The sequence below is a fragment of the Drosophila suzukii genome (genome assembly GCF_043229965.1).
Source record: "Drosophila suzukii chromosome 2 unlocalized genomic scaffold, CBGP_Dsuzu_IsoJpt1.0 scf_2c, whole genome shotgun sequence".
Taxonomy (NCBI): domain Eukaryota; kingdom Metazoa; phylum Arthropoda; class Insecta; order Diptera; family Drosophilidae; genus Drosophila; species Drosophila suzukii.
The window spans coordinates 39,738,716-39,809,883 of record NW_027255896.1 but is presented as its reverse complement, the minus strand read 5'-3'; the positions used below and the strand labels follow the sequence as shown (position 1 = coordinate 39,809,883).

Here is a 71,168-nt window from a genome sequence, read left to right as displayed (position 1 = left end):
ACCCTGTAAATGGATCCAAAGTATGCGAGTTAAGATAAAAGAATATCCCGAGAAGTTCTCAGACTACATGATGGAAAATGGACAACTATACCGGAATTTGCGACACAGAGCTGATGACGAGGACTACTTCCCGTGGAAACTGTGTGTCCCTAGTTCAAATAGAGTCCGAGTCCTCCAAGAATGCCACGACGCGCCCACGGCTGGACATCTGGGTGTCCGAAAAACCGTTTCTCGAGTATCTCAGAGGTATTTCTGGCCCGGCATGTTTAGGGGACGCGAAGCGTTACGTCCAGCGCTGCGAGTCGTGCCAGAAGTTCAAAACCGCCCAGACGAAAGCGGCAGGCAAAATGTTAACCCGCATAACAAGCGAACCGTTCGACGTTTTATGCGCAGACTTTGTCGGCCCGCTACCCCGGTCGGGACGCGGGAACACCATGCTCCTCGTATTTCATGACATCTTTTCCAAATGGGTGGAGTTGATCCCGTTACGAAAAGCTACCGCCTCACAAGTTCAGAAGGCATTCCGGAAACGGATACTGGGCCGAGTCGGCATCCCTCGGAAGTTCGTCTGCGATAACGGTACTCAATTTACCAGTCGCATCTTGAAAGAGTACTTCCACACGATAGGGGTAGAGATCCAATATACTGCTCCATACTGTCCGCAGGAGAGCCCTAACGAGAGGACGAATCGGACGGTCAAGACGATGATACCCCAACTCACCGAGGGAGACCAAAGTTCCTGGGACGAGCTATTACCGAAAATAGCGCTCGCCATCAACGCGAGTGTATCGGACTCTACGGGATATAGTCCCGCCTTCCTGACGCAAGGATCAGCGGTGATATCTAAGGACCCCGCAGGAAAAGGGCTCCAAGTCAGAGGAATCTTCGATATAGTCAGATCCAACCTCCAACGTGCTTTCCAAGAGCAAGCACGCCATTACAACCTTCGACGCCGTGGGTGGAGACCGAAGCTCGGTGACAAGGTGTGGCTACGCCAACATCCTCTCTCGAAGGCGGCCGAAGGTTTCGCCGCCAAATTGGCCCCCAAATATGACCGTCCCTACACTGTAACGAGGTTCATATCCCCTAACCTGGTTCTGTTGCGACGCCCAGGGGAAAGACGTTCACGCTCCGCCAACATCAGCCAGTTGAAATCCTATTACTCTGAGGACTTTGGGAATGCAGCCGCGGAAGAAGACGACGGGACTGCCCCGGGAGGCGGCACGAGAGGTTAAGCAGGGTAGAGGTTCACATGGTAATTTCTAAGTTGATTTGTACCAACACACACTGTTATTATCTAAGTTTTCTAAGTCGAGGTTTCACTGCACCGATAGGTAGGATCTTGAACAATAAGGTTCTCGTATCAATAAGTTTAGTCTTCGCTTTCAGATGGAAGAAGTCATCGAGTTGTCGGATGGATTGGCACTACGTCGTCACCGTGAAGAGCGACGGACGGCTCATCATCAGCCCCCGGTAGGAAAGGGGGGGGGTGTGACGATCCTGCCCGACGGCTAGACCGTCACAATATATAGATATAAGTAATAGTTAACTAAGCTTGCCATTGTTATTATTAGTACGTAAGTGATATGAAATGAAGGATTATGATTTAGTAAGTGGAAAGCGAACATATGGATTTTTGGGGTGCAAAACCAAAAAAGGTCAAGTTTGGTTCCGCACCATCCGCCCGAGGTGGCAACCATAGGGAAAAATACTAGAAAATAGACAAAATACCAAACCGATCTGGCAAGGCAAAGGAAAGAAGGATGAAATGGGCACACGGCGGTTTCCGGTCTCTCTCGGCTCTGGTACCTCAAGGCGAACGGTCGCGCACGCGGAAAAGCAAAAGAAAGGAAACACACGGAGAAAACAAAGAAAGCCCGGGCGGTAGGAAGTATGGTTAGTGAATCAGGGTACTCGGCGCAGTGAAACCCAGGAACAATTAAACACGACAAATAGAATTGAGTGAACTAATACGAAAAGAAAAGGCAAGCCGTGTTGATATGCGTAATGGGTTTTGCCCCCCCTCGCAGCCTAAGGTCTCGCCCGAGCGATTCGGGATACCAACGATCGACGACCTAATTGGAAGCGTTAAATTATTTACGTCAGACATATGTATATTTTCCCGATCATTTGAATTTCACCCACTAACCTACCTGCGCAGCGAGGCGGAAGACCCCCTCACTTTCCCGCTTAATTCCTCCCTCCCCGCGAGGTGGGCCTCGCAAGCCCCATCTCTTGGCCACGTATAAAATAGCAACATATGGAATTATTCAGGAGGAGGTACCCCGCGCCATGTCAGAGATTTTTGAAGGTAGAGCAGCACGATGGTTCCGCACGAGCCACTTACAGACAGCTACGTGGGCGGAGTTTCGGGCCGAGTTCTTAGGCTTTTTCTTGCCCCCACGTTACTTCGAGCGACTAGAGGACACGATCCGAACCCATATCCAGGGAGTGGATGAGACATTTAAGGAGTACTTGGTCGAGTTAAGGACCAAGATGCAGCAAGCCGGATACCGAAAGGAGGAAGAACTTTATCGGATCTATGAAAATATGGCACCAGAATATCGTCTGTATATAAGACGCCACGAGTTCGAGACGCTGGAACAATTAACCCGCATGGCGACGGAATACGAAAGTGTGAGGCAGCTGACGTCGAGTCGCGCAGGTATTCCTAGCGCGGTGGCTACGGACCGGGATAAGACCAGCCCTCGTCGGACGCCGAACCCCTTTCGAAGCCCAGAGGTACCCATTCAAGGAGGGAATGCAACTCATCAAATGATCAGACAGCCCCTATCGAACATCGACGTCCAGCGAGCTTGTAGCAGGTGCGGACAAGTCGGTCACTTTAGACGGGGTTGTACTAATGCACGTCTGAACTTTTGTTGGGACTGTGGTCGTAGGAATATATTGACTGTCGATTGTTGTCGCCGAGATACCTCGGGAAACGAACAACGTCTTCGCTGAGATGCGGGCGCAGCGAAGACGAACGAAGTAGCAGCCCGACATCAAGGGAAGGGTACAATCGTACGGTAGCGAGACCGGAGGAGATGCAAGAGATCATCACTACGATAGCCTTAGCTGATCGGTCAGGCCTGGCAGTGAAGCAGCTATGGCGCACTCGCGTGGAGTTAGCTGGCATGCGAGTGTGGATGCCATTCTTGGTGATGCCAACCATGTTGGATCGCGTCATATTAGGCATGGACTTCTTGGCGGCGATGGGAACACAGATACAATGCGGAGAAGCCACCTTAAAGGTAAAATTGAGCCCGTCGGCGGAAGACCCCCGACTGCGGCCAAGTAAAGTCGATCGGATGTCGTCAGAGGATACGAGCCCGGAATTACTCGAAGGAAGAAGTACGACGGTTCTAGGAAAGCAGGAATCCGACGATAAGGACACTATGTATACAGAGCAGAGTGAGGTTCACGCGCACAACCGGATCATGCGCCAGATGACCCCATCAGGAGAACGAATGGACGACCACGGAGAAGACGAGATCAGGAGGTACGACGAACCGGGAAGAGCCTTGGAGGATTTTCGACCGGACGAAATCGACGAAGCAGAGGATGGAGATTCAATGACGGAAGAGGATGACCTAAGACCCGACCAGCGGGAATTCATCACCCGTGAGTTGACGCTTTTCAAGGAACTTCGAGGTGTATCACACGTGGCGGAACATCGGATTATAATGCGAGATGATAAACCCTTGAAACAAAGGTACTACCCAAGGAATCCGGCAATGCAGAGCGTGATCGACGCCCAAGTGGATGAACTACTCCGAGAAGACGCCATCGAACCTTCACGAAGCCCGCATAGCGCACCCATAGTGTTGGTCAAAAAGAAGATGGGTGAATGGCGCATGTGCGTTGATTATAGACAATTGAACGCTCACTCAGTGCCCGACGCGTACCCCGTCCCCAGGATCAACCACATCTTGGAAAAACTACGTCAAGCCCGATATATTTCGACGTTGGACTTAAAGCACGGTTATTGGCAAATACCCATGGCCAAGGATAGCCGTCAGTTCACGGCCTTCACCGTTCCGGGCAGAGGCCTATACCAGTGGAAGGTCATGACCTTCGGGCTTTACTCGGCCAGCGCAACCTTCCAGCGCGCCTTGGATAGCGTGATTGGTGCGGACATGGAGCCGTTCGCCTTCGCCTATTTGGACGATATCATCGTTATAGGCGCCACGGAGGAACAAAATTTGGCCAATCTGGGCGAAGTCTTCCGTAGGCTGCGGAGGGCGAACCTGAAGGTGAACCCGAAGAAATGCGCGTTCTTCAAGCGGAGGTTAGTTTACCTAGGTCACGTGGTTAGCGCCGAAGGAGTCCAGACCGACCCGGAGGAAGTGACGGCCATTACCAACCTTAAGTCCCCTGCATGCCTCAAGGAACTCCGACAGTGGCTGGGTATGGCCTCTTGGTATCGCCGGTTCGTCCCTAACTTCGCAACCGTGGTACAACCAATGACTGCCCTGTTGAAGAAAGGCCGGAAGTGGGCATGGGGTCCCGAGCAACAGAACGCGCTAGAAGAGGTAAAAAGAAGGTTAACCACCGTCCCCATGTTAGGATGTCCCGACTTCGACAAGACGTTTGTTTTGCAAACTGACGCTAGCGACGTGGTTCTAGGAGCGGTCTTGTCGCAAGATATCGAGGGCCAGGAGAGAGTCATCGCGTACGCCAGCCGTCGACTCACAGCCACGGAGGGCAATTACACGACGACAGAAAAGGAGTGTCTGGCCATCATATGGGATATCAGAAAAATGCGGTGCTACTTGGAAGGGTATCGGTTCGAGGTGGTTACCGACCACCCAGCCCTCAAATGGTTGAACCCCATCGAAAGTCCCTCCGGTCGGGTAGTAAGATGGGCGCTGGAGTTGCAACAGTTCCAGTTCGACGTGCGGTACCGTCGAGGCAAATTGAACGTGGTGGCGGACGCGTTATCCCGACAACCCTGTGGAGTCTTGCAACAGATGGCCGAAGTGGACACACCCTGTAAATGGATCCAAAGTATGCGAGTTAAGATAAAAGAATATCGCGAGAAGTTCTCAGACTACATGATGGAAAATGGACAACTATACCGGAATTTGCGACACAGAGCTGATGACGAGGACTACTTCCCGTGGAAACTGTGTGTCCCTAGTTCAAATAGAGTCCGAGTCCTCCAAGAATGCCACGACGCGCCCACGGCTGGACATCTGGGTGTCCGAAAAACCGTTTCTCGACTATCTCAGAGGTATTTCTGGCCCGGCATGTTTAGGGGACACGAAGCGTTACGTCCAGCGCTGCGAGTCGTGCCAGAAGTTCAAAACCGCCCAGACGAAAGCGGCAGGCAAAATGTTAACCCGCATAACAAGCAAACCGTTCGACGTTTTATGCGCAGACTTTGTCGGCCCGCTACCCCGGTCGGGACGCGGGAACACCATGCTCCTCGTATTTCATGACATCTTTTCCAAATGGGTGGAGTTGATCCCGTTACGAAAAGCTACCGCCTCACAAGTTCAGAAGGCATTCCGGGAACGGATACTGGGCCGAGTCGGCATCCCTCGGAAGTTCGTCTGCGATAACGGTACTCAAGTTACCAGTCGCATCTTGAAAGAGTACTTCCACACGATAGGGGTAGAGATCCAATATACTGCTCCATACTGTCCGCAGAAGAGCCCTAACGAGAGGACGAATCGGACGGTCAAGACGATGATACCCCAACTCACCGAGGGAGACCAAAGTTCCTGGGACGAGATATTACCGAAAATAGCGCTCGCCATCAACGCGAGTGTATCGGACTCTACGGGATATAGTCCCGCCTTCCTGACGCAAGGACGCGTGCCCAGACTCCCTACTATGTTATACGACGAGGTCACCACTGGATCAGCGGTGATATCTAAGGACCCCGCAGGAAAAGGGCTCCAACTCAGAGGAATCTTCGATATAGTCAGATCCAACCTCCAACGTGCTTTCCAAGAGCAAGCACGCCATTACAACCTTCGACGCCGTGGGTGGAGACCGAAGCTCGGTGACAAGGTGTGGCTACGCCAACATCCTCTCTCGAAGGCGGCCGAAGGTTTCGCCGCCAAATTGGCCCCCAAATATGACCGTCCCTACACTGTAACGAGGTTCATATCCCCTAACCTGGTTCTGTTGCAACGCCCAGGGGAAAGACGTTCACGCTCCGCCAACATCAGCCAGTTGAAATCCTATTACTCTGAGGACTTTGGGAATGCAGCCGCGGAAGAAGACGACGGGACTGCCCCGGGAGGCGGCACGAGAGGTTAAGCAGGGTAGAGGTTCAAATGGTAATTTCTAAGTTGATTTGTACCAACACACACTGTTATTATCTAAGTTTTCTAAGTCGAGGTTTCACTGCACCGATAGGTAGGATCTTGAACAATAAGGGTCTCGTATCAATAAGTTTAGTCTCCGCTTTCAGATGGAAGAAGTCATCGAGTTGTCGGATGGATTGGCACTACGTCGTCACCGTGAAGAGCGACGGACGGCTCATCATCAGCCCCCGGTAGGAAAGGGGGGGGGTGTGACGATCCTGCCCGACGACTAGACCGTCACAATATATAGATATAAGTAATAGTTAACTAAGTTTGCCATTGTTATTATTAGTACGTAAGTGATATGAAATGAAGGATTATGATTTAGTAAGTGGAAAGCGAACATATGGATTTTTGGGGTGCAAAACCAAAAAAGGTCAAGTTTGGTTCCGCACCATCCGCCCGAGGTGGCAACCATAGGGAAAAATACTAGAAAATAGACAAAATACCAAACCGATCTGGCAAGGCAAAGGAAAGAAGGATGAAATGGGCACACGGCGGTTTCCGGTCTCTCTCGGCTCTGGTACCTCAAGGCGAACGGTCGCGCACGCGGAAAAGCAAAAGAAAGGAAACACACGGAGAAAACAAAGAAAGCCCGGGCGGTAGGAAGTATGGTTAGTGAATCAGTGTACTCGGCGCAGTGAAACCCAGGAACAATTAAACACGACAAATAGAATTGAGTGAACTAATACGAAAAGAAAAGGCAAGCCGTGTTGATATGCGTAATGGGTTTTGCCCCCCCTCGCAGCCTAAGGTCTCGCCCGAGCGATTCGGGATACCAACGATCGACGACCTAATTGGAAGCGTTAAATTATTTACGTCAGACATATGTATATTTTCCCGATCATTTGAATTTCACCCACTAACCTACCTGCGCAGCGAGGCGGAAGACCCCCTCACTTTCCCGCTTAATTCCTCCCTCCCCGCGAGGTGGGCCTCGCAAGCCCCATCTCTTGGCCACGTATAAAATAGCAACATATGGAATTATTCAGGAGGAGGTACCCCGCGCCATGTCAGAGATTTTTGAAGGTAGAGCAGCACGATGGTTCCGCACGAGCCACAGACAGCTACGTGGGCGGAGTTTCGGGCCGAGTTCTTAGGCTTTTTCTTGCCCCCACGTTACTTCGAGCGACTAGAGGACACGATCCGAACCCATATCCAGGGAGTGGATGAGACATTTAAGGAGTACTTGGTCGAGTTAAGGACCAAGATGCAGCAAGCCGGATACCGAAAGGAGGAAGAACTTTATCGGATCTATGAAAATATGGCACCAGAATATCGTCTGTATATAAGACGCCACGAGTTCGAGACGCTGGAACAATTAACCCGCATGGCGACGGAATACGAAAGTGTGAGGCAGCTGACGTCGAGTCGCGCAGGTATTCCTAGCGCGGTGGCTACGGACCGGGATAAGACCAGCCCTCGTCGGACGCCGAACCCCTTTCGAAGCCCAGAGGTACCCATTCAAGGAGGGAATGCAACTCATCAAATGATCAGACAGCCCCTATCGAACATCGACGTCCAGCGAGCTTGTAGCAGGTGCGGACAAGTCGGTCACTTTAGACGGGGTTGTACTAATGCACGTCTGAACTTTTGTTGGGACTGTGGTCGTAGGAATATATTGACTGTCGATTGTTGTCGCCGAGATACCTCGGGAAACGAACAACGTCTTCGCTGAGATGCGGGCGCAGCGAAGACGAACGAAGTAGCAGCCCGACATCAAGGGAAGGGTACAATCGTACGGTAGCGAGACCGGAGGAGATGCAAGAGATCATCACTACGATAGCCTTAGCTGATCGGTCAGGCCTGGCAGTGAAGCAGCTATGGCGCACTCGCGTGGAGTTAGCTGGCATGCGAGTGTGGATGCCATTCTTGGTGATGCCAACCATGTTGGATCGCGTCATATTAGGCATGGACTTCTTGGCGGCGATGGGAACACAGATACAATGCGGAGAAGCCACCTTAAAGGTAAAATTGAGCCCGTCGGCGGAAGACCCCCGACTGCGGCCAAGTAAAGTCGATCGGATGTCGTCAGAGGATACGAGCCCGGAATTACTCGAAGGAAGAAGTACGACGGTTCTAGGAAAGCAGGAATCCGACGATAAGGACACTATGTATACAGAGCAGAGTGAGGTTCACGCGCACAACCGGATCATGCGCCAGATGACCCCATCAGGAGAACGAATGGACGATCACGGAGAAGACGAGATCAGGAGGTACGACGAACCGGGAAGAGCCTTGGAGGATTTTCGACCGGACGAAATCGACGAAGCAGAGGATGGAGATTCAATGACGGAAGAGGATGACCTAAGACCCGACCAGCGGGAATTCATCACCCGTGAGTTGACGCTTTTCAAGGAACTTCGAGGTGTATCACACGTGGCGGAACATCGGATTATAATGCGAGATGATAAACCCTTGAAACAAAGGTACTACCCAAGGAATCCGGCAATGCAGAGCGTGATCGACGCCCAAGTGGATGAACTACTCCGAGAAGACGCCATCGAACCTTCACGAAGCCCGCATAGCGCACCCATAGTGTTGGTCAAAAAGAAGATGGGTGAATGGCGCATGTGCGTTGATTATAGACAATTGAACGCTCACTCAGTGCCCGACGCGTACCCCGTCCCCAGGATCAACCACATCTTGGAAAAACTACGTCAAGCCCGATATATTTCGACGTTGGACTTAAAGCACGGTTATTGGCAAATACCCATGGCCAAGGATAGCCGTCAGTTCACGGCCTTCACCGTTCCGGGCAGAGGCCTATACCAGTGGAAGGTCATGACCTTCGGGCTTTACTCGGCCAGCGCAACCTTCCAGCGCGCCTTGGATAGCGTGATTGGTGCGGACATGGAGCCGTTCGCCTTCGCCTATTTGGACGATATCATCGTTATAGGCGCCACGGAGGAACAACATTTGGCCAATCTGGGCGAAGTCTTCCGTAGGCTGCGGAGGGCGAACCTGAAGGTGAACCCGAAGAAATGCGCGTTCTTCAAGCGGAGGTTAGTTTACCTAGGTCACGTGGTTAGCGCCGAAGGAGTCCAGACCGACCCGGAGGAAGTGACGGCCATTACCAACCTTAAGTCCCCTGCATGCCTCAAGGAACTCCGACAGTGGCTGGGTATGGCCTCTTGGTATCGCCGGTTCGTCCCTAACTTCGCAACCGTGGTACAACCAATGACTGCCCTGTTGAAGAAAGGCCGGAAGTGGGCATGGGGTCCCGAGCAACAGAACGCGCTAGAAGAGGTAAAAAGAAGGTTAACCACCGTCCCCATGTTAGGATGTCCCGACTTCGACAAGACGTTTGTTTTGCAAACTGACGCTAGCGACGTGGTTCTAGGAGCGGTCTTGTCGCAAGATATCGAGGGCCAGGAGAGAGTCATCGCGTACGCCAGCCGTCGACTCACAGCCACGGAGGGCAATTACACGACGACAGAAAAGGAGTGTCTGGCCATCATATGGGATATCAGAAAAATGCGGTGCTACTTGGAAGGGTATCGGTTCGAGGTGGTTACCGACCACTCAGCCCTCAAATGGTTGAACCCCATCGAAAGTCCCTCCGGTCGGGTAGTAAGATGGGCGCTGGAGTTGCAACAGTTCCAGTTCGACGTGCGGTACCGTCGAGGCAAATTGAACGTGGTGGCGGACGCGTTATCCCGACAACCCTGTGGAGTCTTGCAACAGATGGCCGAAGTGGACACACCCTGTAAATGGATCCAAAGTATGCGAGTTAAGATAAAAGAATATCGCGAGAAGTTCTCAGACTACATGATGGAAAATGGACAACTATACCGGAATTTGCGACACAGAGCTGATGACGAGGACTACTTCCCGTGGAAACTGTGTGTCCCTAGTTCAAATAGAGTCCGAGTCCTCCAAGAATGCCACGACGCGCCCACGGCTGGACATCTGGGTGTCCGAAAAACCGTTTCTCGACTATCTCAGAGGTATTTCTGGCCCGGCATGTTTAGGGGACGCGAAGCGTTACGTCCAGCGCTGCGAGTCGTGCCAGAAGTTCAAAACCGCCCAGACGAAAGCGGCAGGCAAAATGTTAACCCGCATAACAAGCGAACCGTTCGACGTTTTATGCGCAGACTTTGTCGGCCCGCTACCCCGGTCGGGACGCGGGAACACCATGCTCCTCGTATTTCATGACATCTTTTCCAAATGGGTGGAGTTGATCCCGTTACGAAAAGCTACCGCCTCACAAGTTCAGAAGGCATTCCGGGAACGGATACTGGGCCGAGTCGGCATCCCTCGGAAGTTCGTCTGCGATAACGGTACTCAATTTACCAGTCGCATCTTGAAAGAGTACTTCCACACGATAGGGGTAGAGATCCAATATACTGCTCCATACTGTCCGCAGAAGAGCCCTAACGAGAGGACGAATCGGACGGTCAAGACGATGATACCCCAACTCACCGAGGGAGACCAAAGTTCCTGGGACGAGATATTACCGAAAATAGCGCTCGCCATCAACGCGAGTGTATCGGACTCTACGGGATATAGTCCCGCCTTCCTGACGCAACGACGCGTGCCCAGACTCCCTACTATGTTATACGACGAGGTCACCACTGGATCAGCGGTGATATCTAAGGACCCCGCAGGAAAAGGGCTCCAACTCAGAGGAATCTTCGATATAGTCAGATCCAACCTCCAACGTGCTTTCCAAGAGCAAGCACGCCATTACAACCTTCGACGCCGTGGGTGGAGACCGAAGCTCGGTGACAAGGTGTGGCTACGCCAACATCCTCTCTCGAAGGCGGCCGAAGGTTTCGCCGCCAAATTGGCCCCCAAATATGACCGTCCCTACACTGTAACGAGGTTCATATCCCCTAACCTGGTTCTGTTGCGACGCCCAGGGGAAAGACGTTCACGCTCCGCCAACATCAGCCAGTTGAAATCCTATTACTCTGAGGACTTTGGGAATGCAGCCGCGGAAGAAGACGACAGGACTGCCCCGGGAGGCGGCACGAGAGGTTAAGCAGGGTAGAGGTTCACATGGTAATTTCTAAGTTGATTTGTACCAACACACACTGTTATTATCTAAGTTTTCTAAGTCGAGGTTTCACTGCACCGATAGGTAGGATCTTGAACAATAAGGTTCTCGTATCAATAAGTTTAGTCTTCGCTTTCAGATGGAAGAAGTCATCGAGTTGTCGGATGGATTGGCACTACGTCGTCACCGTGAAGAGCGATGGACGGCTCATCATCAGCGCCCGGTAGGAAAGGGGGGGGTGTGACGATCCTGCCCGACGGCTAGACCGTCACAATATATAGATATAAGTAATAGTTAACTAAGTTTGTCATTGTTATTATTAGTACGTAAGTGATATGAAATGAAGGATTATGATTTAGTAAGTGGAAAGCGAACATATGGATTTTTGGGGTGCAAAACCAAAAAAGGTCAAGTTTGGTTCCGCACCATCCGCCCGAGGTGGCAACCATAGGGAAAAATACTAGAAAATAGACAAAATACCAAACCGATCTGGCAAGGCAAAGGGAAGAAGGATGAAATGGGCACACGGCGGTTTCCGGTCTCTCTCGGCTCTGGTACCTCAAGGCGAACGGTCGCGCACGCGGAAAAGCAAAAGAAAGGAAACACACGCCGAAAAAAAAGAAAGCCCGGGCGGTAGGAAGTAAGGTTAGTGAATCAGTGTACTCGGCGCAGTGAAACCCAGGAACAATTAAGCACGACAAATAAAATTGAGTGAACTAATACGAAAAGAAAAGGCAAGCCGTGTTGATATGCGTAATGGGTTTTGCCCCCCCTCGCAGCCCCAGGTCTCGCCCGAGCGATTCGGGATACCAACGATCGACGACCTTATTGGAAGCGTTAAATTATTTACGTCAGACATATGTATATTTTCCCGATCCTTTGAATTTCACCCACTAACCTACCTGCGCAGCGAGGCGGAAGACCCCCTCACTTTCCCGCTTAATTTCTCCCTCCCCGCGAGGTGGTATATCCCTTCGCGCCCTATTAACCCCCCCCCCCCAAGAGGTGGCAGACCCCTTCGTGCCCTATTCACCACACGAGGTGGCAGACCCCTTCGTGACCTATTAACCCCCCCCCCCCCCCACGAGGTGGCAAACCCCTTCGTGCCCTATTGACCCCCGCCCCCTCGAGGTGGCAGATCCCTTCGTGTCCTATTAACCCCCACACCATAGCGGAAGGCAGACCCTTCCGACTTTGACTAATCAAACTAGCTTTCAGTCGGCCAACCACGACAGAATCTGGCTGCGGCCTCGCCCGAAGGTCCAGCCCGTGGAACTTTTGGCCTCGCAAGCCCCATCTCTTGGCCACGTATAAAATAGCAACATATGGAATTAATCAGGCGGAGGTACCCCGCGCCATGTCAGAGATTTTTGAAGGTAGAGCAGCACGATGGTTCCGCACGAGCCACTTACAGACAGCTACGTGGGTGGAGTTTCGGGCCGAGTTCTTAGGCTTCTTCTTGCCCCCACGTTACTTCGAGCGACTAGAGGACGCGATCCGAACCCATATCCAGGGAGTGGATGAGACATTTAAGGAGTACTTGGTCGAGTTAAGGACCAAGATGCAGCAAGCCGGATACCGAAAGGAGGAAGAACTTTATCGGATCTATGAAAATATGGCACCAGAATATCGTCTGTATATAAGACGCCACGAGTTCGAGACGCTGGAACAATTAACCCGCATGGCGACGGAATACGAAAGTGTGAGGCAGCTGACGTCGAGTCGCGTAGGCATTCATAGCGCGGGGGCTACGGACCGGGATAAGACCAGCCCTCGTCGGACGCCGAACCCCTTTCGAAGCCCAGAGGTACCCATTCAAGGAGGGAATGCAACTCATCAAATGATCAGACAGCCCCTATCGAACATCGACGTCCAGCGAGCTTGTAGCAGGTGCGGAGAAGTCGGTCACTTTAGACGGGGTTGTACTAATGCACGCCTGAACTTTTGTTGGGACTGTGGTCGTAGGAATATATTGACTGTCGATTGTTGTCGCCGAGATACCTCGGGAAACGAACAACGTCTTCGCCGAGATGCGGGCGCAGCGGAGACGAACGAAGTAGCAGCCCGACATCAAGGGACATCACTACGATAGCGTTAGCTGATCGGTCAGGCCTGGCAGTGAAGCAGCTATGGCGCACTCGCGTGGAATTAGCTGGCATGCGAGTGTGGATGCCATTCTTGGTGATGCCAACCATGTTGGATCGCGTGATATTAGGCATGGACTTCTTGGCGGCGATGGGAACACAGATACAATGCGGAGAAGCCACCTTAAAGGTAAAATTGATCCCGTCGGCGGAAGACCCCCGACTGCGGCCAAGTAAAGTCGATCAAATGTCGTCAGAGGATACGAGCCCGGAAGTACTCGAAGGAAGGAGTACGACGGTTCTAGGAAAGCAGGAATCCGACGATATAGACACTATGTATACAGAGCAGAGTGAGGTCCCCGCGCACAACCGGATCATGCGCCAGATGACCCCATCAGGAGAACGAAAGGACGACCACGGAGAAAACGAGATCAGGAGGTACGACGAACCGGGAAGAGCCTTGGAGGATTTTCGACCGGACGAAATCGACGAAGCAGAGGGTGGAGATTCAATGACGGAAGAGGATGACCTAAGACCCGACCACCCGTGAGTTGACTCTTTTCAAGGAACTTCGAGGTGTATCACACGTGGCGGAACATCGGATTATAATGCGAGACGATAAACCCTTGAAACAAAGGTACTACCCAAGGAATCCGGCAATGCAGAGCGTGATCGACGCCCAAGTGGATGAACTACTCCGAGAAGACGCCATCGAACCTTCACGGCGCCCGCATAGCGCACCCATAGTGTTGGTCAAAAAGAAGACGGGTGAATGGCGCATGTGCGTTGATTATAGACAATTGAACGCTCGCTCAGTGCCCGACGCGTACCCCGTCCCCAGGATCAACCACATCTTGGAAAAAATACGTCAAGCCCGATACATTTCGACGTTGCACTTAAAGAACGGTTATTGGCAAATACCCATGGCCAAGGATAGCCGTCAGTTCACGGCCTTCACCGTTCCGGGCAGAGGCCTATACCAGTGGAAGGTCATGTCCTTCGGGCTTCATTCGGCCAGCGCAACCTTCCAGCGCGCCTTGGATAGCGTGATTGGTGCGGACATGGAGCCGTTCGCCTTCGCCTATTTGGACGACATCATCGTTATAGGCGCCACGGAGGAACAACATTTGGCCAATCTGGGCGAAGTCTTCCGAAGGCTACGGAGGGCGAACCTGAAGGTGAACCCGAAGAAATGCGCGTTCTTCAAACGGAGGTTCGTTTACCTAGGTCACGTGATTAGCGCCGAAGGAGTCCAGACCGACCCGGAGAAAGTGACGGCCATTACCAACCTTAAGTCCCCTACATGCCTCAAGGAACTCCGACAGTCGCTAGGCATGGTCTCTTGGTATCGCCGGTTCGTCCCTAACTTCGCAACCGTGGTACAACCAATGACTGCCCTGTTGAAGAAAGGCCGGAAGTGGGCATGGGGTCCCGAGCAACAGAACGCGCTAGAAGAGGTAAAAAGAATGGTTAGAAATATAAACGACGACGTGTGGACTGTATGTAATTTTTATTATTGACGGTTTCGAAGCCTATTTGATACTGATCTGAATTTCACAAAAAGACGCCGACGTAGCAGCGTTGCCAGAAACGAAAAATGGTATATATATATATGGATATCGATATTATATTACATAGGATAGAGATGGCATTATGCGCCTAATGATGAGAGGTTATTAAAGACTGCAACCGTTCAGGAACATCCCGGCCCGCCCTGAAACACAGTTTCTGAACTGGGCAAAACGGCAATCTTCGTGATTGGCCTGGTCATCTCTCCTGTTGAGGTCTTCAATTTGACTGCTCGAACGAGGTTGTCCTTCCCTGGATAGGTTTCCATTACCCGTGCGAGGTGCCAAGATGCTGGTGGTGTATTAGACTCCTTAACGAGAACTACATCGTCGATCGAGAGGTTGGGTGTTGAAGTGGTCCATTTCGGACGTTGTTGCAGAGTAGTCAGATACTCCTGATGCCATTTTTTCCAGAATCCTTGAAGCATAGCCTGGATGCTTTGCCAATATCCTAATCGGCCCACAGGGATGTGGCTTAAGTCAGGATCTGGCACGGTGGTTAACGGTCGCCCAATTAAGAAGTGGGCGGGTGATAAGTAGTTGTCTTCGGTATCAGATGTGTAGCATAAGGAGCGTGAATTTATCACTGCGCTGATTTGAGCAAGCAAGGTGCGCATTTGTTCGAAGGTGAGCGTTGAGTTGCCGGTGACTCGGCGAAGATGCAGTTTGACACAGCGAACTGCCGACTCCCATTTTCCTCCCCAATGAGGAGCTCTAGGGGGAATGGGTACCCACTGAATTCCATCATCCGCAAGAGTGGATGTGACGATGTCCTTGTGTCGTTGTGATGAAAGCAATTCTTGCATTTCGTTGAGGGATCGCTTAGCTCCAATAATGTTGGTTCCGTTGTCGCTGTAGATCTTGCTACACTTGCCACGTAGGGATATGAAGCGCCGCAAGGCAGCCAAGAAGGTTTCTGTTGTCATGTCTGTGACAAGTTCCAGGGTTATGGCCGAGGTGACCATGCAGACAAACAGACAAATGTAGCCCTTGCTGATACGTGGCTTCCGAACTTTGGCATCCTTCAGAAAGATTGGACCTGCATAGTCGCAACCAGTATTGACAAATGGAAGGGCTTGAATGACACGCACGCTGGGTAAATCAGCCATTTGTTGTTGGGCGGTGTGGTGGCGTTGACGAAAGCAGCATAAGCAGTCGTGTGTTATTCTGCCAATGAGATTACGTGCTCCAAGTATCCAGAATCTCTGACGAACGATTACGAACAGGGAAGAAACGCCAGGGTGAAGATTTACTCGGTGCTCGTGTTCCAGGATCAGCTTCGAGATTCGGTGCGTTTTTGGTAGCAAAACTGGGTGTTTTGCCTCTCGTGACAACTGCGATTGGTGCAGTCTTCCGCCTACCCTCAGCAAATCGTTTTCGTCTATCATTGGTGCAAGTTTGACCAGCTGCGATCGGCTCCTTAGGGGTTTCTTGGCAAGGAGCAATTGGTAGTCCTCGTGGAAACAGTGCTGCGCGTGTTTTATACAAATGATCCTTGCTGCCTTAATTTCTTCAAATGTGAGAGCTCTTGAGGCCCTATCGCAGGACGGGTTTTGTGTGCGTTGAATGAATCGCTTCACATAGGCGACAATGTGAACGAGCTTGAGCCAAGAAGAAACTCGTGCGATCAGCTCATCGAGTGGATGAACCTGAGTTGCAACAGCCGCTGTAGCCAAACAGTTGGACTTGACTTCTCCTTGAATGCGTTTGTCTGAAAGAGATAAACCAAAACGTGAATCGTTCAACTTTACCAGGCATTGATCCTGGTCCCGTAGCCACAAAGGTCCATTCCACCACAAATGGAAATCGATGAGGTCAGCAGCCATCAGACCCCTGGAAGCACAGTCAGCTGGGTTTGATTTGGAGTCTGCGTGCCGCCAGGCCTTCCTAGGAAGAGTGTCAAGGATCTCCGAGGTTCTGTTTCCAACAAAAGTCTTTAGTTGGGCTGGTGCATAGGATAACCAGGAGAGCACTATTGAGGAGTCGGACCAGGCAAAAACAGTTATGTTCTTGTGGCGTAATCCAGAGGAGATCGAACGAACGAGTTGGCTTAGAAGAAGTGCTGCGCAAAGCTCCAGGCGTGGCAAAGATTGTTGTTTCAGTGGCGCCACCCTTGTCTTCGCAGCCACAAGGGACACCGAGATGGATCCGTCGTCTTTTGTAACTCTGCTGTACACCACAGCAGCATACGCCTTGGTTGAGGCATCCGAAAATCCGTGAAGTTCGATATTGTCTGCGTCGTTGGCAACGAAGCGTGGTAGTTGGAATTTTTGTAGAGTGTCTAGATCTGCTCTCCACTTCAGCCAGTTGTCCGCTAGTTTGGTTGGGAGTGGGTCATTCCAATCCAAGTTTAAGAGCCAGAGTTTTTGGAAAATAATCTTAAATTGGATTACAATGGGTGCCAAGAGTCCGAGAGGATCAAATATCCTGGAGACGTCGGACAAGACTTGTCTCTTTGTGCAGTCAGGATTTGCTGCTAGACCAATGTTGTACGTTAGAATGTCTTTTCCAGGATCCCAGTATAGTCCGAGAACCTTAACTGGCGACGATTGTGCGGCGGTATCATCCGTTTGTATGATTGATGTATTTGATACCCATTTCCCGAGTTCCAGATTTGCGCACGACATCAGCTGAATCAACTCGTCTCGGTTTCGATGTAGTTCATCCTCATTGTTTGACCCGGTAAGAACATCATCTACATAAAAATCCTCCAGTAGGATTTTTGAAGCATTCGGGTATTCGTATTGATGATCCACAGCGAGTTGTTCCAGCACTCGTACCGCCAGGAATGGTGCACATGACGTTCCGTAGGTTACAGTGCACAATTGGAAATGCTTGATCGGATCGGATGGATCCTCTCTCCAAACGATCTTCTGGTAGTTTCTGTGCTTTTCGTTTACCCATATTTGGCGGAACATTTTAACGATGTCCGCTGAGAATGCGAACTTGTACATTCGAAAGCGTAGGCACACAGCAAATAGATCGCGTTGGATACTGGGCCCTGTGAAAAGAGTGTCATTTAAGGCCTTACCATTGGCGTCGCGAAAGGATCCATCAAAGACCACTCGCAGTTTTCGGCCTAGCACTGGGTGATGGGGAAGAAAGAAGTGATTCCCAGTTGCGATTTCCTCTGGCGGCACCTCACGCATGTGTCCCAGGTTGAGATACTCCCGCATAAAGCATACGTACTGTGTCCGCAGTTGCTCGTTTTGTTGTAGTCGTCGCTCCACCGATTTGAAACGTTTGAGACCTCCATGTAGAGTTTCTCCGAATTCAGGACCTTCCGTGTTAAATGGAAGTTCAACGATATACTTCCCGTTTTCATCGCGGCTGTGGGTGGCGAGAAAGTGCTTCTCGACCTGATCGTCTTCCGGTTCTAATTTTGTGTTGCTTTGAACGTTCTCCAGTTCCCAAAACTTCTGAAGCGTGTTGTCGATATCCATTGTTGTGGTTAGTGCAATAGCGTTGCTTGAGTTCGATGTGATGAGTGAAGTGATTACCCATCCGAATACCGAGGAAATAGCGCTAAGATTACCCTTGTTGTCGTACATCTTTCGTCCTGTGAACACTGACCATACGTGTTCGCTTCCCAATAGTATATCTACTGGTGTGTTTGCGTTGAAATGTGTATCCGCCAGCTGCAGATCCTTAAATACCTCGAGTGTCGATGCGTCGATATTTTGCCGTTCCAGAGATGAGGTGATTCTGCCTAGCACGTGGGCATAGACAACCAAACGATCATCGGATATGCGAGACTTGATTTGCAGCGTGCTGCATCCCCTTGTCGTGTCTGCTTTTACGGAAGAGATTCCCGTAACCAAAATGCGTGATGCCGACCGTGTCAATCCGAGAGCTTGGATGCAACGCTCAGATACATAAGACAGCTCTGATCCTGTGTCCAATAGAAGACGGCATGTTACATGGTCACCTTTTGCGTTTTTAACATACACCATAGCAGTTGGTAATATGCTTCGTTTGATTTCCGTTAGATGTGTAGATTTTGCAGTGCCTTGTGCACATACAACCTTTTTGGTGCCCGCTCCTTGGGCCAAATGACTGAGTGTTACTGAGTTTGTGTTAGACGCGCTTAAGTTTTGCTCGTCTCCCTCCGCTATCTGGGCAAGATTCCCACTAGCCTGTGAATTCGATTGGACGTGAAGAAGGGAGTGATGATTTCCTTTGCATTGCCTGCACTTGTATGTTGACTTGCACCTGTTGACCCCATGACCAGGTCGCAAGCAGTTGTAGCATAGTGATTTCTCCTTCACAAATGATCGCCTCTGCAGTCCAGACATATCCAGAAACTGCTGACAGCCATATAGAGTGTGTTCCGTAGAACTACATTTGGTGCAGCCACTACTTTCAACCGCAACCATCGATTGTGTGATCCGTTTTGGCTATTCAGGATGTGTTGTTGTCTTGCTTCCAGTCGCAAGCTCCCTTTTGCTAAGCTCCAGTTCCTCGCAGCGAGAATCGAGAAACTTGAAGAATTCCTCTACAGTGGGCGAATCGGTCTCCATGCTGCGCTCAATCCACCTGCGCCGTGTGTCAGCGTCAAGTTTCTCTAGGGCTAGATATATGATCCAACAATCGCGTCCCGTCTGATTCACCGCATCAAATCCACGAACAATTTCGTTTGCTCCGTCCGAAACCTTCCGTAGAACTGTTGCATCGATCTTTGTAGTTGCTGGCAGGCTCATAAACTGTTCCAAAAACGAGTTTACAATGTGCCGTGGACGATTGTATCTTTCCTTAAGACGTTCCCATGCAGTGTTGTAAGCCGTGTCCGTAATTGCCAAGTGTCGAACCAAGTTGGCAGCCTCATCAACGAGTAGTGTTTTTAAGTGATGGAACTTCTGGGTGTTGGAAAAATGCTTTTTGTTATGAATTGTGCTTTCATATATGTCTTGAAAGGATGGCCACTCTGTGTAGTTGCCCGAGAACCGTTTGATTTGAATTTTAGGCAATTCGCTCAGATTTGAATTCGCCGTGAGTACCGAGTTCCGAGAATTCGCTAATGTGACGTCACCACCAACATGATCTGGCGTGTTCGGTGTGTTCTGACTTACAGCAAGTCGCTCAAATAGTTGTTGGTTTTGTTGCAGCAAGTTCAAGATTGCATCGTTGTGTGAGTGTAGCCCGTTGCTGCCACTCGCACCGCTTGTAGATGTCCCCGGTTGTAGATCATTACTCCTTTCCTTGAGAATAGCGCTTGCCCTTAGGTATTTTGCTTCATAGACCGCATTGTCAATCTCCGGATCGTTATAGCCTTCCACTTCCTCATGAAGCGCAATGCAATCGCTAAACTGGTTGAACTCCTTCCAAACTTCGTTGAGAAGATCTATCCGTGTGACGATCTCTGTGTGTGTAGCAATCTCCGTTTGTTCAGCCCATGCCAAGACACGTGTGATGTTGGCCTTAAGTCTGTTCTTAAGTTTGTTCCATTGCAAACAATTACAAATGAGAATCAAAGCACTTCAAAACTGTCCAAGAATCCGGCTCGAAGGACCAGCAATATGGTTAGAAATATAAACGACGACGTGTGGACTGTATGTAATTTTTATTCTTGACGGTTTCGAAGCCTATTTGATACTGATCTGAATTTCACAAAAAGACGCCGACGTAGCAGCGTTGCCAGAAACGAAAAATGGTATATATATATATGTATATCGATATTATATTACTTAGGATAGAGATGGCATTATGCGCCTAATGATGAGAGGTTATTAAAGACTGCCACCGTTCAGGAACAAAGAAGGTTAACCACCGCCCCCGTGTTAGAATGTCCCGACTTCGACAAGACGTTTGTTTTGCAAACTGACGCTAGCGACGTGGTTCTAGGAGCGGTCTTGTCGCAAGATATCGAAGGCCAGGAGAGAGTCATCGCGTACGCCAGCCGTCGACTCACAGCCACGGAGGGCAATTACACGACGACAGAAAAGGAGTGTCTGGCCATCATATGGACTATCAGAAAAATGCGGTGCTACTTGGAAGGGTATCGGTTTGACGTGGTTACCGACCACCTAGCCCTCAATTGGCTGAACTCCATCGAAAGTCCCTCCGGTCGGGTAGCAAGATGGGCGCTGGAGTTGCAACAGTTCCACCGTCGAGGCAAATTGAACGTGGTGGCGGACGCGTTATCCCGACAACCCTGTGGAGTCTTGCAACAGATGGCCGAAGTGGACACACCCTGTAAATGGATCCAAGGTATGCGAGTTAAGATAAAAGAATACCCGAGAAGTTCTCAGACTACATGATGGAAAATGGACAACTATACCGGAATTTGGGACACAGAGCTGATGACGAGGACTACTTCCCGTGGAAACTGTGTGTCCCTAGTTCAAATAGAGTCCGAGTCCTCCAAGAATGCCACGACGCGCCCACGGCTGGACATCTGGGTGTCCGAAAAACCGTTTCTCGACTATCTCAGAGGTATTTCTGGCCCGGCATGTTTAGGGGACGCGAAGCGTTACGTCCAGCGCTGCGAGTCGTGCCAGAAGTTCAAAACCGCCCAGACGAAAGCGGCAGGCAAAATATTAACCCGCATAACAAGCGAACCGTTCGACGTTTTATGCGCAGACTTTGTCGGCCCGCTACCCCGGTCGGGACGCGGGAACACCATGCTCCTCGTATTTCATGACATCTTTTCCAAATGGGTGGAGTTGATCCCGTTACGAAAAGCTACCGCCGCACAAGTTCAGAAGGCATTCCGGGAACGGATACTGGGCCGAGTCGGCAACCCTCGGAAGTTCATCTGCGATAACGGTACTCAATTCACCAGTCGCATCTTGAAAGAGTACTTCCACACGATAGGGGTAGAGATCCGATATACTGCTCCATACTGTCCGCAGGACAAGCCGTGTTGATATGCGTATTGGGTTTTATTAGCCCCCACACCGTAGCGGAAGGGCAGACCCTTCCGACTTTGACTCATCAAACTTGCTTTCAGTCGGCCAAGCACGACAGAATCTGGCTGCGGCCTCGCCCGAAGGTCCAGCCCGTGGAATTTTTGGCCTCGCAAGCCCCATCTCTTGGCCACGTACAAAATTATTAGTTATTGCTAATTTAAAAAATTACGAATTTCAGGTTGCTCTATGCTTGTTAACAATTTGTTAGCGAAAGAGAGTACAGCAGGCGAGACGAGAGTGAATTTAATGTTGAGATCAGAATTCGTACTGATTTTACAAAGAGACAGCCAGCCGAATGCTGGGCCCAAGAATGCAAGTGCACAAAAAACGAGAGAGAGAGAGAGAAAAAGCTACCTTTCGCGATACAATTAATATAAGAGATCGAATTAAGTTAATTAGCTGCTGCGGCTGCGTGACCCGACATACTTCCCCCGTTGGAAGCCTGGGTTTCAACATCATCATTAAGGGGTAGCAGACACAGCTTGTTTACTGCTCGCTTTGTCACTCCTGATGCCGTCTTCAGAACGGCAACTCGAGCAACCCCATCTCCACCGAACAGAAGCTCGATCACTCTGGCGAGGGGCCACTTCATGGGGGGCAAGTTTTCGTCCTTGACCAGAACTAAGTCATCGACAACCAGGCCAGGTTTTGGGGTGCGCCACTTGGAGCGCTGCTTCAGTAATGTTAAGTAATCTTCCTTCCGTCGGGACCAAAAGATCTGCTGAAAGTAAGCCACGCGTTGCCATCCATCCAAGCGATTGAAGTTAAGACTGGTCACATCCGGCTCTACGAAAGAGGAAGGCGGACCACCATTCAAAAAATGTGCTGGGGCTTATACGTCCAGATCAGCTGGGTTTTCTGAAATCGAGACTAATGGTCGAGAATTAACAACCGCCGAAATGTGACACACCAGGGTCCGCAACTCCTCAAAAGCTAAAACAGCGGCGCCAACAGCGCGGTAGAAATGTTGCTTAGCGATCTTCACAGCCGCTTCCCAAAGACCGCCAAAGTGTGGCGACCTAGGAGGAATGAAACAGCAATCAATAGCCAAAGTCCAACGTAGCTCTCTGGTGATCACTGCGGAGGAATAGGCGCCTTAGTTCGAGCAGCTCATTGCGAGCGCCAACAAAGTTGGTTTCATTATGAGACCAAATCTTCCGCGGCCATCTTCTAGTGCATATAAATCGTTTGAGGCCATGTAGAAACGATACCGTAGAGAGATCCTTGATCAACTCCAAATGAATAGCCTTCGTGGCGAAACATTTTACTGGAGGCTTGCTTCGCGCCCCCGCAAAAGTCAACGCCAGTGACTTTGGAAGATCCGCCATGATATGCTCCACTACTCGAGGCTTCATTCGAAAGCACCTAATACATTTGTTTACCGCCTTCATAACCGTCTTCCTCCCCCCAATAGGCCAATATTGGGATCGAATTATGCCGAGTAATGCCCGTGGCCCAGTATGCAGATTGCGTTCATGAAAGTGAGTAATAATGGCAATAGTGACCTAATGACTCCGTGGTAATATAATTGGATGACGCCCATTAAAATCCAGAGAAGAATTCCTTAGCCGGCCATCCACTCTAAGAAGCCAAAAGTGGTCAATGAATGGCGAAAGAGATGCGAGCGAGCTGGAGGAGTGCACCATTCCCTTTGACTGCAATGATTTGATGTCATCCCATAAATGTAAGCGCTGGACAAGACGAAGCAACAGAAGAGTACCGCCTTGAAGGTCAGACACCGTGAGCGTAAGGCGATGGATGCGATTACTAAACTTATAGACGTATCCGAAAATTCTTTGAAGGGCAGCAAAGGAATTGGCAAATTTTGAACTGGCCACTATGTCTTCGTATGGAGAATTTGTTAGTAGAATCCTCCGGCGAACCTCAAGCGTTGGCTTTTTAGCAGTGATTGGGGTCGGCCAGTCAGCTTTGGGGCCACAGAGGAATTTTGGTCCATGAGCCCAGAGAGGAGACTCGTTGAGCTCAGCAGGAAAAGCACCTCGGCAGAGAATATCAGCTGGATTTAAAAAAGTTGGAACATATCGCCACTCCACTGACTGAGATAGCTCTTGAATGGCAGCTACTCGGTTCGCTACAAAAATATTGAATTTGGACGGCTCGTCTCGGATCCATGAAAGCGCTACAGCAGAGTCGCTCCAGCAGTAAAACTTTCCCTCAAATGCACTCGTCCCAGCCACTTCTGCGATAAGCCTAGACAGGAGTTCCGCCCCACACAGTGCCAGCTTGGGCACAGTGAGTGAGATCGGCCATTGCAAACGATGTAGACAGAGGCACCATATGCTTCTATGCTGGCATCACAAAATCCATGAACTTCACTCTCAGAGTTTGGAGAGCGAACCAGCCGAGGAAATGACGCATGCCTAATCTGCCCAAAACTCGTAAATATAGCACTCCATTCCGTATTCTGTGACTCAGGAAGGCTTTCATCCCAGGATAACTTCACCTTGCACAGTTGTTGAAGGAAAATTTTCGATTTTGTGTCACAGGTCCAACCAACCCGAAAGGATCGAAAAATCGCGCTATTGCAGACAGGACAGATCGCCTGCAGGGGCTTGATGTTGACTGTAAGACCGAAAAGAAAAACAATAGTTGGTCAGAAACTGGATCCCAAGCGAGACCTAAGGTTTTTGCAAAATCAGTGACATTATCAAACTTCAAATAGGACTTCTTATCCATGTCTGCAACTCCATCCAAACCAGCCAACACATTTGAGCACCACTTTCTAAGCTTACATTTTCCCTTGGCTAGAAGTTTTGATGCCTGGTCCATAATGATGACTGCCTCTTCCTTGGACTTGGCTCCAGATATCAAATCATCCACATAAAAATCGCGACGAATGACCTCAGCCCGAAGCTGTATGCTCGTCTGCTGCCAACTAATGCATAGCTCGCACAGCCAGAAATGATGCTGGCTTCGTGCCATAAGTAACGGTGTCTAGCTTAAGCACCCGCAATTGGTTCAAGAAGTATCGGCACAACCCGACATCTCGAAAAAGAGGCTGGCTCCGATTAAAAGATCCACCCGCTGCGGAGCATAAAACCTTGAGTCAGCTAACTGTATATTTTTGGGTATGTAGGGGTAGCAGACACAGCTTGTTTACTGCTCGCTTTGTCACTCCTGATGCTGTCTTCAGAACGGCAACTCGAGCAACCCCATCTCCACCGAACAGAAGCTCGATCACTCTGGCGAGGGGCTACTTCATGGGGGGCAAGTTTTCGTCCTTGACCAGAACTAAGTCATCGACAACCAGGCCAGGTTTTGTGGTGCGCCACTTGGAGCGCTGCTTCAGTAATGTTAAGTATTCTTCCTTCCGTCGGGACCAAAAGATCTGCTGAAAGTAAGCCACGCGTTGCCATCCATCCAAGCGATTGAAGTTAGGACTGGTCACATCCGGCTCGACGAAAGAGGAAGGCGGACCACCATTCAAAAAATGTGCTGGGGCTTATACATCCAGATCAGCTGGGTTTTCTGAAATCGAGACTAATGGTCGAGAATTAACAACCGCCGAAATGTGACACACCAGGGTCCGCAACTCCTCAAAAGCTAAAACAGCGGCGCCAACAGCGCGGTAGAAATGTTGCTTAGCGATCTTCACAGCCGCTTCCCAAAGACCGCCAAAGTGTGGCGACCAATCAATAGCCAAAGTCCAACGTAGCTCTCTGGTGATCACTGCGGAGGAATAGGCGCCTTAGTTCGAGCAGCTTATTGCGAGCGCCAACAAAGTTGGTTTCATTATGAGACCAAATCTTCCGCGGCCTTCTTCTAGTGCATATAAATCGTTTGAGGCCATGTAGAAACGATACTGTAGAGAGATCATTTTACATTTTGCATTGCCGAACTTGATGACCAACCTTAAGACAATTTATGCAAAGACCGAGCCGTTTCGCTTCTTGAAGCCTGTTCGCAGGAGACAGTGTTTTAAAATTCTAACAATATGAAATGGAATGCCCCGCATCATTACAGAATATACAAATCCAAGGGTTAGCATTCGAGGCAACAAATGCTGATGTACGCGCATTGGGTATTCTGTTACTTCCCACCTGATTGGCCGGCGCATAGCTTGCCATGGCGAAATCCATAGTGTCCAACGCCCTGCATCGCTGCTCCAGAAATGATGCCATTGACTCCCACGTGGGAATTAAATTGACGAAGGCAGGTTTCTCTATACGCTCTTCCCACTTTGCCTGACTTGCCGGATCCAACTTTTGGAACAGGACTTGGACAATGATGCATCCTGCGATTTGTTCCGTCGTGCCCAGTCCTTTGAGAGCACGAATATGAGCGTTGAATTTATCGGACCGCTCCCGAAGTGTCGAGACGGAACAACTCTGCACCGCCTTAAGTCTCAGGATCTCAGTAATGTGTGTCTGAAAAACCAAACGTCGATTATCAAATCTATTGTGCAGGCACATCTAAAGCAATTGCGTAGTTGCCATCCGAAATTTCCAATGAGCGAATAGTTTCCAACGCTGCGTCACTCAGGCACGATCGTAGGTGCTGCAGCTTTTCTACGTTGGTGAGGTCCGGATGGCTATCTATGATCGTGGTAAACATAGAATAAAAGTCAGACCAATTTGCATAACCTCCATAGAATTTTGGAAGCTCCAGTGGGGGCAGCAATGCTGCCCTATGTCGAGGCCGACGCTGCTGGCGGCCGTAAACTCCCGGAGTGATGCCGTCAGCAAAAGTTGATTACGAAAGAAGCTGTGAGGCGCGATGACTTCAGAATTACGAGAATGTCATCAAATTTCTCACTTAAATCCTTTCAATTTCCTCGAAATCCAATTCTTCGAGCTCACCGAGCACCTTTTCAAATGTCTCATGAAGCTCATCAATCAACTCCAACCTCACATGAAGACCGGATTCGTCGCATGAAGTTAACGCCGCACTTGATAGGAAATCCACAAGCGCTCCACTCTGTTAAGTAAAGCCGTTGCCTTGCGCTTTAAAAATATTGCCCTGTTTGCATCAGCGGTAACATCGCCAAAAGTTCCAGTAGGCATGGCTACAACAACAACAGCAGACGAAATGCCCGAAATTCGGCTTCAGCGGGAAGATGAGCGCAAAGCAAACGAGGGAATAACAGCCCGTTACTTGGCTATGTACGCTTCTACATATGTAAAGATGAAAAGATTTTGCGCCTTATATGTAAATTTCCGCAATCACCAACTGCTATTTATTTAAAGCGCTCACTGCATTTAAGGCCTATGATTGTTTCTCCGCCAATGCACCGCAGCCGCAAGAACGAAAAAGTCAATAAATAGACTTATATGATTTGCACTTAGTATTATTTATGCACAAATCACGTCGGGGTCACCAATGTTGAACTAATAAGTTTTTTTTTTAGTTATTGCTAAATTAAAAAATACGAATTTCAGGTTGCTTTATCCTTGTTAACAATTTATTAGCGAGAGAGAGTACAGCAGGCGAGATGAAAGTGCATTTAATGTCGAGATCAGAATTCGTACTGACTTTACAAAGGGACAGCCAGCCGAATGCTGGGCCCAAGAATGCAAGTACACAAAAAACGAGAGAGCTAGATAGAGAGAGCTACTTTTCGCGATGCAATTAATATAAAAGATCGAATTAAGTTAATTAGCTGCTGCGGCTGCGTGACCCGACAGTTGACCTTTTTGAAAAATAGGATATAGGATGCAACTTCTTGCCTGCTTTTCGTTGAAAAAGTACCGCCCCAAACCCTAAAGCACTGGCATCGCAGTGTTACTCAACTTTGTCTTTGTGATCGTATATAGCTAAAACGGGCGCTTCCATCAATTTCGCTTTCAAATGTGAAAAACAATTTAATTCATCTTCCTCAAACTTAAATACCCTATCTTTTTTCACTAAATCGTTTAAGGGTTCGCTATTATTGAAAAGACTTTAATAAATCGGCGGAAATAAGAGCAGAGCAAAAAAAACCTTTGGACTGCTTGTACTTTAGTCGGAATTGGAAAATTTTTTATGGCTTTTAAACCCCTATCATCAGCTCTGATTCCATCGCATGAAATTAAATTTTAAAATTTTACTTTCTAAAGTTTCTTCTAAAATTTCACCTCCTAATTTTTCAACACCTACCAGTTCATACCCTAACATCTAATTTCCTAACTTTTCATTTCCTAATATTTCACTACCTAACATTTTATCCTCTAACATCTCATTCCCTAACTTTTCATTTCCTAATATTTCACTACCTAACATTTTATCCTCTAACATCTCATTCCCTAACTTTTCATTTCGTTCACACTCCAATTCTTTTCTTAAATTGCAAGGCACCTTATAAATTGACCCAATTTTTCTATCATCTTGGGTCTCAGTACTATCTACAGTTATTATATTTAAAGTTTCTTAATTAATTTCCAAGTCGCAGGCCTTCATAAAATCTCTACCCAGCACAATATTACCACCCATATATCCATCAGCCACAACAATTAAATTAAAAAAAAAAATTATTTCTTTTTTCATTATAAAACATAATATTTTTCCTTCGCTTTTCAAAAAGCTTTTGTTTAATCCGAAGAAAGTCTAATTATGTGCTTCTAATTTAATATTTCTCGGCACAACCGAATGTTTGATTAGCGATACTGGACTTCCTGAATCCATTAGGCATTCTGTAATAATTGGCTGGTTAGGGTTTTCAAAACAAAAAATTTTTAACAACCTTACATAGTTATTGACATCCTGCTTCTTATTTTGAGGACATCCGTTGATGAAATCATCGGTAGCTCCACATCCGTAGCACGTCCCTGGTGTTCTCTTCGGTTTGGCGCACTCTCTAGCCCAATGCCCATTTCCGTTGCAGTTGTAGCAACGCGTCTCCTCGCCGGATCGGTTTTTGGAAGACTGCATCTTGTTGCTCCCAGCAGCCCTTGTTGGCAGCATTATGTCAGCGAAAGCTGTAAGCATCCTTCCAGGTTTCTCAAAGCACTGTAACTTGGCCTGCGTGCGTAAATTAATCGTCGGTATGCCAACAATTAGTCCATCCAGTAGCTCGTCCTCCTCCATGTTGACATCTCGGGCCAGCCTGCTCTTCTCTTCAAAGTACATCGCGAATTTTTCATTCGGTTGCCACAGACGCGCTGCCTTTTAGTTTGCTGATCAGCAACTCTCTTCGCTGGGTGTCCGATAGGTCATACAACGTGGATATGTTGTCCCATTAGGAGATCCAGGATCGTACAGGAATCTTCTCGGCAAGTCCATCCCAATTTTTCGCTGGCTAGATTAAATCCAGCTGACGAAAACTCAGCCCTTCCCACGGGGCGCTGTGTCACGATTTCGTCAGAAGTTCGATGAGCATCTCTGCCATTGTTTCCACCGTAATCTGCGCAGCCAAGTTGTGGCAAGTTCTCGAAATTTCCTTGTACAATGTTTGTAGAACCGCTGCTTCGGTCGCCAACTCGCTCTCGCCTGTTCTCGGAATTCTCCGAACTGTTGGTTGCCATGCCATCTCGTTCTTGCCCGTTCTCGGAATTCTCCGAACCGCTGCTTGCCTTGCCATCTCGTTCTTGCTCGTTCTCGGAATTCCAGACACCGTTTTAGTTGTGTCACAGACAAGTCACTAATTTGCCTATCCATTTCACTTTTTTAATTTTTGAGTGTAAGTTATTATAGATTTTTTTCCTGGTATGTATCAGGATTCAGTTCACAATAAGTTTTTCGTTTTATGTCTTCTTTATTCGCACTCTCGGTTAAAACTAACTCGCTGCTCGCAGGCAACTCTCTTTTCAACCCCCGTTTTCAGGATCTCTTGAGAGAACCTCTCCTCTCTCGAGGATCGAATAGTGTGACCAGAGCAGATTCATATACTCTGCCCTGTTTATATAACTTTGAGTATAACAATATAATACTTAGAACTAGTGTATTGCATATAAGCTAGCACGCCTGTTACAATATATAATAGCCAGCCTGTTACAATGTTTAATTATTACCAAGTAAAAACGTAAAAGAGGAAGCTATGTTAATTTAAGACAGAAGAAAGATAAGAATAATAAACAATTTTAAAAAATCTACTGTTGAGCTGCGAATATATACATGGCCAGCGAGGACGCGTGATCGCCAGGAAGGCCTTGTCGTGGATCGGTTTAATTATTTTGAATCTAACAAAAATCTTATACGTTGGAGATGATTTGAATTTGAATTTGATGTAACCGAAGTCATGTTAAAATACTTAAATGAGCATAGCCCCTGTGGTTGTTTTGCAAAGTACAGTTATGTAAAAGAATAGAACGAAGGAGAAGAAGGAATGTGTGAGCGCTGGAGATTCAGTCTGTATCTGGTTTACGAGTGACGAACAACACATAGGCAACTTGATGTGCTTTCCCGATAGGAACCGAAATGACAGAATGAGAAGAATCACCACCTTCCTTCCACCTCGGTCATCTCCGACATACATTGTAGCGTGTAACGGTTGCATGAAATCGGGAATCTGCAGTTGCGGGGCACGCTATTAGGGTCCGGCACTTGCTCTTCGGCTTTGGGGGTGGAGGTCTTGCGCCTACAGATTCGCGTACTGACTACACATTATTATCACTAAGATCAGAAATAAGCGTGCTAGCGACAAGAGAGGATAGTAAACTGAACCCGGAAGAGAACGATAAATAAATTCAGGAATAAGTATTATAGGGACAGAAAAGTTTTGGAGAATGTTAGCTATGCGAATCCACGGATGGTATTGTGGTCGCGTATGGCCCTCCCAACCGATGATCACCACCTTAAAGCATGGCTTCGGTGACGTAAAAAAGGAAGCTATGTTAATTTAAGACAGAAGAAAGATAAGAATAATAAACAATTTTAAAAAATCTACTGTTGAGCTGCGAATATATACATGGCCAGCGAGGACGCGTGATCGCCAGGAAGGCCTTGTCGTGGATCGGTCAATTTTCCGTAGATAGCGGTACAAGTCATATTTAATATTTATAAAAAGAACATAGGGTATTTAAAAACAATAAGTCATAGGAAGATAATATTCATGATATAACAATGTATTTCACTAAATATAAATTTAAGCTTAATGAAATAGTTTTCGATAGAACTAGCTTGCCTGTAATATTTTTCTCTCTAGAAACTTCTTCAAGGGACTTTCTAAATTTATCAATTCATGTACTCAGGCAATTAGAGACTTTAAGATTTAATAGTAGGCGATCGTGATATATTCAACTTCTTTTGAAAATCGCAAATTAATTCATAGAGAATGAAAATAACTCAAGGTATTTTAATTAATTAATTGTTTTTAGTTCGGGGTTTATGTTTAAACAAGTTTCGTTCACTTTACGGATCGGCGAGAAATGTGAATAAAAATATATATATATGTGATTAGTTAGTGTGACTCACGGCATTTCCTCTAACGTTGAAGATCGATCTCCGGACGGGATGGGTTGGCTGTAATCTAAAGGGTAGCGATTTTTCTCGCCATGTAGAATTTAAAGGGCAAATAAACATTTCTCTCATTTCTCTTAGACGCGCGAACGATTTAAACTAAACTTGTAACCCGTACCTAATTCATCGTACTTCCTTGAATACTTTACAATAACAAATTTCTCATTTAAACCTAAAAAAAAAACTAGCTCTTCTTAAATTAAATTAATGCTTCTCGGCGTGCATTATCTCTTTTGACCCGATCGACTTGTTAATTTCTTTTAATTTGTTAAATATAACTATCGCTTTACATGGCGTTGCCACTTGAGGCTTTACGAAAAAATTATTGTTTGCTTTATGGTTTACATATCTTTGATTTCATTGATTTTCTTTCACATTAATTCTAAAATTCGGTTTTTCAAAGTACGATGGTTATATAACAGGGTTAGGACTGATCCAATATGAAAGTTAGTTTTTATCTCCATTAAGGTTAAACACGGTTGGCTAGTGTGCCATGCTAGGTTAAGGCCGTACACACACGCGGCGCTTTTACAAAATAAACGGGTATAAATCCCTAAATCTGCGGCAGCGATATTCCACTCGGAACCTCCCAGACGGATACGCGCACCCCTTAAAACTCGGCTGGTGTACGGATGCGCGGCATGATGGGCATCGTGACAGGTCCTCTTTATATAAACTGCTCTTCTTGGCCGGCACTACATGACCCGTAGATAGGTAGATAGTAGATAGGGGTACTTCAGGGCACTAATCTCTCCAAATCATACCTCGCGGGCCAACCTGACGATTGGGCATTTAAATTAATTACAGATATGGCGACATGTGTGTCTCAAAAAAACCATACCTGACGATTGGGCCCCGAGATTTGATATTGGCCTTCTTGAGGTGGTAAATCCTCCAGTAAATAGGCCGAATCAATAAGATGCGCCTTTGGCGGCAACTTGTGGCAGCACTGGCTGGGTTTTCCACCCGGAATATTAAAAATACCTGTAGAGAAATTTTGTTGGAGGTTAAATACTCCCCAATTTCTAAACAAATGCACTTGCACTTACTTTAAGCTGTATTCGCTGGCTAGCTTTTATAGCTGGCAGCCACACTGAGTGCTAAACACCACTTAGAATACTGGATGCCACTCAAAAATACTGGATGCCACTTAAAAAATATATATTTCGGGCTTTTAGCCTTTTAATGGAAAAAATTAAATTTTGAGCTGTTCGCACGTCCGTTTCTCTTGCTGGTTAAAATAAGAAGAACTTGACCGGAATCGGCTGGATACCAGCGAGGCTCTTGGCGGAAATATATATCATATGACGACCGACACAGGTGGTCACACTAGAACTTTCCAAGACAACCCTGGCTCAGCTGTTCAAAACTATCGAAATATCGAATATCCGACACAGGTGGCCTCACTAGAATTTCCCAAGACCACCCGGGCTCATCTGTTCAAAACTATCGAAATATCGAATAACCGTCACAGGTGGCCACACTAGGTCAAGCTTTGGTTTAAGCGGGTCCTATATAGTAGGCTTTTAGGCTGAACCTAGGTTCGCCAGTCGCTACAGGCGCCGTTACAACATATATTATTGCTCACCATTACTTGGGTCCGTCTAGCCATGTCCGTCTGCCCTTCCGTATTTCCGTCCGTCTGTCCGTCTGTCTGTCTATTTCTACGCAAACTAGTCTCTCAATTTTAAAGCTGGCGGAATGAAACCTTTCCAAGAGTCTTATTTCTATCGCAAATAGTAGTCGGATCGGACAACTATATCCTATAGCTCCCATAGGAATGATAAATAAAAAAGATTTTAAAATAAATGTAAAAACAAGAAAGAAAGCTAACTTCGGAACGTCGAAGTTTCTATACCCTGGCAGGTCGTTCCCGTGGGAGCATTGTATTGTAGAGAGCTTTCCGATTTTCAGGAAACTATAAACTAATTACAAGAATATTAAGATAGTGTTCCATTTCATGTTACTCCATATATTCTTACCGAAAACGAAATATATCGGTCTATGTATTTTTTTGACATTAATTATCCAATCGTTCCTATTTGAGCTAAATGATAAAGTCGTCTGATTTGTTTCAAGTTGTATTCCAAATTGTGATATATAAAAAAACAAGGAAGGAAGTTAGCTTCGGCAATTAAATTATTAAATTTAATTCGAAATTCTTAAAAATACATAAAATGATAGTCCCAATAATATAAGATGAAATGTCCTATGGCAGCTATATGATATAGTCGTCCGATTTTGATAAAATTAAATTCGAAATTCAGAACTAATTAAAAAATGTTATTTCCAAGCGTAAAAAAAAAGACATAAAAAAACACCAAAGACATAATTTTTAAAAAAATATTTTTTCGATTATTCCTATGGGAGCTTTAAAATAAAGTTGTCCGATCCGACTAGTTCCGACTTTTATACTATCTGCAAAAGAAAGAAGACTTTAAGAAAAGTTTCAGCCCGATAGCTTTAAAACTGAGAGACTAGTTTGCGTAGAAACGGACTTATAAAACGAAATATTGTTGGTACTTAACAATTTAACTAATGCTTATCGTTTTTTTAACCGGTCAGTTATTTTTAGTACTTGTCATAGGAAGAAACATAGAAATATTTTTACAACAAATGTTTTATAAAAATCGGGATTTAGTTCAAATTTTGACATCATTATCAGGTTATACTCATAATTTCACTAAATCGAAACAAAATTAAATTTAAAACTTACAATTTTTTTTCTTTTTATTCATCATTATCTTTATCACAATTGTCAGAGCAATCAAATATATTTGCATACTCCTTATGAGAATAAGCAGGACTTTTTAAAAGTTTTAGAGCCGATTTTGGTATTTCTTGTATTTTTTTGAGGAGTTTTGAAATTACTAGAAACCAAAGGATCTGAGCTGAGTAGCAATCTATTAAACACACAATATTTTAAAAATATTTAATTTCATTTCATTTCATTTTCTTTGTTTTGCTTAAGACACACACATGTAACGTAGGACCTCACCAACAAATAAATATCACCATTGTTTCACATTTCTAAGATATCACAATAGCTCTAAAACACGAACTCAGCACAATTATAAGAACATATTTGACGCGAGGAACACAACATAAATACCTCCGGCATCACTTTCCATTATAAAGATATTAGAATTGGTCTAAAAAAATTAATTGAAACGCTCGCCGCAAAGTAAAAACAAAAGTAAATTGAACAGCTGATTAGTAATATAACTAGGGATTCATGTTGTACGTGCGGGCCAAAAACCAAAGCTTACGATATTTGAAAAATCGACAAAATCTTTGTTAACTAACATATGACTCTCTCAGAAGAGGCTCAAAAGAGCATTCTAGTTTTTTCAGAAGTTAAAAATCGAAATTTTATTGACTATTTCTTAAAAAAAAATTGTAACTATGAACTAAAACGTCTTCTTTTTTTATTATGCTAAGAACTGGATTATATATAAAAAAATAAAAAAAGCTTTGTTGCTCTTAGAACAGTCAAAAAGTATAAAAATGCCATTTCCCATTGGCTAAAATTATATTTTAAAACGGGAATTTTTTAAAAATGTAGTAGAATAACTTATCTTTACAGACTTTTTCTTTCTGATTTGTATGCAGAATTTAGTTGTTTTCAAAGGTACAATTCAAGAAATTTGAAAATCTTAAAAAAAAACATTTTGGCAGTGTTTTGTTTTAGTTGCCCCATATTGGGGACTCTTGGCCTATAGTACAAACTGCAGTGTCTACAGTATATTTCACTGCTACTAGGTTGACTCATGACCGATTGTACAGCCTGCAGTGTCTGCAGTATATTGCTGACAGACTGACAGACTGACAGACTGAAAGACTAACAGACTGACAAATTGACAGATTGAAAGATTGACATATTGACAGACTGACAAAACTCCAGAAATCACCTAACCTTGAACAAAAACTAAACTTATAGCCTAGTATTCAGATCGTTTGTCATTAAACACAGCTGCTTGACAGTAAGACCATGGTACATGCATTGCGGTACATGCATTTTGAAGACATCGGTCACACTACAAGGAAAAAGATTTTTTGACTAGTGAAACTCTTAGCCGATCTGAGTACTAGGCTTTATGGAAGAAAGTTGCTAAAGCGGAAACAAACTCTGTGTGAATAGGCTATTAGGTTCGAAATTGCAAGAAATGTAGTAGTGGCGATACTATCACTGTTCTTCTTAAACTGTCGAATGTGCAAGGTTACATAATCATCGAAAGTAAAATGTGCCGTCGATAGTTTATCAAAATGATGTAATTTTCTCGGATTTGTTTAATATTCAGAGATATCAAGATGGTGAAGTTGTCAAACCCCATAAATATGTTGCGTAAAATCTACAACAACGAATTCCAATGGTGAGTTTGAAAAATAATTTAAATCGATCACATAAATTAAATTTTACTAACTAATGTTGCCAAATTTCACGCAGGATGCTGGTCAAGAGCTATGGACTGTTTTTTGTGGGTGTACGTCTGGCCAAAGAGTTCGTGGGTGTGGAGCTGATGCCGGCGCTGGGACCATCCTAGTCATAAAAGTAAAACAACCTATGTACAGCTGTGTTCATTAAAATAGCAGTGTGACAGAAGCGAAACTATATAACGGTTTATTATCATAGTCCTTTTTGTTAGTTAATCACTAGTACATTTTTTTTGTAGAATGGATCATAGAGATACAAAACAAGCAAAAACCCCATTAGATTTGGTCTGTTTTTGTGTTATTTTCATATTTTTGAACACGGGCACCACATTTTGGCTGTTCACTGAAATAGCAGTTTTAGATTTTGTTCCAGGAAAAGTCCCGAAAATGTTTCTAATTTGGTGAAAATTGGGTTTAATGAATTCCATTATTATAAATTTAACCCTAATACAATATAACTATAGACGAAAATTAACTTAAGTGGGTAAAGTACTCATTGCTTCGAGGGAGAAAAGAAAAATGATAAAGCTTTGAAAGGAGGGCAAAACGTATCATATATTCAGTGACCCTTAAAATGTCCAGCCAATATGGTTTACAATGCCTTAAATTACGAACCCAAGCCTGAAAAACGTTATGCGATACGGAAAACCACAATTGTAGAGGACGTACACAAAGTGCGCTACAGCAAGGCTTGTCCTTTTGCATCCTGGTGGATTATAAAAGCGGATGTGAGCTTGGGAATCTGTGATGGCACTATTCTCCGAGGTATGTTAGATCAAAATTTTAATGCTAGAAGTCCACGAAAGGAGCCATTACTTGGTAAAAGACACCGCAAAAATAGGTTTAGGTTTGCCAAAAGCCACTTGAACTAGCCACTTTCAAAAGGTCGATTTATCCTTTGGACAGATGAGTCTTAGCTGGTGTTTTTTGGTGAAACATGTTAAAAATAGTATTTTCGTCGTCCACCAAATACCGAGTACCACCCAAACCATACGGTCAAGACTGTTAGGCAGGTGACCTTAAAATCATGGTATGGGCATGTTTCTCTTACAGCGGTGTGGGCCCCGTACGTTCGATCGATGGGATCATGGACCAACGTGATTACGTAAATATACTGAGAAACGTCATTCTGTCTTATACTGATGATGAAATTTCCTTAATAAGAACATTTCAGCAGGACAATGATCCTAAACACACCAGCAAATTGGCCAAGGAGTGGATTAGCAGAAAAAACAAATTCACATAATGCCGTGTCCAGCACAGTCCTCTGATTTAAATCCGATTGAGAATTTATCGGGGGACATAAGCGTTTTTGCCAAGTTGTGCAGGAGGGATGGGGTCAGATTTCCCGCAAACGTTGCGAGGACTTAGTGGACTCCATGCCACGTAGGTGTTAGCCTGTAATAGCCAATAAAGGCTATACAACAAAATATTGGGTCGTTATCAAATCGATATTTAGTAGGATTAAGTTATTTATTATTTGATATTATCCATATTTGCTAAGACATTGAAGTACCGAACAAGAAAAAAAAGGTAAACTATTAAAAAAATAAACAATTTAAACTGATGTATATAAGTTTTCTCTCAATGTTGTGTTTATATTAGCATTTTTCGATTTTATACGTACAGGTCGTATGCACTGCTATTTCAATGAACACAGCTGTACCCAACACGAAATTATATTTAACAAAGTTTAGTACGAAAAGTATGGACAATTAAAAGAGTTTGATCAGTGCTAGCCTCTGCCGACCATAAGATCTTTAATTTTTAACTCGTCTGAGTCAATCTCGTTTATCAAGCTGTTGGCCAACACGCTGGGCGTCATTTCGCGCTGCAGGAAGTTTGTCACCAGCTTTCGGCTGGGCACTGCTCCGCCGTGAGCCAGAATTTCGGACCGGTATTTCTCGCCTGCTTGGCGGTTGAAGGGGTTCGCCTCAAAGTACGTCTGCCAAATCCAGGAGGCGATTGTCTTCGAAACGAGGTAGGCGTAGTACTTAGCCCCGTAGCCTACCAGGTGGGAGAAGCGCAGTTGCCACGCAGTGTTCTCCACGTAGGGAAGCCCGTAGTAACGGCTCTGCACTGACCGCAGAGTCTCGGTGCTGTTCCCACCCTGCCGCGCCCCTGTTCCATGGTACTCCTGGTCTAGAGCCGAGTAAAACACTTGAAGCTGTGTCTCACTGGCGGCGAAATGGTGTTTGGAGGCACACAGCCGCATAAGCATGTCCTCGGAAATCGGTTTGTGAGTTTGGAAGTGGCGGGCAAAGGTTCGGAGCACGCGTGGATCGCCGGCGAAATACTCCATGAGCACACTCGGGACTTCGGCAAAGTCCGTGGAGCAGCGCGTTCCCGTTACGTGCTGGTGTTCGGTGCGAGCTAGCATTGAGTGCATAGCGTGGCCCATCTCGTGGAACAGGTTATCCACTCGCGCTGGCGATAGGAGACTCGGTAAACTCCATCGCGGCTGCGCCAGACTCAGCATGACCACCACCACGGGCAACTGGTAGGTGCCGTCCGGCAGACGCTTACCGCCCTGGATGGTAAAGTGGCAGTCTTGACTGGGCTTGCCCGCTCGCTCAAAGAAGTCGCAATATATGTAGCCCAATACTCCTTCCGTCTCGTGCACCGCGGCCAGCTTATAAATGTCGCTGTGCCAGGACTCACCTGGCTCAATATCCGTATTCTCTAGTCGAACGCCATAGAGCGCCTGCAGAAGATTGTCCAGTCCTTCCATGCATCCGCCAAGGGAGAAAAACGGCAGAAACTCGTTGGTATGTGCTTTAAGCGATTGCCGCCTTAGCTGAGAGGTGAAATACGGCGTGTCCCACATTTCGGTCATTGCGCCCGCCTGCCCGCTCTCCCGTCTTTTCATCTTTGTCATCCGGGCAAAGTCGGCATCAGCACGAGGTCGCAGCTTCTCGGACAGTTGGTCGATAAACTCGCGGACTATCTCAGGTCCTTCCATGGTGCTTCCATTAAGGGCCCGATGGGCATAGGTATCGAACCCACAGCTGCGGGCCAGTTCATGCCGGCAAAGCAGCAGGTCTCGTAACAGACTTTCCTGACTATCGGATGGCTGCAGGTATAGTCGATAGGCAGCCTCCCGCAATTGGACGCTCTCCGCACTTGTGCATAGTCCAGTGACAATTACATTGTCACCTGTGGTGGGAAAGCTTGGAAAAATATCACCAATAACAGCTATAAACATATACACACATAATAATTTACTAACTAGTTTCGAATGGCCACAGGAACGTGGCTGCGCGCAAGAACACTGGGTTGCACGGCTCCATTCATGAACTTCTGGCCCAGCTGAAGAATGCAGTCGTTTAGGCGCACAACCCGCAGGCGCTCCTCCTCGCGCAAGTGAATCCCACACTGTTCGAAGTCGAATAGGAACAAACTGGCCACATGTCTGTCCACTTCGCTGGTTGGAAGCTTGTCCCCATGCTCCACTACTTGGCTCAGGGCCTTATAAATAGGCTTGTGAGTGTTTAACCGCTCCACCATGCCGCAAATGCAGATGCAGGCCTGCTCCGCCGCCTGGGTATACTTGCTTTGGGGATGCGCGACCCGTACGAACTCGGCCAGGTCTGCCACCTTGCACAGGGAGTCGGATAGCTCGTCAAATATGTCAACCATTTTTCTTCGGCGTTGCGATGAGATGGCCTCCGAGATAAGCTCCTGCGTCCGGGTCTCCACGTTGTCCCGCAGTAGGTAAAACCCCTCGAAGCTTCGCAGCTCGGGCATGCGAAAGAGTCCCTGCAAGAAGGCCGGTCACAGTTGCCCTGGGTTTTACAGACTCTACCTCTTACCACGTCAACGCGAGTTAAGTTGATTCGTCTGGCCGGAAGCGCATTGAATGCCTTAGCTAGCGGAGTCCACGTCGAGACCCAGCGACTTCGTTTTCGGTGAAGCCAGCTCAAAAAGGTACGGTTCAGTAACATAATTGAACTGATAGAATATCTTGTTTATACATGGAGTATTACATGTGTACATATACAATAAGTTTTCCGTCAATAACGGTCGGGTTTACAGATTGAGCGACACATCTATTTACCGTCGATGTATCGGTGTTCCAGAAAAAAAAAGCAAATATCAACTCGATATTTTTAACAGCGATCTTAACATCGATGTATTGGACGATACATTTATGTACCGCCGATGCATCGGTGTTCCAGAAAAAAAAACAAATATCAACTCGATATTTTTAACAGCGATCTTAACATCGATGTATCAATGTCTGCGTTCAGCAGAACAACATGATAACTGATTACTGATTCATCAGTAAAAAGGAATCAAGTTTGTTCTGCTGAACGCTCATAGTACATAACAAAGTTAACAAGTAAAACATTTGACCTGAAAAACTCCACTATGCAATTCAAATGCCGATTTAAATTGATCCTAGTGTAAGGTTTTGACAATCACTTTATGAGCAAATGGTTTTTAGTTAATATTTATATATATAAAAACGAGATCGCCAAGTGTAGCAATGCACACAGCATCGTGGACACGTAAAAAACAAAAAGGCCTGCAAAGTTGTACAGAATTTATATTACTTCATGTTTTTTAAATTAATTCTTATCGATATTTCCCTCATCAATACACGCCAGCAGCAATGTATCATGTATCACGAAAAGGAATCGTACTATTTTTAAGCTCCCTTGTTACTAAGCATGATGCTAGAATTTTTGAACCATGATAAGTTATCATGTGCGTTCGTGCGTACGTGACAACTGAACGACCTCGAGTTTGTCGAACTGCTAAAATTTCTGAACATGAAGATTGTATGGTGCAGCTGATAAGCAGTTGACAAAATTTCAACAATTCATCAATTCAACAGGTAAGAAAAAAACCATTTATTAGTTTTAGAAAACTATTTAAATATGAATATAATATACAGACATACTTATTTATATCTAATAGAAACACCTCCTGGAGAGGTTAAGGTCTATTAACACAGAGGGGCTTACGCTTCAGAGTCCAAATTCCGTTTCAGCGAGATTTTCTTCCATAAGAAAAACACGTGCCGCTTAAATTCGAAATCAAGGAAGAGCGCTATAATCGAATGGCTCGACTATCAAATACCCGTTACTCAGCGAAAGGGTGCAACAGGGAAGTGGAAATAACCGCGATTTCAGTATATGGTTTTGCGGCAGATAGATTTAAGCGTATGGGAGTTAGAGAGGGCGTGGAAAACATCTTCTAGGTCCATCGATAGGTATTGAAGAGCCCAATACCTATCAGCTAACATATACTATGTTTATGCTAAGGGTTTCATGATTTCTTAAAAGCGTGCAATAAAATTTGCTGCTGTTTATGCGACGCGACCGAATTCACGCATTTTATCAATCTCAGCTGACAGAGATGCCGGACCGGTAGAAAAAGGTGTTTGCGATTATTAAACCGATTATTTCTTTCGATTCACATGAACTAATCTTGCTAGTATTAAAGATAAAGTGTGTGCAAGCTTGTATAACATTTTTTCTACCAACAAAATAAAAGATAAAAACTAGTTTCCATTGGCACTGAATTAAAAAATAATTTATTAAAAGTAAGGTGTATTTATGTATTTATATCGATCTGGCAACTCCTATAAATATATAGAGTTACCGGAGTTTAATTGTGACCATTTCACGCTTTCAGGTTAAATTCAACTTTCGTGAGTTGCCGAATTCACGAAATTGCGTTTATGCACACGCATAAAAAAAGCAAATATCAATGGGCTGAAATCGCGAAATGAAAGCGTGAGTTCGGCATCGCATAATTAATTTATTATATAATTTTTAATAATATAATTTTTATCATGAAAACTGTGGGCGCCACAGCTTATAGTCCCTTCCCATAGAGTCCATCCGTTCGAAACGGTTGGGATTTTTGACTAACGTAAAACTCCGATTCCCACAGGGCACATCCACCATTTACCATCCGATAACAGCTGATCTGGCTAACCTGTTGCTTCTGCGCCTTCCATTTTCGATTGTTCTTTTTCATCATTGTTTACGTTTTTGTAGTGAATGTTTCACTTTTCACTGTCCAGAAGAGTTCAGAGTTGCACCGAAAAAACATCGCCAAACTATCGCATAAAAAAGTTCGTCAAATTTGGAAGGGGAACAAGCTGAAAAATTTTCGGAACTGCAAAACTTTATGGTCCATCTGTTCAACAGATGGAAGATGGTGGAGGGATCTCTGTGGAAAGACGCTATTAGGTCGTCTTGTGGGCGTTAGAGGGGTCGTGGTACATTCGTGTAACAGGCCTGCGCTACTTACGAAGATTTGGAATCGAAATCTAAAATTTTATCTCTCTAGCTCTTATAGTTTCCGTGATGTCAGCGTTCATATGGACGAATTTTTGATGTTTGTGGGTGTTAGAGTGGGCATGGCAACTGTTTTTATGTCAATCGATAGGTATTGACAATACCAATATATATAGGATAAACATGATTTTCTAGCACTAAAACTGTAGGAGCCACAGTTTTGAGAGGTTTGTGGGCGTTTAAGAGGGTGTGGCACATTCGCGTAACTATAATCCAAAGTCTCTAGCTCTTATAGTTTCAGAGATCACAGTGCTCAAACGGACAGACTTACAGACGGGCATAGCTATATCGACTAGGCTCTTGATGCTCGCTGACAATATATGGTTACCCTACGAGTAACGGGTAAAACTAAAGGCATATTATTCTATAGTTTCAAAATCCAGACTCACCAACGATGGCTTTTGCCCAGCTTGACTGAGGGTTTCGAAACTGAGCGTTTGCAGGTAAACTTTGAACTTTGTTTGGAGCTGCCTTGAAGTATCTTCAAAATACCATCCAAGATTGTTTAATTGCCTTACAATTAAAATTAATAGTGAGTACTGGAATCGTCCCAGTAATTAAAAGTTGCGATCTGTGTTTCAAGAAGAAACACCTTGTGCGTATATGTTCACGCCTATATCCAAAGGAAACAGTTGTGCTCTAAATGCTTTGTAGCAGTCATCAATTCCAGGATTTCACAAGCGCTCACATACATTCATACATTGATGCAACCAAGCAACCCTTCTACAAGAACCTCGACTCCATTCGGATCCCTAGGGCGAGTGTCCGCCTCACTTCCACAAAGAATTGGATCGTTCTCTGCGCAGGTTTCCAACGCACATGAGAAGGATCCTTCCCAAAAAATAATCCACCCGATTATTGGTTACCATAGCCTGCCTTGGATGGCAGACGTTCCTGTACGGAAGTGCCACTACTTTCTGCGGCTTAGCTCCCAGAAACGCAAGTACATATCTACAGGGTCTGCGCCAATTGTTTGGCCCACAATCATTTCAAAAACTCCTGTCGCAGTGGTCATCACTGCCAGAAGTGTGGAAAGGACCACCACTCTCTTCTACATACGGATGACCGATCACCGCTTCCATCGTGCTCCTGAGCATACTATATTTCCGCCCCAACATCATCCATTAACACCAAAAGAACAACCGAAGTCAAGCCCTTTTCCTCACTGCCTAATTCGTTGTTTGTTTTGTTTTTCTTTCTAAAAAGAGAGATAAGCCGAAACACCGAAATCCGAAATCTGCCTGATGACTATTATGACTATTGACTATAATGACTATTATTAACTAGAGCTAGAAGAAACCAGAGATCTTTAACGAGTAATAAGTTATCGGGTAGTATTCGATAATTTACTCGGATCGTATTTGAACGGCTCGTTCGGATCAGTCGATTGGAATGATCGTTGGGCACATGCTTGTATAGAGTGTGTCTGATCGTACCGATCGCTCGCTACTTGCGCATGATCGATCCCGATCGTTCATAAGCACTGAGTTTATCGTTTGTGATCGTACGAAGCCATATGCACGATTGCTTTTGATCGTATATTTATGTTCGTTTCAGTTCGAATCGTGCTCGTTGAACCGAACTTTTCGTTTGCGATTGGTATGATCGTATTTCTGGTCAGTTGTTAATTTTAATTTCGTTTAACTATGAAAAACTGAATTTTAATTTTGTTAATTAGTAATAAAAATTCAACAATCAACAAAATGGTTATTATTTCTTATGATGTAATTGTAATGAATGAGTATTGCACTATTATTCCTGCGTAACACACACAAAATCCATACATTCAACTCTATTACTGCACGATCAATCCAAGCGCAACACAAACAAAAATCAAAACATTCATGCTCTGTTCGAGGCGACGCGCTCTTAGCTACGATCATTCTTTGTACTCGTTCACGAAGCTTAAAATGGTCGTTTTGATCGTTCCGAAGCGATCCGATCAGATGCACGAACATGAAATCAAAATGCTTACTCTTGCCTGATTATTCTTTTGGCTTTTTCTTCGGGTATGCATCATGAACGATCATATTTCGGCTGAGTGAAGTGAATTGAATTGATCGAAAATTTTTGCTGCTGATCGAGATGATTCGATCATACCCGTTGCAGATTTCTGGAAGAAACATCAACGTAGTATCGATATATCGATGTCATTAGAATTTATAAAAACATCGATTATGATTTCGCTATAACTGACAAACAAAAGAGGAAAAAGCTACTTACATTGCCTACCCATTTGGTTGGGGATTTTAGAAAAATGTGAACTCCGATTCTCACAGAGCACATCCACCACCTACCATCCGATAACAACTGATCTGAAGACCTGTGGCTAATCAAACCTAACCTGTTACTTCTGCGCCTTCCTTTTTCATATGTTTCCTGTCATCATTGATTACATTTTCGTAGCGAGCGTATTTATTTTCAGTGTCAAGAAGAGTTTAATTTAGTTTAGTTTAGTTTTTAGTTTTAGTTTAATTTAGAGTTGCACCAAAAAAAACATTGAAAAACTTTATGGACCCCCAACGGTTCAAGGGAAAAGCTGTTAAATTTGTTGTATTCCAAAATGATTTTTATTTGATTATTTATTTAAGATGATAGTATAGTTTACACATCTAATACTAACATACGGGGTGTAGTGCTAGCTACGAGGCCTTCGACTACGTATATATTTACTTAATTTAACAATTCATTTATTTACTTAATTAAAATTTTTTCTTTTTTACATTTAGGCTTACATTTATACCTAATTTGAGGGATGTGATGAGTTTCTATATGCTATGATATAATGTTGTTTCTTTTAAAAATGTAATTATTGTTTTGATGTTTTCTATTGATGGGTTTCTAATGTACTATACGGCGTTAATGTTTATAAGGATATTTCGTTTTGTTTGGGCTATGGCGGGGCATGAATTAAGGATGTGATCCATATAAATTCCAAAATTATATATTAAATAGTATTTGTGTTGGCTGACCCAAGGATAGAAACAGTCCTAAAGAAATCCCATCAAAGATGCCCCAAAAAATTTTTTTTTGTGGATCTTCCTAGAACCTCCTCCTACATAACCTGGCAGTGGCAGCCGCAAATGGGAAGACATTTAAAAGAGAGCAGCTTTCGTCCATAGTGGCAGGAACCGTCGGCGAACAGACACGCAATTACGTCACCACAGGAGCCACGTCGGTGTGTGTAGCGTGTAACGTTCGACTGAAGTGTTATGAATCGAAGGACCTGTACTTGCGGGCACGCTCATGCACGACCGAGAAAACATCAGCAGAGTTCAGTACATTTTGGAATTTAAGCGTCCATTTTTATAATAAATTTAAAGAAAGAAAACATAATTAATAGTAGTTTAGTAATAGTAATTCATGATAAAGTAATAGGTATAGGCCAAAGAGCTAGTGGGATGGCTCGGAGGGCGCCGAGCTGAAGGCTACCGAACGGGTCGCAGGTGCGGATAGCGAGCGCCCTGGTTCTCCAGGGTAGTTACGAATAAGCGTGGAAGTTGGATACGGCCCGGCTACCGCCAAGCCCCCAACATGAAGCGTAAATATGTAGCCCCGGACAGTCAGTGGGTATCTGCGCCGTAGTAGTACCGACGTTGCGCTTGTGCTGCTGCCTCCTACAAATAGCTCACACATACCCCCTTCCCACACTCTTTGAACCTTCCTCTTCCCTACCCACACAACTCATCTCACCCCGGGCTGGACTAAGGTGTCATTCGAACCGTGCCGAGAGTCAATCTGGCTGGGAGCCCGAGTTATCAAAAAACTTAGTCTCAAACGGTGAGCTCAGGCAAGTGGCGACCGCCTGTTCTAAGTCAGCCTTACCCGGGTACAGCGGATCTCTGCCCGGGTGGACCTGTCCCTTCTCCGCATCTCGTGGGAACTAACATGGAGAATCTAACTAACAGCAAAAATATAACAGACAACAACAATAAAAAAGAGCCCGACACTCTCAGAAAGTCGGAAGTCGTAACCAAAGACGATAAGAAGAGCAAGATCACGGCTCCGATTACCCTAGTCCCTGTGACGTCGACCCCTGCCAAGGCCAGCGAACAACGCAGCCGGCTAGGCCCAGCTCACCACAACGACAAGCCCAAGCCTTCCACCAGCGTAGGTGTGGCTAACCAGCTACACCAGCCTGAGGGTATCGCCAAAGCCGGTCTCGTGGTGAGTACCAGGGCAAAGGAGTTTAAGAGGGTACCACCTAACCAGGCAGGACCTCTTGATCGCAAGAAAGCTTTTCGGATCCTCAAACGGCTGGCCACCAACCCGATACGAGAGGATCAAGCGTCAAAATTGGATTACCTAAAAACCCAAGAGGACATAGCCTGGGCAAAGGCGGTAATCCCAGACTTTGACATCGCTATGACCATCAGCAACAGCAACAAGCGAGAAAGGTCGATGGAGACAGTTCAACCAGCGAGCAAAAAGGCCAAAGTAACCAACCGCGGCACATGGTCGAGATCCTTTGCTGAGGTAGTAAAGGATCGGAAGACCATTGGAGTCATCGACCAGAGCGATGAAGGCGGTAGGATCCTAAGAAACCAATGGGGTCTGGTTAGACGGGCACTTGCGTCAGTGGCCTTAAAAGTGCTGGACGAGAACCCAGGTCCGCCACCCGATTGCACAGATGCAGGGTGGTACCAGGGCGACGTTAATTTGATCGCCTGTGAAGACGAGAGGTCGGCAGCACTTTATAAGGCTGCCATTAACAAGGTCGGCGAGGTCTACCCCGGGGCCAAGCTGGTAGTTTGCGAGGCCGCAGACATCCCGTCTCGACCGAGAGCGAGGGTGTTGCTGCCGTCGGAACCCTCGGAACCAGAGAATATACTCAGCCTGCTGACCAGGTTCAATCCGAAACTTCCAATAGACGGTTGGAAGGTGGTCAAGGTGGAAAAAACCGAGCGCGTCACCATGAACGTGGTTATCCTCCTGAACCAGGCCTGCTTGGAACCCCTCGCAGCCTAACAAAACCGTGTGAACTACGGGTTCGATAAGGTGCAACTGCGCATCTATGACACGGATAAGCTACAGGCAGACAACCTGGCTGCCTGCGCGTCGTACGAACCCCCGAGCGACGACGAATTGGAGCATGAGGAGGCCACCATCACCGGCTACGTGTCAACCGACTCGGAGCTGACAGAGAACCTCAAGCAGCTGTGCACACAGGACACAACCCGACCAGGGCGCACTGTCCTCCAGGACATAGCGGAGGAAGCGGAGGGTACCCGGCCCGACCACGGTCCCAAAGATGGTGCAGTTTCTGCAGATTAACCTGCACCACAGCAAGGCAGCATCCGCCATAGCATCATTCTATCTGGCTCACGACTACGAAGGGCCACTACCAAACATCACCACACAACAACTCATACATACTCACTCATCTAAGGAACTCATCCTGGGTGGGGACGCCAACTCACACCACATACAATGGAGAAGTACAAACACAAACGAAAGGGGTGAGTTACTCTACGACTATCTCCTTCAATCAAATCTATTCATCTGCAACAAAGGTAATGACCCAACTTTCATCACTAGAAATAGGAGGGAAGTCTTCGACGTCACACTAATATCTGATCCACTACTTAACCAGCTGGAAGCGTGGAAGGTGGGGATCGAGCACTCATTCTCAGACCACCGGTACATAGAATTTACAATAACTCTAGACTGTCCTCCCGCCGAGAACATTACTAATCTAAGATTAACCAACTGGGGATACTACAAAAATCTCCTCAACATGAACCTACCCGCTCCACCGACGCACGTACGAAACGGTCAAGAATTAGATAACCTAGTTAACACATTTACTGATATCTGCGGTGAGGCCTTAAAAGGGCTTGCCAAGCAGAACAGTCAAAGCAAAGCACAAACCCCCATGGTGGAACGCAACCCTGGCGAACCTCAAAAGAGAGTGTAGAACTTACTTTAAAAGAGCTAAATACAACAATAGCGAATCCTCCTAGAATTTATACCATACAAAACTAAGCCTGTACAAAAATGAAATTAGAATATCAAAACGAAGAGCTTGGGCTAATTTCTGCAGTAGCATAGAATCTACTGCGGAAGCATGCAGACTCAGGAGAATTTTAGCAATATCTCCAGCAACTATTGGCTATCTAAAAACCAATGCTGACAGTTGGACGGAAAACAGGCAGGAAACCCTTGAACTGCTGTTAACACCTACTTCCCTAAAAACACCCATGCAGTGGAGGCCCTCTACATAGAGGAGAACCTAGACGACCAGAGTATGGACAATATCTCTAACCCTAGCCGAATTAAAAAAAAACATTGAAAAACTTTATGGACCACCAACGGTTCAAGGGAAAAGCAGTTAAATTTGTTGTATTCCAAAATGATTTTTATTTGATTATTTATTTAAGATGATAGTATAGTTTACGCATCTAATACTAACATACGGGGTGTAGTGCTAGCTACGAGGCCTTCGACTACGTATATATTTACTTAATTTAACAATTCATTTATTTACTTAATTAAAATTTTTTTTTTTTTTTTTTTTTTTTTTTTTAGTATAACAAATTTATTTATTCAACGTTGATCAGCCAACTTAATGGCTATAAAACGTTGTGTATGAAGAGGAATAATTAACATGGAAACATAACAGAAAAGGTGATTAACAATATTTACAATAATTGAACAATTTCATTGCTTTAGGACTCGAGAGACCTGACATCCTCTTGTCCAGAGATCACCGGGGTGCCTTCGCTTTAGTCTTCTTCTCATTGTGATTCGGTTTGCCAGGGATGCTGCTAGATGGTTTGCGTGGGCTAGAAGACGGTCGTTGTAACGGCTTGAGTGCATGTTAATCTGCTCTCGCACCGTGGGGATGTGAAGGTCGCAAGCTAGGATATCGTTCTTTACGTACCAAGGCGCATCCGCAATCGTACGTAGCGCCCGGTTTTGAACTCTTTGGACCCTTGGACTCTTGGCACGGTCCGTATTACACCGTAGTCCGGCCCGGAGTGAGATGTTGTTTGGGGGTGGGAGTTGGGTAGGTGTTGTGTTGGGAGTGGGTTTGTGTAAAGCAACTATTTAGATGCGGCTGAACAACTCGCATCGTCGGTATTGCTTCGTTGCAAAATACCCGCTGGCTGTCCGGGACTGTTTATTTACTGGGGTTTACGTCCACGATTCCGTGTTTGACTTATCCCACCAGCTTATTCACAGTTGGCCTCGAGAGAGGTCGTCCGCTATCTGCAACCTGCGACCCGCTCGGTTGCCCCAGCTAGGCGACTTTGGAACCATCTCACAAGTTCCTCAGCCGAGAGCAGAGGGTTAAGCCCCGTGAAAATTTGCGCCTATGTGCATTGGGGTAAGGCTGCTGCTGATGTGTATGTGAGGCCTAGGGATTTCCCGCAGGTGTAGCTGCGTGGGTGTGCGCGCCAAAAGATTACACGTCCATGAGTATACGTACACATGCCGTTTATGGGGTGCTTCTTGGTACAGGCGCCGGTTTTCGGTGGTACCAGTTTATGTACGCTTGCAGCTATGGGGGTGCTCCTCGGTACATGCACGTGGGTTTTCGTTAGTGATACCTGGTTTACATGCTCCTTGTTCAGGCCCACTGTCCGGCGAATCTGGACTGGCCCCGCTATCCAGCTGCACCAGCTGCACCAGCTGCACCGCTCTCCCGCTCTCTCGGGCTCCCGCTCTCCTGCGCTGTTCCTAGCTCCCTCCATGAAGTCTCCGCTGCGCTTTGGAGCGCAGAGCGGAGCTTAGACTAAGTTAGTTCGATTTCTGGAGTTCACCTGAATAAACCGCGGTTGTACCCCCGCCTACTTTTACCTAGATAACGTTTGTGCGTACATTTATTTCCGATTAAGGGGCAAACGCGTTCGAGTGGTTTCTCCCCTACAGCTTCCGCAGCACCAGCAGCAAACGCACCAGCAGCAAGCCACCGAAAGCCAGCGAAGCAGCCCGCCGACGCCGCCAGTTTTTCCCGCCGTCGCCTCCCACGCCATTCCACCAGCGCCACCACGGTACCCCGCTACCCCCCGGCGTACACTCCTCGTCACGTCGACTTTAAATACTGCTAACTGGGCACAACCTGACGATTGGGGAACAGTTACAGCAAATACCTAATAAAATACACTATTTTCGAGCATATCTACCTTAAAATTGTGCCCCGAAAACGTTAGGGGGTTTTAGGACCCTTTTTTTCGGGCCGTTGCCGGCAGAAATCTCGCCAATCCCACAAAAAAATAATATACTTGCTGCTGGCCGGAACACACTCTCGTAGCCGGGACGACTCTAAGATTTTCCACTTCAGCTGCCTGAGACACGGGCGGGGGTTAGACACAGAAAGAAAACGAATTCGCCGGGAAACTTACTCGGTCTAAGCTTTGGCGGGTGTCTTTACTTAAATTTTTCACTATCGAATCGCAATACTTAGGAGATGCACGCCTACCCGTGTTAAAGATTCGAACTTGTTTGGGACTGGGAACCTAATTTTTTAGTGCATGTGCACGCCGCGACTGCTCGATTGAAAAGAAATAGAACGGAACCGGGTAATGTTGGTCTAGGCTGCCAGCGGAAATGCATCGCAGTTGGTAACCACGCCATGATGGTAATTAAGCTTTCCAGTTGGACAGTTGGCATTCCCAAAAAAAAAAAATACTAAGTAAGCTGGGCTTACTAACATCTGTGGTTTGAAACCAAGCGTAACAGAGGTACCCTAGGACTGATTACTATAGCCACGGTCAGTTGTCATCTAAAAAAAAAATACCAAGCCGGGCTTACTAATATTTATGGTTTGCAACTAAGCTAAGCTCGAAAAAAAAAACCTAAAAAAAATATTTTTCTGGGCCGAACTAAAAAAAATTTCGTTGCTTCAGTCGCCGCTACATGTGTCCGTTTCAAGCAACCCGACCGTCGGGTAATCGGTTCCATCTCCCTTGACTTGAACCTGAAAAGATGGGAAAAGAGAAAGGATAAGGAATTGGAAATATATACTAGGGCTTTATAATTGTGAAGTAATACTTATTTTTTTATTGACAGATTTAATATTTATTTATTAATCTATATATATAATTATTTATTTATTTGTTTAAATTTAAAATGTATGTCCAAATATAAATAAATTTAAAAAAATAAAAATATATACATGTATATATATATATATATATGTTATATGTTTATTTACTAATATTATGGTTAATTGTTTGTGGTAGGATGTTTAATTTTGTTTTCTAAGGTGTTTGGTTTATATTTGTAAAACATGCCAAAAGATGGTAAGTAGGGAACAAGCATGGTTATGCGCTTCTTTCGGTGGTTCCTTCATCTGGGGAAGACGCGGTGTTCAGGTCCTTGAAAGACGAGGGCGCTATTGCGTCTGGACCACCACGGATATCGGTGGTCTTGCCCGGGACTTCACAAGGCCCTTGCGGGAAAAGCTGAAACGTGAGTACACTCCTCCTAGGAACATTGAGGATATTGGCGGTGCTGCGAACCAACTGCTGCAGATGGCGGACCGCGAGGACCAGGCAGCTGAGACGCACCCCAAGACTCAGGAATGCGGCATCAGCCGGGCCTTAAGCGACGAAATACGGCATGGTTTCCTGGAAATGATGAAACTAATGAACGCGGTGTTTCGGCCCACTGGTCAGCGACCCCAGCTTCCACAGGGAAACCTCCTGGTTCTTCTCGATATTAGCAGCGGATGGAGGTGCGAGGTGCGGTACCGGCTACCACAGGCTACCACCACCAAAGGTGCATGGCGGCTCGTGGAATAGGCGCAACCTGGAGAGAGTGCTGAGGATTATGTCCACACGATGCAGCAGCTGGCCACTCGCTTGAAAAAACGCTTGAATCAGAGCGGCAGTTGGTTAAGATCGTCAAAAAGTGATTGAGAAAATTACATCGCCAGGTTTGTCCATCCCTTGGACATACTTACGGTGGGCGAGCTGCGGGACGACTGCCATTGAGGACGCGCTTCATATGGGCAGCAACCGCGCTTGACCCCGGGGATAAGCCCAGGGTGAGCGAGGTCGTAGTTTCTGAGGCTGAAGAGGATCCGGATCCGGATCCGGATGGGCGAAACTCAGGAGTCCGTTCCGAGCTAGCTGCTGGAACTGTGGAGCCGTGGACCATGGCTAACGGCAGTTTGAGTCGACGGATCGCAGACTTCTCTGCTATGTATGCGGAAAGCCAGACGTCATCCCTTCGAAATGCCCGTATTGACCGGAAATCGGTCGGCTGGGCGATCCGAGGGCGGAATAGATACGTGCAAGCGTAGATAGATGTTCAGGGCAAAGCTGTTGTTTAATGTTAAAGTATTAACCATATGAAGAACGTATGCGCAGATAATTGGGTTTCAGGAAACGGATCTTCGCTGAACATTAGTTGGGCGGCATGAGATTGGTGTCCAGAAAAGTTCAGAGGGTCAAGCATCGATTCCGAAAACGACGACCCATAGGCGAAAAGTAGTTGCCGCTGTTAGGTACAGTAAAAAGGAAGCTCCTCGACCATTTACTGAAGTCCGACTCCTGACCCAACAGCTGACGGCATTGTTGGACACGGGCACGAGGGTCAGTCTGTTGGGTAAAGGTGGACGAGAGCTGGTGGAGACGTTGAACGTGCCCGTCCAAAAATACCTCTCCGTGGTCCGAACAATATTCTGGGAACGACCAGCCACACACAAAATCGACCTGACCGAGAGAGCCAAGGTCTTCAAGGATCGACCGTATCCCATGTCGCCCGCCAACAGAAGGATTTTAGCTCTTGGAGCTATCGAGGGGAGCAAGAGCCCGTTGAGCAACCGGACGACGGTGAAGTCCAGACATGGAAAAGATCGGTTCAGCTTAAATGCCATAGATGGATATGACCATTAAAGAGGCTTACCCACTGCCTAGTATCGATGGAATTCCGTCCAGAGTCGACGAAATGTACTACATTCCCAGCGTGGATTTGAAGTTCGCATTCTGGCGGATCAAGTTTGATCCGAAAAGCAAGGAATGGACGGCCGTCACGGTTCCTGGTTGGCCTCCCTACCAATTTCGGGTGATGCCTTGCGCACTTTGCAAGGCGGTGCAGCGTTAGGTAAAACTCTTGAATCGATAAGTCCCAGACGGAATGCAGTGGGGTTAACCATAAGTCGAAGTTTTACTTCAAATCCCTAACCTATCTTAGCTTTTTAGTTGGTGGAGGGCGTCTACGGATGGATCCAGGAAGAGTGGCAGCGATCAGGAGGATGCCAGAGCCAAGGACCATGAATGAGGTGAGAGCGTTCCTTGGGACTGCTATATGGTACTGCCGGTTAGTAACTGAACTTACTGAATCGCTGAAGAAAACTGGTAACTCGAAGTTTTTTTTAAGTCCAGAGGCCCAGCTGGCTGATGATGGGGTTAACGACAGCACCAGTCCTTGTGCATGCGCACTTTAAGAGAAGTCACAGGAACAGCCGATTGCTTATTCTCGGCGAAGATGAATAAACACCAGGTGAACTACCCCGTAACCAAGAAAGAGTGTCCTCCTGGCTATTCGCAAGTTCCGGTCGTTTGTCGAAGGGATGCCATTCACCTACATCGCAGATCACGTGAGCTTGATGTGGCTCATGTCCATAAAGGATCTTTCGGTCACTGCACCTTCAAGGCTTCCACTTCAACATCGAGCACCGAAAAGTAAGCGAGAACGTCGTGGCAGACATCCTATCACGATGCGTGGAAGAGATAGCGGTGGATCTGACAGAGTTTTTGGGTTTCGAAACCACCGAAATCACACTGGAAGAATACCGGGACTTAGTGAAGGATGTGTGAAAGAACTTGGAAAACTTACCTCATTTGAAGATCGAGGATGTTTACATCTTCAAGTGAGTCTCTTTAGCGAATCTCGATGATGAGGGGAAAGGGGGCTAGTGGAAACTGTGAGAACTTGCACATACGGACCCAACAACAGCTCATGGCGGAATGAAAAAGACTTTGGAAATCCTGCGACGGCAGTACTACTGGCCAGGCATGGTACTTCAAGTGCGTAGATGCAAAGTCTACAGGATTCGAAGGCACAAAATTTCCGGATACAAGTCGGGATCGGATAAAGAGTCCAGATGGAACAGCCATTCCAGAAGCTGTACGTCGACTTCCTTGGGAAATGTCCGAGGTCAAAGATGGGTCATGCCTTGATTTTTATTGCAAATTTCCTCACTCACGAGGTGTTTTACAAATTCGGAGTCCAGGAAACAATACACTCGGCAATGGTCGGCAGTTCATGTCCAAGATATTCGATGAAGCGATAAAGAGTTTCGGAATTACTCACCTAAAGATATAATCTCCGCAGAGCAATGCAGCAGATCGAGTCAATCAAAGCGACCATCGGGACTGGGATGCTTATCTTCCAGAGATTGAGGTAGCTCTGCGCAACGCGATCCACTCGGCCACAGGAGAAGCGCCTTTCTTCACTGAGTTCGGACATCACATGTTCCTGAACGGCGCCAACTACAACAAAGAGAAGTAGTTAAGGGCCTTGAGCGACCATGAGAGGGCTGGGATGAAGACAGCGGACGAACTCCGAGTGATCCAGCAAAAAGTCCGAAAGAACCTGGAGATAGCATATGAGAAAAGCCGCCAAAGGAATGACCAACGGGCTCAAAACCTTCTTGGTCAAACCAGGTCAGGTAGTTTACCGCCTTAACTTCGTCCTCAGTGACTTTGGCAAGTTGTTCAACGCCAAGTTAGCCAGAAAACTCATAAGAGCTCAAGTGGTTAGAGCGGTCTTTAACAACGCCTACGAGTGGAAGACTTGCAAGGAGGTCATGTGGGGTTTACCACGCCGTGTGTAATCTGGCACGAGGCACAAAGTAAAGAAGGGCATATTGCAACAATGTGGTTATACACGTGGCATGCGTGGGACCGCGTTGAGCGGTGCTAGTTGAGTGACTGACCAGGTTCCATCAGGAAAGGATTTAAATGCTCCCAATTATTTCGTCAAGTGGCTTCAGACCGGGTGGCGACTCTAAGTCCTTGGGTGGTGTTGCATTTCAAGTTTGAACTGGCTGGAAGAAAACCGATATCGAGACAGACAGGCTACCGATAGCGAAAGCTGGGTAACCCGAATGCCGGTGGCGCCCCCTTTTGTGGGCCATTGGGCGATCTAGGATCAATACAATGACGCATTGACCTTTAAAACCACGCTTGTGCTGAAAATTAAATAAATTGAGTTAGTGGTGAAAGCTAATTTTTATTTTTCTTACTATAAGTGTGTGTCTTCCGCCCATGAAAAGGGCCCGGAAACATTTAATTTTTGCGGATCCTCTGCCGGCCAATCCTCGCCAGCCCAGCAGTCTCACGGGCAGCTACATTTAAAAACAAAAAAAAATATTAAATTAGTTTACGGCAAGTCCATTTGGTATCAGAGAAACTTATGTTTGTGAATTAATGCGGACTTACCGTCTGTGGTCCCGATTTGTACCTATTTTTTCCCTTTCTTATCCCTTGGAGATCCATAGGATCAGGTGACCCATTCACTTTATCGGTGTAAAAAACTCCGTCTGGGCTATTGCCAGGCGAACCCCATCTTTGATCCCTGAGGCTTAGACACTTACTAAACATAACATAATGGTGGCAGTTTTTAGCGCCCGTAGACCGCCAGGAGATGATTCCGGCCGTTGATGATGGGTGGTCCCTCGGAGCACAAAGATGTGTGTTGTTGTTAGTATCGTAAGACGGTGACAGCTATCAATATTAATGTTGGGGAACTGTTGTGACATTGGGGGTTATACCGCCCTGAGAATTTCTGAAGTTAGTCGGTGCTGTCCCCGGCAAAATATAGCATTTCCATCCATGCGTTATGGAAATGCTATGTTAAAAGTAAAATGTATACGATTGGTATGGTTAAATTATTTGTAAGGCACACAGCTCAAAATACAACATTTAATTGAACCAAATTTACAGTATGGATGATAACGATATAGAAGAAATTTAAGACATATATGATACCTTTCAAAAGGCATTAGGTGTAGTCCATTGCGGCGCTCATAAATAGAGCATCGATCACAATGCTGACTTCATGATAGAGAGGGTTGCCTGTTTTGGATCTTACCACGGTGCGTTCATTAAAAAGTTAAACGGAAAACCTTTTACCACGCTCAAACATTGATTGAACATTTGTTAAAGAATTTTGCATTTGTTTTTAAAAGAATGCACCACAGTGCTGTAATCGGAAGAAATTTTAATTTGTAATAATTTACTGGCTTGCTCAGAAACTTCAAGAAGCTATGTTCAAAATAAAAACTTTTTTATTTGAAAATAACGCATTCCAAGCAGGAATTTTTGTTTTTCCTCGGTTTTATTTTAAGGGTTCGAGTGATATGAGCGAAGGAAACAAAAAAACGGCAATGGTAACATTGGAATATTTTATAATTTAATATTTTTTGTAACATGTACATTTTTTTTGTTTTAAGAAAAAATTCTAAAAGTTAATAAACTTACTTTAGTCGGATATTTTTCGCCTTAGAAAGGGTATAGGTGCAGTGGCGCGCCAACAGCGAAGGGAAAACAAAAGAAGTCAAGTAAAGGGGGAGAGGAAGACTTGGTGCACTCTGTTTGAGTAATTGAAAGGGAAGCATCCATTTAAACTGTGCACAGCAGAGTTACTTAATTCGTTTCTTTAAGTTAAAATAATAAATTCACGTAAGTGTTTTAAAAGTAAATAAAAATGTATGTATTTTAAATTCTATATTTTCATAAGTGACAACTTATTGGAAATATTCTGAATTTCACAAGTGATTTTACGTGGGACGTGTCACTTGCAGGTGATTTCATAATTGAAAACGCATCGGAAATATTCTGAATTTCACAAGTGATTACGTGTCACCGGCAGGTGACAGGCCATACGACAAATGAGTATAAGGAACAAGTGATGTCCCGATGAACTTCGAAAAATTTTCATTTTAATTTTCACTTGTTGTCAAGATGATTCACATGTAAAACTTTTTTTTTTGGAACTAAAGGGAACCTTAAAAACCCATCAATAGAAAACATCAAAACAATAATTACATATTTAAAAGAAACAAAATTATATCATAGCATATAGAAACTCATCACATCCCTCAAACTAAGAATATATGTAAACCTAAATTTAAAAATATAGGTTAAATTAAGTAAATAAATGAATTGTTAATTTAAATAAATAAACACGTAGTCGAAGGCCTTGTAGCTAGCACTACACCCCCTATGTTAGTATTAGTTTTATAAACTTTACTATCATCTTAAATAAATAAGTAAGAAAATAAATTCTAACTAACTCCGCACAACTAAAGAGAATAATTAGTGTACGGAGGCCTGTCAGTTGCTAAATACGCAGAGAATTCGCATAGTAACGGCACTGCGGGAAAAGAGAGTTGGAGAATGCACCTAGAGAGAGTTTGCAGAGTACGAGGAAAGAGAGTTTGGAGAGTATGAAGAAAGAGAGTTTGGAAAGTGCGAAGAAAGAGAGTAAGAGAGAGTAAGAACAAGAAAGTTTGGAGATAAGATGCGGAAAAACGCGATAGAGCGAGCGGCTATGGCCTGACCTGTGCTTGCGGCCAAAGTTTCAAATTTAAGCGTCAACGGGTAACTGGCAGATTTACGCTTTGTGTTACCAAAATTATAAAACTGGCATTAAGCACTGTGAAATCAGACAGGGAACTTAAGTATTGCGATAAGGCATATTGTGATCCGGAAGCTCTGCATTTTTTGCTGTCTGGACTTTCAATTTTTTTGCCGTACCAACTCTTTGTTAAGCCACGGAGGCTTGTTTAAAATCGAATAAAAATAGATAGATACACATGTATAAAATACTGACTCTAATACATTATTAAATATATCGACAGCATCAGTTATATTAGGGCATGAGTTCAGATAGGACCAATAAAAGCAAGCTATACTCCTATAAAAACGTTGAAAGTTTGGTTTACGAAAGCATTATATTCGTTTAGCTGACTTTTCAGATATTTTATTCAGTTTCGTACCCGAATCGGAAATTAGCTCAGTTAGCGTTGGGTGATGGGTGATAATGGGTCTTCAGGTAATGTAATGCAGAGGTTTTAACTATGAATTGGAAACAAAGCACAAATCCAGAAAACGTCCTAACATATTTCAAACATGGTTTACTTCAGATAACGAAATATCAAGCAAGTCGTCAAGAAAATCATGCTGCGCCGAGGGTAAAAATATATTGGATGCTTGGAAGGTGGACCATGTCACTCTAGGTATATTAAAGTCACCTAAAACTATTAACTGATCCCTATCTGATCCATAGTCTGGATAGCAGACAGGTGATTCGCATATATTGGAAATTCAGTCGACGGCGGAATATAGGAACATGTTATGCATATAGAACTACCGGGAAGGGATAGTTTTATACCCAGGAATTCGATGTCGTTTCTTACAACGAGAGTTAGTACTTCAGCCGTTAATTCTAAGTCAACTGCAATCAAAACTCCACCTAAAAAGTCGGGTCGGAGGATCAAGTCTGTAAGTCTGTTTTACTTACTTGGAAAAACTTCGGCATTAAGAACGCTTCAAACAGCACTTGAAAGACAGAGAAAAGGCAAAGATAAAACAATAACAACAAACTCTGCACAGAGATTATAGTTTCAAACAAATTTTTTTAATTTAAACACAAAATAATCATTATGCGCTCGCAAAGCGAACGGATGTTGTTAGAAACATAAAAGGAATAAGTTTATGAAAAAATATTTGTTTAACCCCGATAGTTTTTTTATCAAAGTAATACAAGTTTGGAGTGCAAGACAAAAACACGACCGTTCACTGTGAAAGCGAAAGCTTATGTCAGCGACTGGACGGCGCTGGCAGGGAATTGGATCTGCTGGGTCTACTAATCTCGCAGCCCTGGCTCATCGCCAGTTGCACGGCATGGATCTGCACATCTACGTGGTGCTAATCTCGCTGGCTGTCTTCGCCGAGGGGGAATCGTTGCCAAGGCGGAAAGCTCGCGAGCGACCTGGATTCCTGCATCTCCACGAATCTCTGTCCGGGCAAGGAGCGATGTCGTTATAGCAACTGCCCCAGCAAGCGAAGGTGGAGCTCCGTTTTCTTCTGGCCATTTTTTACCTGGCCTATCTTGGAGTCATGCAGATGGGCGATTCCCTCGAAACTGAAGACGAATACGAGTCCTTTCTGCGTGCTTGAGGACGTTTGTCCTTTAGGGACAATCTCTTAGGGTCTCGAGGATCCTACGCGTATTAAAAATTGTGCTATTAACCGAATATATGTGTAATTTTTGTATCTTTCTAGCTTGTATGTGTGATGTGTAAATACTTAACATTAAATTATTCTGTGAAATAAAAAAGGTAAGATACAGATCTAAATTCCCATTGACTTGATTTTGTATTGAATTTGTTATAAAAAACTTCTTGATCTTTTCCAAGAAATTCAAGTCTCGACTTCTCTACTTGTTCGGAGCTGCAGCTAATACAACTCTGTTAAGTCTTTCTCCCTCTTCTTCTGACTGTTGAACGATTTTTCACAGAGCAGTTGCAATTCGAACTTCAACGGCCCATCACAAAAACTATGGTTAAAACTAACGAAAATAAAAATAAATTTAAATTACTACCTAGAAAGGGTTAGTTTATAATTAGTTCTTGTTGAAAAAGCTCGGCAGCTTAGAACATTTTGGTGACCCCGACGTGATCTCCGTGGAACTTTAAATTTATTTGAAAAGTTATTTAGCGTAAAAAGTGAACAATAAATATACACAGTCGCTCTTAACTAGTAAAGGCAACCCGTCTTGCACATAAATATGAACATTATTTCGTTCGTTTCGCAGCCTAGGAGAAAGGGCCGTTGCAGCAATAACGGAATTGAAAACTGCTCAGTAGCACACCAGTGGACACAAAAGTAGTTAAATCAAACACTATAAGTGTTTCTCAATCAAGCCTAAAATTAATTAATTTCAAAATAAATGGATGATGGGAATAGTCCAACTCAGGGTGGCGGATCTGGTATCCTCCCAGCAACACCAGCAACGCAAGGAGAAGCTTAGGGAGAAGTTCTTAAAACTTCTTGGCTACCATCTACAGCTGATTTTCTTAAACTCAAGATCAGTGCCATATTGGACTTGAGTCTCTATGCTCGCAGGCAGTTGCGGTCGATGGATGAGTATGAGTTGGAGCCTTGTCTTGGCATCGCTAAATCTAGCTTGGGGAACCAGAATTTTAGTTCCATAGGCTCCGAAATTTCTATAAAGTTTGAATCCAACATAATAACCCGTCGATCTACCTTGCTGAGGGAGCTCGGCAAGCAAGCAAAAAACCATCATGGTTCAATTACGGTGTTCTCCAAAAGTCTCCGCTTGCCTCAGTTGAAACTTCCTAAAATCGCCGGGGCTTTCTAGCCGTTGTTTGTAGAAGTCATTGATAAGGAAGCAGAGTCGACTTCAATCGAAAAGTTTCAGCATTTCCTCTCTTATTTATCTGGTACAGCATTGGACACCGTAAGTTCGTTGGAAATTAAGCATGCTAACTACCAAGTTCCATTGGATATTCTAAAGAATCGATTTGACAATAAGCGATAGATATTTGGACTCTTCGGTTACAAGGTTGCGGGCTTACACGAATCACATAGACTCACATCATCGGGCATTCTCTAGTAGCGCAGCGACATGGTAATGCCTTAATATTTTACGACCATTATTTTATTTTGAATAAAACAACTAATACTGTTTTATAAAAGTAAAGTATTTGATCATAGTAAAATTAAGTAAATTGAATTTATCTATAATTTTATGTTTATGCGTAATAGATTACTATTACAATGTGATTTTTACTTTTGTTATAAAAATTAAGTCCGTAAATATTTTTTTAAACATTTAAAACATTTTAATATTAAGAAGAAATGTTTTGTGCCAATAAAAATCACACAAAGGGTTATACACAGCTCTAAAAGGTAAATATACAAATAAACAAGTTAAACGCATCCAGGAGACCCGAGCAGAAGGGACTGCCTTCGCCGCCCCGAACTGTTCCGAATCCCACGGACAGTTTCTTGAGATATTAAGAGACTCCGCCTCTGGAACCGGCAACACAGGACATGCTCAATAGCCAGATACACCGGTTAAGAACACCCAGGCGGATGGACACCCCATCACACAGGCAATTCAAAACAAACGAGAGGGAGTCGAGTCGCCAACTGCATCCAGAGATCGATCGGAACTCATCGTTTCAGGGACCGGGACCAAAAGATGTCAGATTAGACAGATGGAACCTAAAGTTCGATGGAAGCGGTCGCGGCCTGACAGTTGAACGTTTCCTGTTCCGCGTGGACCGATTGCAAGAATTATATGACCTCAGCCACCAACAAGCATTTCGTGAATTCCATCTTCTGCTGGCAGGTGAAGCCACGAAATGGTATTGGCAGCTAATGGAAGACAAAGCAGAAGACTACGATTTTGACTACTATTCGTTGACACAGGAGATGGAACGAGCGTTTTACACTACCGGAAGTGACCTTATGAAAGTCAAGGAATTAATGGAACGCAAGCAAGGACAGCACGAAACCTTCAGCGATTATGTCTCCGATATGCACAACTTGCATTTCAAACTAAAGCATAAAATCGATGAAGATGAATTTGTTGAGCTTTTGAAAGACAACATGAACTCCCGGATCCCCATTAACTTCGTTAGCGGAGTTCAAAAAGGAGGGTCTCCGAGTGGACCGCTGGTTAAAAAAACACGTGAAAAACATGCCCAGCACTACAAAGCTTTTCTAATAGTACAAATGTTCTTACACCTTATAAACATATAAATCAAACCATTTCTAATAAATATGCTTTAATCGATCGACAGTTAGATCAAAAGAGGAAACATCAAAACACAGATTCCATGCACCAAGTTTAAGAAAAATACTAGGGTACATAATATACCTTTGACATAGAGCAACAGCAGTGAGGATATCAGCCGGGACAGCTCAGCCGATAAAACATGAGACTCTTGATCACAGGAGTGGGTCGAAGCAACACGTGAATGGGCGCCTAAAAAGGAGAAGAAACACGGAACAGACAACGATGGTCGTACGCAGATACCTTTTGCGAAGTCATTCCATGCGGTCCGCATCGATCACTTCGAGCCTGTTACGTACGCCCTCCACATAGAATGATTCACATAGAGAAACAAAGACGAATCTTTAGCCAGGGGAAGGGGTGCATGTGACTAACCAGACTCATACTGGTAAAGGCAGAAGAAAAAGCAATTCGGCAATTCTCGGGTGTCGCGTGGCCAGAACAACGGCCACTATCGACCTATTGGTAACCATACTCCGGTAGCTGGCAAAGGGCAACAGCCGGCCGTTGACTCCCAAGATAGCAGATATCAAGAAACAGTAATTCTAGGTGGGAACACCTAGTTTATCCGATCCATACCCGCAGCCAAGAAAAGCTTTAGTCTGGTATACAAGACCTTAGACAAATAGAGAAAGAGAGAGAATCCATTTAGGTGTCTTGCTGACGGAAGCCGGCAGCTTCGAGGGAAGGCGACTTTCAATTTAAATAGGCGCATACTTATTTATTTTGTCTTTCAACTAGTAACTGTAAAGTCCCCAACTTCTGTGACTGTCAGTGTTGAGTGGCCACTCAATCAGAACTTTGTCGCAGAATAGAGGCCTGACTTTGAAATGTTTTTAATCTTAGAAATTCTCTGTTTTGTTCATAGACAAATTTACCAGAATTTCCTTAAACCAAGAACTATGAGTTATCCTTTTTATAATACTATACCTACAACTAAGTTCCGACCGACTATTTGTTGAAATTAACGTAGATACAATTTATAGGTGCTTTCTGACCGACGCCCCACGACGTTCTAGCCATTTGTCAGGTCGTTTGATAGGTTCGAGTCCAGAAAGAGCAGGAGCGCAAGCATTACGGTAACGCACGACGCCCCACAACGTACTAGGCATTTGCCCGGTCGATTGCTTGGTTCGAGTCTTTGCGGTTTCCTTTGACATATTGGGGCGGTGGACGATTTTTAGTTTCTCTGGCCGACGCCCCCAACGTATAAGGCTAGTTGGTCAGGTCGTTTGCTTCGTTCGAGTCCAGAGAAATAGGAGACGGTTGTGGAGCCCGAGAATGATCGGTCAAATAACTTGTTTTCCGTCGACTGGCGGGAGGGGGTTTTAGGACAGATTCCTTATCTAAACACAGCCATTCCGTTTGGAACATTAGAGCTGTCTAGAGAAAGGGAAAGTAAGGGCATGTTAGTTTAGCGGAACCCAATTGTGTAGAAGCGGCTAACACCCCTAGTTAGGGAAATTTTTTTTTTTTTGGGGCTTAAACATAGGACGGTTCTTGACCGAAGCACCCCCAGTTTATAAACATTTTTATTGTCGACTTATTCAGCGTTTACGTCGCTGACCGGGACCTTTGAAAAGAATCACGTGAACTTTTTATATTAAACCAAAAAAAAAAAAAAGGTGAAGACAAATTTTAGTGCGTGTATTAATCAGCACAAAGTGATAATTTATAAAAGAAAGCAGAGGCCTTTAAAGAAGGCCCAATCATAATTGAAGGGGGCCAAGAAGAAGGTCTTATTTTAACCCAGCACCGGAAGAGTGACCCGAGCAACAACGCGCGGTGAAAATCACCAACCCCGGAGTGCGAGAGCGCCAAGGCTGGGAGATTCACCGGAACGAGAGCCGTGGAAGCTCGCACAGAATCAGCCAGAACAGGTAGATACACTGTCTGAAGAAAACCATCTGGACCAGTATACTGAAATGGAAGAATCCGCCGGTGGGGAGAATCTACCCCTAGGACCGTCGAAGGGGAGATCAAGCATGCTTCCCCAATTTCAGAGGCATGAAGAGGACAACGTAGAGGCTGCCGAGCGGCGGGAACAAAGATTGCTGGAGCTCTTGAGGCAGAGCAACGAAATGCAGAGTGGTATGAGCGCCCAGATAGAAGCGCTGAAAGCACAAATTACCGAATTGCAGTCTCCGACATCCAGGAGACCCGAGCAGTACCTCTACTCATTCAGAAATATATGTCCAAATCTTAGTCCAAATTGCAGTTCCTTCTATTCCATCATAATAATAGTTTCAGCTCTTTCCGTTTGAATCAAGATTGGTGTCTTGATGATCTTCTTCCGATACGATTTGTTGTAGGGTGGTCGCGGTTGTGAGTTCAGTTCTCGACAACTGAATTTATCCAATGTCCGTGGATGCACGATCCTCCAAGTCACGGTCGCCATGTAGTATTTATTGTCCGCCGTGTATACAACTTACAACTAGCTATTCGCGGCTGCGCTGCCTGCAAACATTGGCATCTATATCAAAGTATATGCTCACAAATGTATTTGGCTGATAGCAGCGAGAGCGCGAGAGAAGTTGTATATGCATTCATTGTATGTGTCTGCACTCAGGCCATGGGAATATGCTGACACTAGCACTTCCCATAAGTTGGGCTGTGAGGCGCGTTTTTTAATTTGTTTAACTACACTGTAACACAATGTTGGTATCGGTACAGTGGGTACTCGCTACAATGATACATGCATACTACAGAGGGGGGTAGGTCCAGTTAGCAGATCCGAAATTCTACCAGAGCTCGCAAATTGACGTGCACATAGGCGCCGAAATCCTTCCATCGATTATTTTAGGCGGCTTCCATTCAAATGTTTGCGAAACACTCCTTGGTCAAGAGACCATATTCGGGGGGATTCTCTGCGGCCCAATAGCGAAAAATCCCACTAACAGAATATCTTCATTCTCAGCACGATTGTCTGTCACCGAGTCTCAACTAGGGGGCATCCTTACCAAATTTTGGGAGTTGGAGGACGTTCCAGTGAAGCCGGGTAAGGAATCCAGTTCGGTGTGTGATGATAACTTCAAGCAAACCACCGCAAGGGATAAAGAAGGAAGGTATGTTGTTTCTTTTCCCTTTAAAGAACCCATCAAAATAAACCTGGGACATTCAAGGCCCATTGCAACTGCGCAAATCCTTAGCAATGAAGTACGGTTGATCAAAGGCCCCCTTGAAAGAGCAATATGACTCAGTTATTCAGGAGTATTTAGATTTAGGTCATATGCACCTAATCTCTTCAAATGACGACTCCAGCAATCTTTACTTGCCACACCACGCGGCTTTCAAGCAAGACAGAACCACCAAAAAGGTTCGTGTCGTATTTAACGCCTCCAATAAATCGTCAAACGGTTACAGCTTAAATAATATCCTTTATACAGGTCCGATACTGCAATCTGAATTGATCACCCAGATCCTCAAATGGCGATTCTTTAAATACGTCTTCAATGCTCACATCGCCAAGATGTATCGGCAGATTCTCGTCCATTCCGGTCATACACGTTTCCAAAGAATCCTGTTCCGCGATAAAGAGGGAAAACTCTGTGATTATGAGCTCGACACTGTCACTTTCAGAGGTAACTGTGCTCCCTTTCTGGCTATACGCATGCTTCCACAACTGGCCCAGGGTGTACGACCAATATGTAGGATGTAGGACCAATATCCTTTAGCAAGTGACATAATTTCTAACTTTATGTATGTAGATGATGCTCTAGCTGGCAACTACACGCAACAGTCCGCCTCAAGAGTGCAGGCTTTCCGCTGCGCAAGTGGACTTGAAATGAGAGGAAACTATTACAAGGTATTCCAAAATAACACTTGATTAGGGCCGACTTTCTGGAGTTGGAAGACGCCAGTATGACAAAAACTCTGGGAATCCGTTGGCGACATCTGATAGTTTCCTTTTTCTGCCGATCGATTATTCTCTCCAAACAAATTACACCAAACGAGAAGTTTTATCCCAGATAGTCAAACTGTTTGATCCAGTAGGGTGGTTATCGCCATTCATTGTTCGGGCCAAAATTTGTTTGCAAGAAATTTGGCTGCGGGAGTTAAGCTGGGACCAGCCTCATCCGACTGATCTCGTCACAAAGTAGCGTGACATTCTTAATGGGTATCCAACCCTGAAAGAAGTTCACATTCCAAGATGGGTAAGATTTCGTCCAGCGACAAAACTGCAGTACCTCGGGTTTTGCGATGCATAGCAGAGCGCCTATGGTACTGCCATCTTTGTTCGCGTCGAAACGACTGATGGCTGAATCACCCACTTGCCTTCATCCAAAACCCCCTTTCCATACTTCGTTTAGAACTGTGTGGTGCGGTGCATCTCTCCGAACTCGCTGCAGCAGTTCTCTCCGAAATGCCTCCTAATCAGTACGGTACGTATTATTGGACAGACTCCACAATAGTGTTTGCATGACTAGGCATGCCAGCATGCACTTGGACTACATTCGTCGCCAACAGAGTCGCGAGAATTGATCAGCTCACCAACAGAGGACAGTTGTTTCATGTGAAATCGGAAGATAACCCAGCTGATCTGGCAAGTAGAGGCGTCTCAGTCCATGAGCTCAAGAACAGCAACATCTGGTGGCACGGGCCTGAGTGGCTGCTTCACAACCAGGAGCAGTGGCCACTCAATTCGTCGGCCCAGCTCGAAACAGAACTCGAACAACACCAAATAAGATGTAACGTCGCCATAGCGCCCCCGAAAACTGACATTTGGGAGCGTTTTTCAGCATTCAAGAGGGCTTTAGGAGTTCTCGCTTACGTATTCCGTTTTGCAAGGATGTGTCGCAGGCAAAATGTCAACGTAAAGGCAGAACTCACTGCCATAGAGTTGTCGGACGTCCAAAAGAGGCTTATTGTGCTCACTCAGTGCAATGAGTTTTCAGTAAAACGTTCTCCAATTTAAACCCTTTTGTCGAAAGCCACAGTGTCTTAAGAGCAAGCGGGCGTTTACGAGCGTCAGAGATGCTAAGTTATGATGAATAACATCCAATCATCCTTCCGGCAAGGTGCATTTTTGCGAAACTTTTGGTCTTCTCTACCCATCGCATATCCTTGCACGGGGGAAACCAACTGATGATCCGACTGATTCGCTCCAAGTATTGGATCCCTAAGCTGAGGAATCTTGTAAAAGACACCATTCATTCTTGCCGAGTGTGTACCATTTACAAACAGAAGCTGCAAACTCAGCTGATGGGAGACTTGCCCTATGCAAGATCTACGTTTTCCAGACCATTTGCACACACGGGCATTGATTTTTCGGGACCATTTGATATAAAAAACTATGTCGGTCGGGGTGTAAGATAACAAAGGGGTATGTCTGCGTTTTTGTGTGTTTCAGTACCCGAGCTATCCATCTAGAGGCTACGTCGGACCACTGAGAAGTTTCTGGAAGCTTTCTCCAGTTTCTCCGCACGACGTGGCTGTCCGCACCACATACATTCTGACAGCGGGAAAGCGTTTGTTGGAGTCTCCACGTCCTTCATTGAAGCCACGAGGTCTTTGATCCTGTCCAAGTACAGTCTCCAAAATGTGACCTGGCCCTTGAAACCTCCTGGCGTCCCTCAAATGGGAGGGCTATGGGAGCCCGGTGTCAAAAGCTCGGGAAGTACACATTTGAAGAGTTAGCTACCCTCATTTGGTGGATCCTTGCTGCCCTGTGAGTCGCTTTCACGCAACCTTGGCAAAGGCCCTCAACCGCCGCGTGGGCGATGAACGGGCTTGCACCACCGAAATCCGCTCAAGGTCGTAGATGATGGCCCGACAACTGCTGATGCTGGTTGATGACCAGACCATCAGTCTCACTGTCTGTATCGTCATCCGTCTCGCAGTCAGCCTCGCAACAACTTGTTCAACTTCAGTTGAACGCGTCGTAAAGTCTATTTTATTATATTTGGTGGTGGGCAGCAAGCCCCAAACAATTGGGTGAGTCCTACTCGCGAGCTTTTGGCGTTGGAAAAACCTCGAGCGAAAATATCTAGACCTCAAGCATATGTCGCTAGTGCCTAGATGGGAGGTACGTTTATGTTAATATTTCCTTCCGCACCATTGCGTTTTTAAAGAGGATAGCACGTCCACGGGTAGTATTTGATGGATCGGCCAAAAGTTCATCTGAATTCTCGGGACCTACAATCCAAGTCAGTCAATTCGATATTCTTATCCGGTTTGGCGCATTTTCCGTGGCTCTTACAGCAAAATGAACCGGTGTGTACGCTTTGCACCACCTGATGCCATGCTTCTTTCTTCAATAGCCGTGCCCAAACTGGAGCATTGCGCCACTTCTTTGCTTGCACAATTGGTCAACGGTTTATCAAATCATAAACTTTACCCTGGCCACTTCGATTGTTGGTCTGATTCTTCTATCTTACTATCATGGCTTCGCGAAGAACCTTCAAAGTTAAATGTCTTCGTCGCAAATAGGGTCGCAGCCATACAGCAACAAACAACACATAGTTGAATTTGGCAGACATGTTTTCTTATCTGCATGAGGAAAATATCATGTGGCCTAAGAAGTGCCTTCTAGAAAAAAATGCTTCCTGAGATTCGCTCCAATGTACTGCTGGTCTCCGACTGTTCAGACATGTCTCAGGAAGCGCCCGCATTTTCGGTTTGTGGTGTGGGTTTTTGCGGACTTTTCTTCTACAAGCCAAAAGTTTGTAACAAGGCACCACAAAAGTTCTATGGATGGAGCTCTTCAAGGATCTTTCAACTGCGGCATTTCTAAGTGCGCCTAAGCGTTTCGTTGCCACTGGTCAGATTTTGCGGGCGCCAAGAACGAGCTCGAGGCGTTGCGTCAGCACTTTCGAAGCCAGCAGCAACAAAGGAAAGTGCATAATCACTGCCCCGCCAGCGGTTTTGATCGGCGTTTTATACCTACTCGCTCTCCACACTTCGTAGGCTTATGGGAGGTTGTTTGTATCGCTCGTTGGAATCATTTATCCTCGGTCTTGATTAGCTACCCACCCTGGTATGCCAGACCCAGGCGATAATTAATTCCCGTCCTCTTGCACCACTTTCAGATGACCTTTCGTGATGACCTTGGCGGGCTTACTCCAGGACACTTCCACATTGGGTGGCCTATCGCGGCATTGGCTAAGATCTCTCCGAGATAACCTACAGCCGGTTAGATTGTTGGCAGCGAGCTACGTTTATTCAGCAAGCCTTTTGAAAAAGATGGAGTGAAGAGTACTTGACACTGCTCCAACAACGTACAAAGTGGCGCGTCAAGAATGAAGGACTACCCTCGTTAAAAAGGCCTCTATCAAGAGTCGTCGAAGTTATTTCCGGAGCCAATGGCGTCGTTAGAGTTGCTGTTTCACGTACTTCGTCCGGCACAACAAAATGAGCAGTTTCCAAGCTTTGCATACCTCCCGTTGAGTCCAGTGTTGAAAACGCAGATCTTTCAACAGGGGGAGATGTTTAAAGCTGCAGCTGATACAACTCTCTGTAAGTTGGGCATCAACTCACTCTTTCTACCACTCATTCGAAAGCTTATGTTAAGTCTCTCTCTCTTTCCTTCTGACTGGCAAAAGTTTTCTCGCAGAACAGATGCAATTCGACCTTAAAACTAACGAGAGTAAAGAAAAAATTTAGTACCTAGAGTGTGTTAGTTTATTAAATAATTGTTGTCGAAGAAGCTCGGTAGCTTAAAATACTTTTCTTGAATTTAAATGAATTTTCTTAAGAGGTTACTTCTTCTATACGTTAATTTGTTTACTGGCCTGACGAGTATCCAAGACACAGCAATTTCTACACTCAAAGAAAAAACCGTTCTCAGCGTTCTTGATTTCAGTATTTTCGATCTCAAAAGTGAGCCAAGATCGACTCATACTAAAAATCCTAAAATCGTCATCGAAGTCTTCTCGGTTTGCGAACTGACTTTTAAGAATGGCCGATCTTGATTTCGGTATGAATTGTTCTCGGATTCAACATCGAATCGATTTCGATTTTGAGAAGAACCGTTCTCGGTTTTAGCATCGCATCGATCTCGAATTCGAGAAGAACCGTTCTTGGTTTCAACATCGCACCGATCTCGCTCCCATTATCAATAAAAATGCTAAATTATTTCAATTTATATTTATTTGAGCCTTACGGCCTTAATGTCCTTATTAAGTCTATATAGATGGAGGGGGGCGATACAAAGTCAGACAAACTATAAATGTAGTTTCTTGATGGATTTTTTACAACGTAAAAAAAAAATGATAATTGTATTCTTCAAATAATTTTTTTACAATAAACATAAACTTTACTTAAATATTCTCGTATTTTATGAATTAAAAATTGCTTGAAAGCACACTTAACCACTCGTAAGAAACCCCGGCACCTAAAACAAGAAATGATTTTAATTAATACAGTACAAACATATACCCTTTAAATTTATGTCGTGCTTAAGATGGTGGCGAATAACAATCACAATCTATTACTTATCGGACCACCCTCGTATGTACATTGTACGTATATAATTAAATCTCTGCACCATAAGTGTATTAAAAAAATTCTTTATTTAATTTTACTTTACACTGGTTACAATAATTTTGGAAGAACACCGACTTACTGTTGATAAGTCTAAAACTGAACTCATTCTCTAACTTCTACTTCATTTACGATCATACCTCGGTTTAAAGCTTTAGAGCTTTCTGTGTGTGCGACTTATTGCAATTGAGTGATTCTCTAAATTTGGACTTTGGACTCCAGACCTGGGTCCCGAAATCTGAGTATCCTAATTCGTGGGAAACTGCCGATAGTCTGAACAGCTAATTGTTTAGTCTATAAAGCTTGGTTTTTTGTTTCATGGAAATTTCCTCTGGCTTGCCTTTAGTTCGGTAATTATACCCGTTACTCGTAGAGTAAAAGGGTATTCTAGATTCGTCGGAAAGTATGTTACAGGCAGAAGGAAGCCTTTCCGACCCCATAAAGTATATATATTCTTGATCAGGATCACTAGCCGAGTCAATCTAGCCATGTCCGTCTGTCCGTCTGTCTGTCCGGATGAACGCTGAGATCTCGGAAACTATGGGAGCTAGGCTATTGAGATTTGGCGTGCAGATTTCTGAGCTTCTTACGCAGCGCAAGTTTGTTTCAGTAGAGTGCCACGCCCACTCTAACACCCACAAACCCCCCAAAACTGTGGCTCCTACAAGAATATGGCTAGAATAAAAATTTTAACTGAAATGTAATGTTCTTATCAACACCTATCGATTGACCCAAAAAAAGTTTGCCACGCCCACCGTAACGCCCATAAACCGCCCACAAACTTCAAAAAATCGTAAATATGAACGTGGATATCTCGGAAACTATCAAAGATAGAGAATTGGGATTTCAGATTTAGATTCCGTAGCCTTATACGCA

The 71,168-nt window shown here is 45.3% G+C and overlaps 5 protein-coding genes and 1 long non-coding RNA gene across 7 annotated transcripts; 2 read left to right on the top strand and 4 right to left on the bottom strand.

Moving 5' to 3' along the window:
* Positions 1-15,099: 15,099 nt before the first annotated feature.
* On the bottom strand, positions 15,100-18,927 carry LOC139354455 (uncharacterized). The gene has a single exon (XM_070998689.1). It carries the CDS (start codon positions 18,925-18,927, stop codon positions 15,100-15,102), a length of 3,828 nt encoding a protein of 1,275 aa, XP_070854790.1.
* Positions 18,928-27,196: 8,269 nt separating this feature from the next.
* On the bottom strand, positions 27,197-33,912 carry LOC139354488 (uncharacterized). The gene is made up of 4 exons (XM_070998727.1): positions 32,325-33,912; positions 32,117-32,259; positions 28,567-32,052; positions 27,197-28,511 (listed from the first exon to the last, which is right to left on the bottom strand). The coding sequence occupies exons 3-4, from the start codon at positions 28,945-28,947 to the stop codon at positions 28,503-28,505; spliced, it is 390 nt and encodes a 129-aa protein (XP_070854828.1). The 5' UTR covers positions 28,948-32,052; positions 32,117-32,259; positions 32,325-33,912; the 3' UTR covers positions 27,197-28,502.
* Positions 33,913-35,405: 1,493 nt separating this feature from the next.
* On the top strand, positions 35,406-35,884 carry LOC139354489 (uncharacterized). The gene is made up of 2 exons (XM_070998728.1): positions 35,406-35,648; positions 35,723-35,884. Exons 1-2 carry the CDS (start codon positions 35,587-35,589, stop codon positions 35,817-35,819), a joined length of 159 nt encoding a protein of 52 aa, XP_070854829.1. The 5' UTR covers positions 35,406-35,586; the 3' UTR covers positions 35,820-35,884.
* A 1,398-nt stretch (positions 35,885-37,282) lies between these two features.
* Positions 37,283-39,808, bottom strand: LOC139354486 (mitochondrial intermediate peptidase). Its single transcript, XM_070998725.1, has 3 exons — positions 39,522-39,808; positions 38,939-39,468; positions 37,283-38,879 (listed from the first exon to the last, which is right to left on the bottom strand). Exons 1-3 carry the CDS (start codon positions 39,651-39,653, stop codon positions 37,445-37,447), a joined length of 2,097 nt encoding a protein of 698 aa, XP_070854826.1. The 5' UTR covers positions 39,654-39,808; the 3' UTR covers positions 37,283-37,444.
* Positions 39,809-39,953: 145 nt separating this feature from the next.
* Positions 39,954-48,549, top strand: LOC139354487 (uncharacterized). 2 transcript variants are annotated; one of them, XR_011605448.1, is made up of 2 exons: positions 39,954-40,549; positions 40,633-44,693. XR_011605448.1 is itself a non-coding variant. In XM_070998726.1 (2 exons), the coding sequence occupies exon 2, from the start codon at positions 45,912-45,914 to the stop codon at positions 46,989-46,991; it is 1,080 nt and encodes a 359-aa protein (XP_070854827.1). In that variant the 5' UTR covers positions 39,954-40,549; positions 44,753-45,911; the 3' UTR covers positions 46,992-48,549. The 2 variants fall into 2 exon arrangements, 1 of the variants encoding a protein (XP_070854827.1); XM_070998726.1 differs by lacking the exon at positions 40,633-44,693 and adding an exon at positions 44,753-48,549.
* A 2,546-nt stretch (positions 48,550-51,095) lies between these two features.
* Positions 51,096-55,978, bottom strand: LOC139354490 (uncharacterized). Its single transcript, XR_011605449.1, has 3 exons — positions 53,814-55,978; positions 52,881-53,758; positions 51,096-52,766 (listed from the first exon to the last, which is right to left on the bottom strand). It is a non-coding gene; the product is annotated as an uncharacterized lncRNA (long non-coding RNA).
* Positions 55,979-71,168: the final 15,190 nt, after the last annotated feature.

Excerpts from the sequence above, each read along its gene's own strand:
- LOC139354455 (XM_070998689.1), bottom strand. The coding sequence starts at position 18,927 with ATGGTGTATGTTAAAAACGCAAAAGGTGACCATGTAACATGCCGTCTT.
- LOC139354488 (XM_070998727.1), bottom strand. The coding sequence starts at position 28,947 with ATGTACTTTGAAGAGAAGAGCAGGCTGGCCCGAGATGTCAACATGGAG.
- LOC139354489 (XM_070998728.1), top strand. The coding sequence starts at position 35,587 with ATGGTGAAGTTGTCAAACCCCATAAATATGTTGCGTAAAATCTACAAC. Across the intron at positions 35,649-35,722 it reads TACAACAACGAATTCCAATG|GATGCTGGTCAAGAGCTATG; the intron begins GTGAGTTTGAAA and ends AATTTCACGCAG.
- LOC139354486 (XM_070998725.1), bottom strand. The coding sequence starts at position 39,653 with ATGTTACTGAACCGTACCTTTTTGAGCTGGCTTCACCGAAAACGAAGT. Across the intron at positions 39,469-39,521 it reads ACTTAACTCGCGTTGACGTG|GGACTCTTTCGCATGCCCGA; the intron begins GTAAGAGGTAGA and ends GCCTTCTTGCAG. Across the intron at positions 38,880-38,938 it reads CCTGTGGCCATTCGAAACTA|CTTTCCCACCACAGGTGACA; the intron begins GTTAGTAAATTA and ends TATTTTTCCAAG.
- LOC139354487 (XM_070998726.1), top strand. The coding sequence starts at position 45,912 with ATGGAGAATCTAACTAACAGCAAAAATATAACAGACAACAACAATAAA.